Source organism: Glycine soja, chromosome 5 (assembly GCF_004193775.1).
Source record: "Glycine soja cultivar W05 chromosome 5, ASM419377v2, whole genome shotgun sequence".
Taxonomy (NCBI): domain Eukaryota; kingdom Viridiplantae; phylum Streptophyta; class Magnoliopsida; order Fabales; family Fabaceae; genus Glycine; species Glycine soja.
Genome location: NC_041006.1, coordinates 1178538 through 1243586, shown reverse-complemented (window position 1 = coordinate 1243586; position 65049 = coordinate 1178538). Strand labels below are relative to the sequence as shown.

Sequence of the window (65049 nt, the reverse complement as noted above, 5' to 3'; positions counted from 1 at the left end):
GCTGAGATTCCCCTTGTTATTTGTGAGTTGATTTTATTATAGATTCTCTCAATTTATGCCAATCGATAACATAGAATCTTTGCTTCACTATTTGGGTTTTGGTATACTTGAATTTCTTTATTTATTAGAATTGAAAACATGTATGATGTGTTTGATAGAGAGAAAATAAATAATATTAGAAAGAAATTTTATATTATTTTAGGATCCACATTTTTTATATTTTAATTAAAAAAAATTATTCTATTTTCATGTTTTAAACCTAATACACCCATAGTTAGTAAATCCACGGAGGGTTCTTGTACTTGTGCATAAGTAACATCTGAAGGTTCTAAGAGAGATACTTAACCCTTTGGTACTTATAAAACGGGTAAAACTAATTAGATATAATTCTTTAGGTGCTGTAATTAGTATTTTTTTTCCAATTAGAAATTATTGAAGGTACTAGCTTCAGTAATTTGCATAACAAAGACAAGCATTAAAATTACACAAATTACTAAAATAAAACTCTAATTCTAATTTAAAGACAACACCAATAATACCTACAAATCTTTCTATAAGTTTATCCTTTTAAAACATCAGACTTGGGTCTTCCATTAGAATATTTATCGAGAGTATTGGGTTTCAAAGTTGATAAATATGGTTCATTAGTCTTCGGCTAGCAATTTACAACCCATAGATTTTTATTTTGTTTTTTCATTTCCAACTCTTCTGATGGCGCAGCAGAAGACCAAAAAAAGAAGTGTACCTGAAATGTGTGTATTTAATTTCCTTCTTCTGAATAAAAAAAAAACAAAAACTTCTTTCAAACAACATGACATGGTCAAAAGAGCAATGGCATGGCACATTCGTAATGTCTAGATATACTAGAGTAGTAGACCTGTGACTAGCTATCTCTCTTTCCCTCAATTAGCAAGTTCCTCAAGCTGTGCAGCTATGCTTATACTTCAACGAAAAAAGGTAAAACAATAGATATGGAGCTGATTGATTAGCCTCACTATGACATGACAGACCTATGTTTTAATAAATAAATAAAATACCTATATATACATACATACTATATGCTTATGTTGGAACTTAGATTAGAAGGGACGAGGAAGCGATCATAGATATACCACACAAACCGAGGTTACTTTATACCACTATAAGATGAAGTAGGACTCTCCCCATTCTAGTAAATGTGAATCTTTCTATACTTAACACACTGTCACAAAACAGTGTAAGTAGCAGTTGTAGTAGAGACTATATATAGAGAGCTTACTGTTCCTTTACGTGACAACCACTAATAAATTAGTAGGTAAACCCTCCCTACTCCTAAACCCTATTTATTATAGATAGCAATTAGTTTGCAACGTACGCAGGCAATTACTAACAAAATTGAACAAGTACCATTTTTTCATGATCATGCCTTCAAATGCAACCTTTCTTTTGAGAGATTTGCTTCATTCATTTTCAATTTTGCTCCCTTTCTTCAAACCAAGCATACAATAATACTTTAGAATCCCTTGTTTCTATATATATGCAACTGATGGATCATTTTCTAACTCGATGTCTTTGCTCATTACCCTCTATATAATTTATAATTAGTTCTTTGCTAATTAGACAGAAAAAATGTATCATTACTCTTTGAATTGATCTTAGGTTAGTTTTTCTCGAACATGTTCATTTTAGCAATTTATTTATCCATCTCCACATTAAGAAAGGAAAAGGGCTATACATGTTGAACTTCATTGCAGTTCTACATTATTTTTGCAGCCTGCAAAACTAGCGTTGCGGATTACATGTTAGCTGTTGTTGAAAATTAAGAGGCACATATCAGACCTTCATTTTCTAAGGTAACCTGTAATTGCATTTTTTTAGCATTTTTATTTCTTACTTTTTGTGTTTCTAGTTTTTTCTCTAGTTATGGTTTGTTTGATAAGTTTGAATGTTTTGTATTCTTTGATATTTTACTATGTGTGAGAGAGATCGATATATTAGATGTTGATGTTGCTATAATTATTAATTTTTACTCTAGAGGAACTTTTCTTTTTCTCTTTTTATGGGGTGAGAGTGTTAGAACTGTTATCTTGATCATGAAAATTGAAAAGGACAAATAGTAGTTTTCTGTTTTCATATGTTTTAATCATTTGATGTGTGTTAAGATAAATCATATGCATAGTATGAATTGGTTTTTTGGTAAATAGGTATAGACGTATGCACAGCGAAAATACCTTAGCATTTTATTAAAAAATATCATTTTTGTTTTGATCATCTCGTCTGGCCTTATGGAGTGATGCCTACTGACTCAAAAAGACGTGAAGAATGGAATCACATTTTGGTTTTTATAACTCAAATATCCCAGCAATTTTACAGTAATATCAATTTCCCTGGATTTCAATAAGATTTATATTTTTTTTTGTTAACATAAAAACAAATATTAATATATTTTCAATCCTATCTAACAAAAGGTCAGATACGTCCCAAAAAGAATGCCTGACAATTTATTTATAGAGATTACAATTTATAATATTTTCTGTAAAAAAATAAATAAAATCAAATAAACAATAAAAATTATCTCTCTTTTATATAAAAAAGAAATATTTATAATTATATATATGATATGAACTGTATGTAAAATAGTTATATATGCTAATACTTTTGATACTTATGTGATGTCCTTGGTGATTCCTCATGAGTATTCAAGAACGAAATAAAGCATTTTTATTTAAATATTCTTTTGTTATATCTCTTCTTTTAGCTTAATTTGATTTGTAACTGTGACTTCAACTAACCCTGTCAAAAAAAAAAAAAAAGTAGTGTGACTTCAACCAACAATTTTTTTTATCATATTACTTTCTTTTTAGACAACCTAATTTTCTATAGAGATTACGTGATTTGATATGAACAAGGTACGTAAAAGCTGAAACAGATTCTTGTTTCATAAGCTTTGGGTCGTATAGATTTTCTTATTTTTCTTATAATATTCGATTTATTTTCTTATGGTGGTTTTTAGTTCCACTTGATTTGCTTAAAACGTGCTGTAGACATTGGTCCAAAACGAGATTGAAGGAGGTGGGGTACCTATAAAGGTACTCTAAAGTCCAAATTAAAATGTCAATTAGCAAAATGATTATTGTGAACAGTGTGCACATCTAGTACCAATCTTAGTGGTTTATTTATTGGGGTAACTCACAAAAAGGTAGTCATGCGTGGCCATAAGGTAATCTCCTTTTAATTTACTTGTCTGGTGTGAACAAGTATATATCAGGGATAATGGATATCAGATGGTGATTGACCATTTCAATACTCCCCGTTAGGCCTTGCTAGTGCTATTAGTTCTCTGCTGCTTAATCCGGTATAGTTAATTTGATATTAATATGTTTGGTTGGGATGCAATTTGTTTATGGAATAAGGATGGAAAAGAGTTTGAATAAAGCGGAACTTAATATCATGTTTTATTTTGAACTGTATGTATTCATAATAATATTTTTATTGGATATAATATTTTTTAATTGGCAAAGCAAGCATATAATAGATAATTAAGATGGTACAAGATATATCTTAACACAGACGAAATTGGAACATATTACACAACACTTTCATACAAAAGTATAGAATCCATAGACCAATTAAAAAATATAAAGAAAAAACAATAGTTAGCCACAACGCAGATCTAAATTTTAGAAGGTCCGAAACGTATTTAGTATTTTCAAGTATCACCTTTTAAAATAATATTGTTTCTATACAACCAACCATGGAGCACATAGATTAATTGATACAGAGTTATTCTAGTTTAACTAGAGATATCAAATTTAAGTTAAGTATGAAATTATATTAAATATTTAAAAAAGTAAATTTATTCCGTAATAGAAAAAATATATATATATAATCAAGTGAAAATATATATGATCTAGAAAAAAAAAACAAAAAACAACCATATAGATCAAATGGAGGCAAATCACACAACTCGTGAAGCCTTTTTTGTTTTTACTTTTTTCCCTTTAAGACCATAACAATGATGCACAAAATAGTGTTTGCTATCATTGGACATTGTCGCTAGAAACCACAACCACTTTCCATATGAAAGGAAATTAGGAACATGAAAAACAGATGACTTATATTTGCATCATCAAGTCGACAAAACCGGCATGAAACATCTATGCCATCGAGCCCAATATTTCTCTTCTTCCTCAAGTTATTTTTTGTTTGAATCCTGTGCAATAATACCTCTATGCAAAAGCTAATACATTAAACGAAATGTAGATGTTCTAGAAGCACTTGAAAAAGGATGTATTTATAGGATCCCCTTGTTCACTTAACGAGGCATATGGAGCTTTTTCTCTATAAAAAACACATGTATTATCTCCATTCCATATCTAGCAATTAGTAAACTCACTCTTTAGGTTGTATGGTATTCAACTCCTAAACAAGAAGTTTTCCAGCAATTGTTTGTCCCATTCAAACCTATTTCTCGGGTATTTTACATATATGGGTCAATTTTTTAAAAATATTACAGCGATAAATTTTAAAATATTACAGATATGAGTAAGTATTTTAAAATACAACTTCAAATAATGAAAGTCGTGTTTTAAAACACGACTTTTGAAAGAATTATTTTAAAAAAAACACAGGTATTATATATATATATATATATATATATATATATATATATATATATATATATATATATATATATATATATATATATATATATATATATATATATATATATATATATATTATAGAAATTCTATTATAACATCCAACTTTAGTTTTATTTATTTATTTTTAAAAATAATGAAGTCGTAGATTCAAGGACTGACTTTAGTTTAATTCCCTGCATTTAAAAAAAAAACAGACTTCTATACATAAATATAAAATACTTGAAGTCATGTTTTAAAATATGACTTTAATATTTTTTTTAAAAAACAAATAATTCTTTCAAAATTTTTATTTTAAAACACCACTTACTTATATTCATAATATTTTTAAAATTTATCCATTTCCTGCAAATTTTTTTAATTGACTCATATATGTAAAAAGTAATATTTCTCCCATTCAAACCAATTTCTCCTCCACCTAAAGCATCATGCATTTGATCCCTTTCGCCAGCTTCCCACCTCACCAACTTTGTTCTAAATTCCCAAACAGTCTATTGTATTACTATTTGTAAATTAATGAGACTCGTGTTTAATTAGTAGCCCTTGCATAATTTCTCTTAATATAACACGATGTAAAAATGTTTTGAAGAGTATTACTAACATTTCTTATCTAATTATGATTATAAATTATAATTTAATTCTATTTGATGAAATGAATGCCGCAAAGTTTAATTTTCTTATGATAAAATATTTATCAGTGTTGCAAATTGTTACGAATAATAAGATAAGATGCACGAATTGCATAAAAGCTGACGTGTAAAAGTGGCAGTTTTTTAAAAATAAACTGATTAAAAAATTAGGAAAAAATATATGATAAGAAATTCGACAGAAAACATAGTGGTACGGTTTTGACGAAAAGTCGTTGGTAACACAACATTTTCAATATCTATTTATATCATGTAATATGGAGCACTATATAATCCAAAAACTTTCGTACAAACCATCATCAATTGATATAGTTAAAAAAATGTACAAACCCATCAATTAACATGGTGTAAGCGGGGGTGAATCACTCAAATTTAAATTTATCAAAACTTATTTAAATAATTTAGATTTGATAATTTTTTATTTAAATCAGACTGAAATTAAATTAATTAAATATGTGAAGTTTGAGTTGTATAAAGGGTTTTAATATAAAAATTTGGTTATCTATTGACATGTTAATTTGTATTAAACTATTATTATTATTATTATTAGTATGTGTAATATATAATATTTATTTAATTTTAAAATATCAAATATTATTAATTATTGATTACGTAGACTTATCAATATGAATTGAGTAAGTATTAATGATTCTTATCTTTCAAGATCAAAATGACAAAAATTTTATTGACTGAAGTCACTTCAGATATGGACTTTTAAAAATATTTTAAATCTATTTAAAAAGAGTAAATCAATAGAAAAAATAATTTGAAACTCATGCTCACTATACTTATTAAAACTCTTTATCTAAAATATGATATGCTTAATTTTTTATCCCGCATGAATATAGATAAGAGTCAATGGAGTGGAGTGAGGTGTGATAACATCATAAAATTTTCTTTTTAATAAAAAATTTAACAATAAACAATTGAATCTGATTCATTTAATAAAAATTTTAACTTATAAAAAATATTACGTTTTAAAAAAAATAGAATTGATCCGTTAATCCAATTTAATTCAAATTGTTTGCAAACGGTTGATTTGGGTTAGATTTCATTTTTTTCTTAAAAAATTAACCTAAATCAATCCGTTCAAATTTAATTAAATTGAATCATGAAATTGATCATATTGAACTCAAACCAACCCATTTATATTCCTATCAATTCGTTAGAAACAAAAGAAAGTGAGAGAATTGGACAATAAATAGACAACATTTTTTCTGATCACTTTCTAAAAAATTCCTATTATATAATAATTCCTTTCCGTATGTATTTTCTTGTACGTACAGATGTTTTATATAATCTAATATAAAATAAGAAAAAAAATATTTTTTTTACTTACTAATGTTAAAATAAAGGTACCTTTTCTCATTAACTAAATAACTAAATAAGCGTTTTTTTTTTCAAATATACCACACCAGTTGAATACTCTTGCTATGACTTTTCATACTCCTTATGAAAAATATATAGGATTTGTTTCTTTTGAGAAAATGCTTTTTATTTTTTAAAATATATAGGATTTTTTTCTTTTGATATGACACAATATTATTTATTTTAATTATTTTATTTGAATTTGAATTATTATACAAACACAAACGTTTAATTTAAAAAAAAAGGGTATGTTTTTATAATTATTTTTTAGAAAAAGAAATAAAAAAATGAGTGATTTCTCATAAATATTTAAAAATAATAAAATAAATTATAATTATTTCCTTATAAATTATTTTAATTTCCTTTCCTAGTTGATAGATGCACATTCTATGTACGGACTTACGTTTTCTACAAAATTTGTCCCTAACAGTGGTTGTTTACATTAAATTTTTAAGAAAATACAATCAACATTGCTGAATTGAAAGAAAAAAATAATCAGATACTCATACGTCGTACCGAATAGGGTCGTTCATTAATAAAAAACAATATGCTTATCCATTCTAATTCATGTTTTATGAATTAATTGGTTGAGATGCATTATTTGTCAAACTACACCATAGTTAGTCGCCCTTAATGGAAAAGGAAATAAATGGAGGAAAGTAGAACTTTCGGTTTTGGATTGGCCATAACATTATGTTTCATTGTTTCATGGTATCTGGTCGTTTTTCTTTGCATACCATATTTCTGTGGTGGCAGTACATGCCGCACTCTCACATGTTTGGGGCCACCAGTAATTACTAGTCTATACTTTAATTTATAAATTTAGTGGCACTTAGGGATTTTTCAACTAGCAATTTCTTTCATTCACCTTGCATTTTTTTTTATTAGTTCATAGGAAATTCTTTTATTTCCTTGCAGCATTGTGTACATGTCCCTGAAATTCCTTCCGTTTCGGATCACTGTGCATTGTAGTGATCTAAAAGAGAGGCAGCAAACAAATAAGGCAACACTCATATGCTAAAAGAAATTTATGTTATTTAATATTCTTAACTCTCTAATTTTTATTGCTTCATTCACATCTTATATACCTTCCAAAAAAATACGCCTTATATAAATTGCACAAATATAAAATTTGTTTATAAAGATGCACAATTTTTTAAATACATACTACTTTTGTTTTTCCGCTGAACCACTCTTTAATCAAATTATTTCAACTTTTGATGTAAATTGCTTAGTTTTATTCAATAACTCTATGTATAAATCAAATTTTATTAATTAATACATGAAATATTTTGACATTAACTCAATGATCAAAAAGACTCATCAAACATTTATAGTTATGTAATGTTGTGGGTAAAACTTGTACTTTCAAAAAGTTTCTTATACATTAGCTAGACTGAATTTATTTAATGAAATAATAAATATTTTTATAATTTTTTAATTTCATTCAACTTCAAAATAAATTATTCCTTAAATGATGCTAAAAAAAACACGCGCGTAAATTGCTAGGATCAACTAAAGGTGGAATGTTTGGATAGTATGTATAAGATCTTTGGTTCAATCCTTAATGTTGTCATTATATACAGAAAAAATAAACACATATATGCAAAATAAAAAGAAAAATTATGAATAAAAAATAAAAGGAAAACATTAAAAAAATCAAATAATTAAAAAGTTTGTATAGAAATAAGCATTAATGAAATAGAAGAATAATGGGAAGATTTTTAATTAACATAACTTACAGAGTATGTATCCATTTTTCTCATTAAATATTAAGCATTAAATACATGTGTTTAGGTTGGGGGATTGAGTATGTTTTTACCTAGGTTAGATCTTTAATTTGTCTATTTTACAAACACAAAATTAGTATATGAATACAAATAAGAATTTCTAACTTGAAGGTAAAACTTTCACTCTTTTTAGTCTCTTAATTAAAAATTCTAGATATTGTATTGTATCTCCTTGGGAGATACATTTCAAACGTATTCTCTCCAACCAGACACAAAATATTTGTTTCTATAGTTTAAAATTACTTCTTTTTTTATAAATAGCTCAGTTGTCTACTAATTCCAATATACAAATAATCTTATATCATAAAATTTTAATTACTTATTATAAGTCTATAATTTTATGAATTTTAAATATAATAATTTATAATTTTATAAAAAATTATTATGAATTAAATAAAATTTATCCTATGCAAATGCACAAACTAAATTTCTAATTTTGTTTTAACAAAAAATATATATCAATAATTGAGATTCATGCAGTTCATTAAATGAAGTGAAGTAAATCTGTATCCGTATCCATATGCTAATTTCAAAATTAGTCAGTCGACAGGTTTCAAATGACCGGTAAAAGAAATTTTTCCAATATTTAAAATAAATAATCACGAGTTTTTTTTTTCTGACAGTAATAGAGATAAAGTTAATTCATTTTTACATAATCTAATTGCTAGAAGAAAAGTATAGGTTTCGAATTTATTCTCAAAAATTGAATGGATCTCAGTGAAAGGGTATTCAGTTGCATTTGATTTACTTTATGACCACTAAGATTGGAATCACACATTTCATGCACTACTACAAAAACGGAAATTCTGATTCTAGTAATACTAATATCACCAATTAATAGAGTATCCCATGTGACCTTCACTCGGTGTTTTTTTGTTTGTGTACACCACCCTCCCCCCTTCCTTTTGGTGCTTCCCTTGATTTGACGGTATGGGTATCTTAAGAAGTGTGCAAACCATAAAATGACAGACATTGAGGGTTAGATAAGCTGCAGAAAAATAAAGGCACTTGTCTGGGTCTTGGTGCAATTATTTTGTTGCCCTAATAATAATCCTTTAAGCCTAAAAGAAGATGTCATTTTCTGTCACTCAAGGACGGGCACTGCCTGTTGCTCTATTTGAGCCCTTGTTTGGTGTTTTCCCTTTGTGTAATCATTCAAAGACACGCCATTATGTTCCATTATCCATAGCCATTTGGGTTTCTCAGGCCTCAATGTCTTCAATTTCGTCCCTACCTACCTAGGGCTTCTATCACAATTTCTATCAGAACATCCAATCCTCTCTATCTTCTGCCTAACCATATCTGCATATTTTACAATTTGCTATTATATCTGATTTCTGGATCCGGGTATATTTCCACTTCCTTAATTTGGTTATGTAATGATGTGTTCTTTTTCTCTTCTTAGTAATTCCCCGAGATTTATTCCTTTCTGATAAAAATAAAAACTAATTAAAGTATATATAGAAATTAAAGCCCAAAACTGGTTTCATGTTTTGGGAGGTGGACACCATTTCTGTGTACTGGTAAAGAAGATAACGTTTTGATCATTCAGAAGTTTCTGAAGTTGCAGATATAGGTACATAGATCTGGGGGTGGTTTTCGGTTTGAGATTTTCATATTATTTTTGCTGCATAAAAAAATTTGGATCTCGGTACCCAATCATGCAAGAAAGGGTAAACGGATCTAGCAAGAAAGTTACTAATGTACTATATGTGGAAGAGCTGCAGTATGCTACTCTGTACTCTAGGATCTAGGGCATCATCCCACACAGTTCCTTTCTCTTGTTCCTGTTTGTTGTTGCTTTTCTTTATTTAGAAAAAAATTAATAAAAACGATAAAACAAATCTCTCAATTTTTTTTTGCAAATTTTATCATATGAAGATTTATGGATTTAGCAGTTAGCACACCAAAGATGTCTTTGACTGGTCTGGTCCGATTTTGGTTTCTTCATCTCTTTCTCTTGGGTGGATTTCTGTGGATTAATTGATCCTGGATTTAGGGTAAAGATGGTTCTGCTGTCATTTTTGTGGTTTTTATGTTTTTGATTATTAGTTAATTAAACTTTGCATCGATTTTCCTGCGATCCATGACTGAGAGGGAAACTGGGAAAGGAAATTCATAAGAAAACACAGATTTGAAGGCAGGTTGTTAGATTAGGGCGGCGTTTGTTCCTGCGAGTCCTCTCTTCTGCAGCGATGAATGCTGAGATAACAGTGAAAACCAAATTAAGAATAAAATTTGGAATATATTCTTTTGTTTTTGTTTGGCCTAAATTATCTTTAATAAAACTAATAATCACCTCTTTTCCTCCACCTCTAAATGTAAATTTTGAAAGAAAGAAAGAAAATATATATATATATATATGCACCAATGGTGTATAACTTTTCTACATTATCATCTAATAAAATATATCATTTATAATAAATTTATTGACTTTGATAATAAAAATATAAGTCATAAAAGATAATTTTTAATGATAATGTATAATTATTAAACTAAAAAAATATTATTTTTGAAAAAATATTGTATTGGTATACAAGTATATATAGTCCATTAATAGTATTAATTTGCCACTGTTTTTGTTAGACAAATTTTTTTAACCATTATATATATTTCAAAATGTTACGAGAATTTTTCAAACGGTTATGGTTCTATAAGGATTATTTATTTATAGTCCATTTGTTTTTTCATAAATTAAAATAACAGTAAATTCGAAACATACCTTTTTAATTATTTAATACTGTTTTGATCTTCTATTTGCTTCTATACAATTTCGCCCATGCGTAGATTAAATTTATTGAGGAAAAAAACAAAACCTTCACACGTAAAATTGTGGAGTTTTCATCTTTTTTTAGGTCTTTGTAATTGCTTATATAGTGTTGGGTGGTTAGGGGACTTTTCATAGTAGTAAATTTCAAAGCCTTAACTCTTAAAATAAATTCAGTATATTTTTATATAATTAACCAAATGTTAATCAAAACTCATTTAGATTACAAGATTATGACTTCAATCTAAGGTAATGATAGATTTGAAATGAAATTTTTTTTAAAATATAAACTTTTTTTTAGAGGGATAATAGTAATATTTGAAGAAGTAAAGGTAGGTTTTTCAGCAAATTTCCGTTACCAAACTGTACTAATGAATAATAATTGAAACTTTTTAGCTTTTAGATTCCTTCTCTCTCTAGTAGAAAGAAACAATGGAACACCAGTTGGAGTGGCACTGCTGCTGCTATTCTGAACCAAAACAGTAACTCATTGCACACACTCTCTCTCCCTCCCCCGATGTCATATAAGTAGTATTAGCTAAAAAGGACTTCTTGCAAGAAATCTGATTCTTCATATCTTTTCCTTTGTTGACCCTTTACTTTTGACCGCATGAAATGGAATATTATTAAGAACAGAGCCACCACAAATCCAAATTTCTGATGTAACACTCTATACTTCGACCATGAATCTAGAGTTAATTTCATATATGTATGAAGAGAAAATTTTAAGATTTTTGCTAGCTACTATATAAAAGTTAATTAAGCTTTTATTAAACAAAAAATATTGTTATTATATAAATATTTTTTTTATTTTCCGTCTTCTTCAAACGAATCTTTGATAATAATAGAATCTGTATCATTAAATAAGTGTATTGATTGTAGACATAATTATCCATGTCTCAATTATCTTCTTAAAACAATGGTATAAACATAAATACAACCATATCATACCTGGCATACTCATTTGCGTGCCTAGCAACACTTGCGGATTAAAGTGTTCTATACTGAATTACTGATCAGTGTATTCTGTAGTACGTGGATACATTTGGATTTGATCATTAATTTCTCCATCCATAAAAGAAGTACATATCGAAAAGAAAAACCTCCCTTTCATTAAAGTTCTGCAAATATTGTTAAGTGTTGTGTTTAATTTCTGAAACTCATGAAATGGCTATTGACCTGTTTTAATATGATGATTACATCGATCTAGCATCAAAATTCTAAAAAGTTACTATATTATTTATACAATATTTAACAATGTTTTTATAATATTATTGTTTTTGTTCTATCATTTAATTTTTTGTTTCATATTTTTCTTTCTTCTTTTCTTTTATATCCTTATCATTGTAACAATTAATTATATAAATAAAATTTATCTATTTCAAATGCTTTGAACTCACGCTAACAGAATTAAGCTCAAAGGGGGAAGGGGAAGGGGGGCGTACTTAACATGTCCCTTTATTTTACTCTAATCGTAGTTTGTGTTATGAATTAATTAAAGACTAAATAAGAGGAACTAAAATCATATTGTTTTTTAATTTAAGAGATTAATTTTATTTTTAAATTTTGGGAATCAAAACGATTCATCCCAAATCTGGATTTATTCCTTGAATTTATTCATCTTCTTCAAGTTTTTCAACATATACTCCTTTTTTAATTACACGCTAAAATGAGACTAATTATATTATTTTACATTCTACTCTTTTTTATCTCACTTGTGGTTAAATAAATTTTTGTACAATTCTATTGCACAAAATCAATTTTTAAAACGAGATGACTCAACTAACTCCTCTCCCTAAAGAAAAACTGAAATGACACATATTCATAAATAAAAACCAAAAAATAGATTTAATGAAAATAAATTAATAAGAAAATCATGGAAAGATATGTGTGAAAATAAATAAAAAATGCATAATATATTACCAAATAGTTTATGCAATCAACTTAGTTGAGATGTTTTGCTGTTTGGCATGGAATTTTTTCTCAATGGACCTGTTATGTTACTAACTAGGAAGACAACTTTAGAAACTAGACATAGTTGTGAAGATATAAATTTCTTATGTTCTTGGATATAGCAGAATATGTCGTTGGAGTCAAATAATCCCTTTTTAGTTATAATACGAGACAACTTGCAATTACTAATTAAAAACCCTACATTCTACCGTACGGAACATATTGGTTGAAGATTGAACTACCAACAACATATCCAGCATAATTGACATAGTTGAATCCCTCAACTAAAGATATTGACCCGTAGTCGTCAATTTCTAACTGTGTATATATGAAAAGGGAATAATTTCTGTACAACAACATCGCCCAAATATTGCTTCATCAAATTGCTATGCAAATATATGAACCTACACTAACAACCCTATCACAAGAAGTATAAACCCCATTCCATTCCATCACATTTTTTTAATTTATTTGTAAATATCTATTTTCCCAATATATATATATATATATATATATATATATATATATATATATATATATATATATATATATATATATATATATATATATATATATATATATATATATATATATATCAATTTTGTCTACAGGAATTGATATTTTAAAATTATTTTATCTTTTTCCTCAATTAACATGCCTTTAGTTACATGCGTAGCTTCGTCTTTTGTTTGCCTTCCTAAATTCTGTGTAACAATCGAGATAAATAATTATGTTAAAAATCAAACGGATAAGTTAATCATACTTGTCCTGGAAGTGGATTTATAGTGGATCATCACCCAAGTGTCAATTCATGTCACGTCTATAAAACTAAGCTGAATTCACACATTGGAATACACTTAAGAAGTTATCCACAAACAATTAGAAACATACATACATCTGAGAAGTAACCCTAACACTTTTCCAAGGGATGATTGTACTTTGAAAAAAAAAACAACCACAATGTGAAAATACGTCAAGTAGCATCAACAACGCTATTATATGTAAATGGATTTGACGGCAATAACAGCACAAATTCTTTTCTTAATACATATCGAACCAGATCGAGTTAGGAAAAGGATCCAATTAATTATTTTCTTAATTAAAACACCACTAAGACAATTATGAGATGCTAACAAAAATTTTAACAAATATGGAGGTTGGGGATAAAAAAGAAAGAAGTAAAATTTTATATATGGAGACGACATACAAAGCATTCACGAAATATTATTTCCCATATGCTAGTAAACGGAAGATACCTTACCCCATTACATGCCAAAAGGAAATTAAAGAAATACACAGCATGATTAATTGTATTTTTATTCTACTGACACAAAAACATGATGGGTGCAATCGATGATGAGCACAATATTAGATGTGATTGCTGTAGGCTTCCCAAGGTTTGCCCAAGGACTGAAATTCTGCAAATTGATGCTGCATACAATTTCATGAGTGAATCATCATCAGCAATATTATTACCGATATACTTCATATATAGGAATATAATATGCATGGTTGTCAGTGAATCAGATCAACATGCTAGTGTTTAAACCAACCATGCATATATTTATATAACTCAAGGGTCTTGCCAGCACGCACTAATTAATATACAGAAAATTCTTATTTGAATGAATCACGGTAGAATTGATTTGTCAATATTCAATAACACTTTCATTTAATTAATTTCTTAATTAGTATTCTATAAGGGCACTTGTTAACCTTCTCTATAACTTAATTATGTGCTAGCTTTATGTCTATTTGAAGTTAAGTGCAACCAATTAATTAACTAATTTGAACTTACTTCCTGAAGGACTCCTGAGTTGTGAAGAGAATTGAACATCATAGTTGGGCTCCACTTGTTCATGATCGCCAAAGAATTATCTTCATGCGCCATGTTCTCTCCCCAATGCTCCTTCGCGTTGTGAGAACTTGGTTCTTGATCAGCCTCAGGAAGGTGCACATCCAAGGAGGGATGGTTCACGCTTTGGCTTTGATGAGTAGTACCCGCAGAGTCTTCAACCGTTTCAAAGGGGTTCCAAGAACTCAAACGGTTCAGGTTTGATGCATCAGCAAGTACTCTCCGAGTTCTCATCTTCTCTCTTGTTCTTTCTCTTGCCCTTTCTCTTGCCTTTTCCCTCGATTCCTTATCAATAGGATTGAATGCACTCTTTCTACAAACCTTGTTTGTTCTTCTCTTCATGTTTGGTACTGTCTCCCTCTCTTGCTCCTCGTTAACTCCTCCACTCACTACAACCTCGTCCAAGCTAGACACCCCTTCGCATTCCGAAGTTGATGATGCACTCTTCGCACCACCAACACTTGTTTTTTCCCTTCCAAGTTGTTTGATTTCACCCTTTGCTTGGTTTAGTAACCAATCCACGGTTTTGCTGGCCTTGTCAAAGCCTAGCATGTCTTGCAACCCAAAAAACCGCTTCGCGACTTCGAGGGACAACCTCATTCTTCGATCTCTGAGGCCCCGTGCGGTGTTGATCTTGCTGTGGCGATCTCTCTTGCTGGATCTCTTTCTTGGAGTGTGCTCCATCGCAATTGAGCCTTCTCCAGGGCAAGGAATTGGCGAGATTTCGGCCGCAACGTCAAGGTTTTTGGTGAGTACTCCAGAGTCAGCTAGAGAGTGGTGAAGTAGGAGGAAGTCATGGTGGTGTTCCTGGAAGATATTTTCGTCAAAGGGAGATTGGAAAAAGGACAAAAGAGGAGGAGGAGGAGGAAGAGGAAGGGCGTAATTCGAATTGGTTTCTTCTTTTGAAGAATTAGTTGGGTTGCTTTCAAAGGAAAAAGGCCTAAAGCAAAATGGTTGGTTAGGGTACGAGATTAGTTCATTGCCGTTGAGGGAGGTATTTGAGGAATACATATCTGGAATGAATTTTTAATATTAAGCTTGGGACTGCACCAAAAATAACCCTACCCCTTCAAGAATATGGAACACTGGTTATTGGTTGGGACTTTCAATGCCTGAGAACGACATGTTTGCTAGCTCTATCTTCCTATTGAAAAAGAAAGAGAAGCTATTAATTCCATCCCTTTCCATCCGTTCATTTTTGTTTTGCCTGTTCCCTGCAAAACATATAACATTATAAAAAGACAACTAAGTGTTGTTAATTAATATTTACTAGTACTACCAGCTAGTAGTGTTTTTTATTTTCACCTAGGGGTGAGTACTTAATCTGTTAGTGAGAGGGACACGGCTACGGATATGATGCACCACCGTATGTGTCTGTGTATATGTTTGTGTTCATGTGTGTGTGTGTGAGTGGTAGCACAGTACAATTGGCTTGCTCAAGCAAAGTAGTACAGTGTGAGAATGACAGCACATAAACAATAATACCTTGTAAGCATGAGAGTTGAATTATGAGAGGGTGAAGTGAAGGAGAGGGAGAGTAGTGAGTGAGTACTAAAGATAATGTGTGAGACAAAGGACCCAACAAGAGCAATTTATTGTAGACAAGGGGCATCCTTTTTCCTAATCGTTTTCTTTTGAGCAAAAAGTTGTGATCTCTTTAGAACGATAAAATTTGCGAGAACAAGTGAGTGAGTGGATAGGGAAAAAGTTTTAGTTTGTGCCACTTCACGTGGTGCGCACAGCACACGCGCGCGGGAGTTGACAGAAAACTAAAACCAACTTCCCTCACGTTACACACCTTTAATTTCCTATACTCTACCAAGCTTGGATATAATTCTCACATTATTGACTGTCCTTGAGCAACAATTTTCACAAATTTATAAAAAAAATATATTATATTCTTTCCATAATTTTAAAAAAATTATCAAAAGCAAACCTGATTTATTATCAAATCTATGATATGAGTAAAAATCTTATATATACGATAAACTTTTAATGTATTGGATAAATGTCTGAATTAATTTGTTTGTTGAAATTAAGGGTACTATTTGCGTTCAACCTTGTCCCACAAAGCATGGTGCGTAGGAGTGGGATGTCACATGCCATGACTTTTTATGGGAAGATTCACATAACTCAAATAATTTCATTTCTTCTTATTATTCCCTTTGTCTTTTTTAACTATATATAATTTTGATTCACTGTTGGTAAAACCTCCAGGTGTATGTCCATTTGTGTCTAACCCTAAAAGTAGATAATGGGTGAAAACAAAGTACAATTATTTTCCATCCAACGAGCTTTGCAATGGTAGCCAATGCTCCCTTTGACTGGGGTTGAACGTCACTTTCTCCAAAAAGAGATGCGCTATCGCTCTCAGTCTCACTCTCACAAACACAAACTCTCTCTCTCTCTCTTCTTGAGTTGAAGTTGTGGTTTTTGCGGTAGATGTCAATGTATGCATCTATCAATTATCATCTATCTATCTATCGATATCAGAGAGTCTATTAGCTAGAGAATGTTGCTGTTGTTGGTTCTCTTCCCATGCGTGCTGCGTGTGCTTATCGGTTATGCTTACTTTGATATATATAGCAAAGTAGGCTCACTCTCTCTTTTTCTCTGTCTACCACCTCTTTGTAAAGAAAGAAAAGAAATGGCTTGCGCAGTTTTGCACTTGTGCCTGTACTTGCCACTGGCATATACATGTGTATAGAGTATGCCACCTTCCAAGCCCTAATAATCAATTGCAACTTGCCATAGATGCAAAAAAAAAAAAAAACACCCCATGATCTCTCTCCCAACTAGGTTGTCAAAATGGAGGCAATAGTCCATCCACACTTGAAAGCACTCTATACTACTACTACACCAAAATTTTCTGTTTTTTCTCCCTTTCTCTTTCTGTCTTTCCATTTATACATGCCGTTCTCCCCACCACTACTTATATCTCTCTTAGATTTCTCTCTCTATAGCCATAGCAGTCTCGATCAAGACCACTTTAGATGGCATAATTACAAGGACCACACGATATACGGCAAAGGCAAAGGGGTTGGTCTGGGGTTGTTTTCAAGCAGGAGATAACTATGACAATAAAGCACTGGTGAATTTGTGCAGTAGGAGTGCTTGATTGCGAGGGCACAATTATCCTCCAAAAAAGTCGTGCTTAAATATTCTCAAAATGCTTTAATTTCATTTCTGTGTGCGTGGATGGTTTGTTTCTTTTTTTTTTTTTCTGTCTGTACTATATAAGGAAAAAGGAACAAGAAACAATTGTGGTTCAAATTGCAAGCTTTAATTTCAACTCATTTGTTTCAAAACTTTTGTTGATAGTTATCAAACCACTTGTCTAACTTGTACAACTGGATAAATATATATATATATATATATATATATATATATATTACTTGATATTTATGTGTTTCTTTAGGAAAAATAAATAAAGAAATCTGACTTTGTGCAGGCTAAAACAAAATAAAATGTTGATAATCAATGAGGGGTTTGTTACCTCAAATAAAATGTTTCCTTGACTCAGAAATTAGTTTTGTACTAAGTTTTCAGGAATTCATATATATGATTCTGATGGATGATAAGCCTATAATTAATGCATCTTCCCCTCATGTTGAAAGTATCTGAAGTTCATGAATTCCAACCAGGCATGTATGATCTAATAAAATAATTAATGTACATGTGGGCCAGAAGAAAAAGGACACATGCTAGTGATTAGGGCATTAAATTAAGTAACACAAGCTATTCTGCTAACTTTACATACATAGAGGGCACCCATGTACCTGAGTGGCTATACAGATATTTTTCGTGTTGGAGTATTCCATTGGCTTTTCCCCTCAATAACATCAGAACTTGACTAGGTTGTTTGTGTTCTGTGAAGTTAACTAGATACCAAGATAGAATTGTTTGGTTCTTCTTTTGGATTTTTTTGGTTGAAGCTGTATTCATTATTGAGGTATAGCTTTTGACAGAAAGCAGAAAACATACCCATCTTCGTCCATTATGAGAGGAACTTGTCTGCTACCTAGAGTTTAACTATAATGAATTAAATTGATTAATAAGAGCAAGTTCTCCATTGCATTAATTGTATTATCTTTTTTCTGCTATGATTTGATTAGATGGCCCTAAAGTTTCTTTCACACCCTAGGCAACTTTCCCAAATCAATGTTAATTGGTAGGTCCCAATGATTTGATGATTAAAATCTACACGCAGCCATTAGGGTTACCTCCAATGGTAGAATTAAATAGAAGCGACAAAAAAAGGTTTTGATTTTGATTTCTGTGGTCCTTTGTCTAAAGTTTGTATTGATTGGTTATCCATAATTATTAATTACCGGTACATATCTTTTTTGATGCGTCTCAAATAATTACCAGTACATTACTTGAACATTATATGAATGGTTTTAAATGTAGATAGAAAAATATAACTATATAAGAAATTTAGGTGGAGAATAGAAAATTCTAAGAATTTTATAGTTTAATTATTCTTTTGACTAGGAACTTTCAAAACTGGAAACGTGGAATTAACATTTAAATCTGAGCTGTAATTATGTAATGTCTTCTCTAAAATAATGTCTACGACATTAGGGGTAATATATGTTCTCTAAAATAATGTGGAATTAACAATTACTATTGGGTAGAATATAGGTAATTGATTAATTTGAAATGAAAAAATATAATATAAAAAGAGAAAGGTTAAAAGTTATTAAAAAATAAATGAGAATTTAAAATAATTAAGGAATTAAGAGAAAAAAATTGTGGTAAATGGTAATGCAATGGCTCTTGTTTCAAAAGTTACGTCCGTAAAGATTTTGCAGTCGTCTATTAGTATCAGTAAAGTATTAACTGTAACTTAATTAGTAAACATTTTTTTGTAGCAAAATTGTATTGAAACAGGATATAAGGAACTTAAATAGTATAATCTTTTAGAAACTATATACGAACCTGAGCACTTGCTAGCAACAAAGTTTGATCCATTCTAGAGGACGTAATTAAACACCAATATATGAAATTAAATTGCAACCAAACTCCAATATCATGATGGGAATTAGAAAATCAAGATCTAGTTTCAATCGTGTCCTAGATTTTGCATATTTGAATCGTAAATTAACTCCTAACTAGTTGAAGATTACACATTGCTTAGAGTCCATATTGACCAAAAAGCTGTGAACCAAAGTAACTACAGATGTTTAACCTCCCTATCATCCATAGGCCCCTATATGCTGCAGAAAATTGTCTATACAATTTGATGGAAAGAGCTGTTCAAAAGTCATGCCAAGCATAATAAAAGTGTGACATCAAAAGGATAACATCTTACAGGAAATTAAAGAAGACATGCTGTGAAGACTGTGAGGGTGGGATTGACACAAAATGCAATCTACTGCCTGTTTAAAATGAGTGACATTATTTCTTACAAGAATGCTAAAAAGAAATTATTTTTAGCACACTCAATTTAGTTAGAACTTATTGTAAATTACAAAATCACGAGTAAGATTCATTATATGTAAATTGAGATTTGTGGGCAGTATATAAAACCTGCCACACAAAACTTTAGAATCAATATTTGGTCATGAACTTTGTACCAAGCCTGAAAGATTATGCATGTAAGTGTAACTCGCTCTAATATATCATACTCCATCAGCCACACTAGTTTTAACCATCCTACTCCTACCGCATGTTAATTTGTTCAAAAGTTAATTTTATTGTAATGTCATGTTTAGTGGATTTAATCACCGTTCATATATATATGTATGTAAATATAAACATATTAGCTAGGGATGTATACCAAACTAATTAATGTTGTAATTTCTCTAGTCACTAGTATTTATATACAAGTAGATCAATCCACTGTAAATAAGTATTAGGGACATGGGATATATATCGTCGAAGTAATTAACCGGTCTTGTAATTCTGACTGTTTCGATCATGAACTGGATCATCTAATGATTAAGTTATGCTGCTGATGAATTGGTATCAGATCGATAAATTAGTCAAAACCGTGACTATAGCTAATTTTTTGAACTGGTGGGGTTATTTAAATCAAATTGGTGTAGTTTAAAATGTTTGAAAAAAGTCAAATCAAGGATTTAAGTGCAGGTCATTTGCAATATAATAGAATCTATCTTTCATCATTATACCACCGTATTAATCAATAGCCAGTGTATTTTGACTGAGTGGATGCCTACACTGTATTATAACAAAGTTAAAGTTTCCTCAATAATCAAGTAAGCTTTGTGGGCAATCATTTTGTTTGGACTATCGTGCTCTTATCTACAATATTCTTACAGTTAACATTTTGGCAGGAGTTTGAAGCACGTTTGAGAGTAATATAATTACAATTTGATACAATGTCAACCCAAAATCCCAATACCAAAAATATGAAGGATGGATATGACAAATAAATGCCTGGACATACACACGCACAGATATATGTGTCTGTTGTTTAATTTCATCTTGACTAATTGTAAGTATAAAGAGCTACGAATTTGGATTTTTGTTTTTTATGCATTGCAGTTTAGAAACTCGAAATTTAACAAAGTAACACTTATTAATAAGTAACATATATAAACATTTTATTAACAAATCAAAAAGTACTTGAGAATGTATTAATCCTTAATTATACTTAATATCTATTTCCATGAATGATTAATTCTTATAAGTTTCGCATAATTACAAAAGTATTATTCTCTTTCATGTCAAACTACAAATATATGGAAAATAATAATAATAAAGTTATGGGAAATATTTCTCCTCATAAATCTAAAATTTTCTTAATTATACAAAATATTCATCATCTACTTATACAATGATGTTTGTGGATATTAATTATGTGTGTCTCATATCGCTTACATTAATAAATATAACATGAGTATACGAGTCCTTAAAAAAAAATAATTAGCATGACAATTAAAATAACAGTATGTAGAATTCTTTTTATAAATTTACTATAGCTATAAGAAAAAGTACTCATATTTGAAATATTTTATTGAAGTTTTAATGAGAAAACCTTAAAAAAAAATCCTTTAGTATTAATCAAATATTTCTCCCTTAAATCATCAAGTCAATCATATAATTTTCAATCAATATACATGTATTTTATGTTGAGTGTGATGGTTTTTTAGATTGTTATTGAATTGTAAATTGTAAATAATTATGTATGATGAGTTTAATGATTTTTCTAATAAATAATTTAATTGATAAGAGTAATTTGGAGATGCATAGTAGATTTTTTCTTTTAATGACAATAAAGTATTTTATTTTATTAATAAATTAAAATTTAAACTAATAATATGTTTGATTATACTTTCATTTTTATAAAATAAAAAATTGACTTCTCAAATCTTAATTAGAAGTATTCATATGTCAGGTTGTGTCGGGTTTAATTAAATTCGTTATCCAATTCGATCACAATTAAATCTGATTTGTGTAAAAATTTTTTAGACCTTACTCAATCATAAATGAGTTGAGTTGGATTAATTATATTTAAATATTTAAAAATGTTTTTATTTTTTAAAAATAATTTTTTAGAACAATAATTTGTTTTTTTCTAGAACTTTATAAGTATATAATGACAAAATCTACTCAAAAGATATTAAATTACAAAATGTTTCATTAATATAATTAATGATTTTAATGTTAATACCATATTTGTATTTTAGATAGAAATAAAGTATGATATTAGTATGGAAAAAAATAAATAAAATTAAGATAGAGATAAAAATAACTTAAAAAGAAAAAAATTATGAGTGGTTTAATTTAATAAATTATATGAGCTAAAAATCACTAATATGTTTTATATTTAATAATTAATTTATATATATTATAAATTAAATTATATGATATGATTTGAGTCATATTCAAAAAATAGAATTTGTTACCCAACTCATTTATAATTGAATATTAATTAAGTTAGATCAAATTCAACACAAACACTTTACAAATTTAATCTGATATAATTAAATCGGATTGGATCATAAATTCCAACCACTAAGCAATAATCACACAAACTTTTTTAATTATTAATATAAAAATCCAAATTCCATACTTAATTTTTAGTATTGAAAAAATCTTATTAATTAGATCGGATTGGATCATAAATTCCAACCAATAAACAATAATCACACAAATTTTTAAATTATGAATATAAGAATCCAAATTTCATAAGTAATTTTTAGGTTGGAAATATTTTTTCAGTTACTAAATCCCTTTTTCTTTTACCAAGTTCAATATTAATAAGATTACTAAATATTTATTTGTTTCATTTACCAAAGTAAATACATAACTCCTGCTAGCAAGTATACATTGCAGCGAATAAAAAATAAAATACAGTCTTAAAACGTAGGTTCGACTTCTCGCATACTGGGATTTGGGATCCTTTGTATTTTATTATTTTTATAATAAAATTAAAAGAAAAATAATTTATTATATATCAATTCTCAAATCATTAAGTGCTCTGTAATTGAAAAAAAAATATACTTGACCCGGTTGCCTCCATTGTTCAAATTCCTAAAATACGATGAGGTTTTATAACCAAAAGTCTAAAATTTCTCATTACATTTCTGTTGACAATTTAAGAATTTTCAAGAAAAAATATTGTATACCTCTTAAAACGCTGGCTCAAAATACACGTTGTTTTTTTTTTTATGAAATGTAATGAGAAAGTTAAGATTGCAGTCTAGTACCCAACACAAAAATGGTTGTGTATTTTTCATATTTACCTTGAGTAAAAAGTTCTTTATTGGTTTAATAAGTATCAGATTTTAGGCTTTTATCTTGTCTTTCATTATTTTACCACTTTTTAAACAAAACACAGGACAAGTATTTTTGAGTTGTCTATTTCGTATTTCCGTCCAAATTTAGCAAACACATATTATTATTTGGGGGAAAAAACTAAACTTTTGACATACCATGATTTGAGCCAACTTTTGAAATATAAATACTATAATAAAAGAAAACTATAGAATATCAATGAGAGTTGATGGGTTTGATGATCCAATCTAATGCTGAATCCTCTCGCACATTCCATTTCATTAGGGTGTAGTCAAAGGACTTTTTATACCCCCCTCCCCCGACTAAAATTAAAAGTTGTATGTAATATAAATAACTAAAACAATATTTGTGAAAAAATAATTATACTTTATTTTAACCATTTCATCATGGTTTACAATTTTAAAAATATTAAATAATATGTTTTATAAGTTCAAATCACCTTGAATTTTATGTTCTCTTGACAAAAAGATTTGATAGGTCTAAATTCTAAAAGTTACGTGGACCAACAAAATCTTTGACAAATCATATAATTCAATTCGCCTATCCTGTCTGCATACGTGTAATTTCATTTCAGAATTATTATGTTGAAAAGAGTAATAAAATTCTGCTGTAAAAAAAAGGTAATTTTTTTAATAAATATATTTTAAAAAAATTAAAAACTTAAATATATTTTTTATTCCAGTGATATACATCTCGTTTAGATTGTTAAATATTAAACTTTATCTTAGAATGTAAGAATATGAGATTAGACATAACTCAACTCCAAAAATTAATTTAAAGAAGTGAAAATTGTCACTCATTTATATATTCTAATCTAACTTTATTTTTAATCGATGTGAGATTTGAATTTTTTCCAATAATTACAAAAATAAAAGTGTAATTTTTGCTAATGATGAAAGAATCATGCAATGTAATCAATTTATGTCCAATGTATTTCACAATTCAAAACAATCAATCCCAACAATTCAGCTGCAAACAAAATCATCAATTCCTAAACCATTTATTGATGTCATGGTTGTCGAAAATAATAAAGATTCTGACTTAACTGTCAGGGACAAAAAGAGGTGCATATCTGTTGCTACCAAATCAGACGTAAATGAAGAAGCTAAATCAACCAACCCTACACCAAAACCAACCTTAGCCTCATTTAACCCTGATCTGGTTAACTCTCACTCACACCTACCCACTCTAAGCACTGCCTCAGATGAACCAAGCCCTCAAGCAAACCTTATCCAACCAACCACTAGCGTACCCCTTTCAAACCCAAACCTTACAAACACAAACATGAACACTAACCCACCAACCATAATCTCAAACATCCTTAGCCCCATGGTTTAAGAAAAGCCATTTTTAATTGTAACCTTCACGATCTCCCCATGGAAGGATATCAGTACACTTGGGCCCGTAGCAGAGGAAAACATGATGTTATTGAGGAGAAACTAGATAAGGGTCTTGCAACTATTGACTAGATGGATCTTTTCCCGAACTCCAAACTCTCAAAAGGTATTGCTGCCAAATCTGATCACTCCCTTATTCTCCTCTACCTGGATGCCTCAAAAAGAAGAATTTTTGGTAGGAACTTCATATTCGAGAACTCCTGGCTTCTTGAACCTGGTTTGGAGGAAATAGTCCATTTTGGATGGTCAAAGCCTTTATCAAACAACCTCATCTCCAAATTGAATTGTTGAATTGTTGCTCTGATGAAATGAACAAATGAGGGTAGAATTCTGAAAAGGAAATTTCATGATCAAATTGAAGCTTGTAGGAAGGACATTGAAGCTTCACGCTTCTTCCATGATCCTGTTAATGATGCACGTTATTAGGAAGCACAAGCCAAACTGAATAATTTCATTGCTCAAGAAGAGTCATATTGGCAACAACGATCCAAGATATTTTGGTTAAAGTATGGTGACCTAAACTCCAAGTTCTTTCACTCTTCTGCCAAAGCTAGGAAATCTGCAAACAACATCTCTTCCCTTACTTGTGACGATAGTGCCATTGTTCATAATCAAAAAGAGATGTCTAATACAACAATTTCTTGTTTTCAAAATTTGTTTTAAGCAAATAACACTTGTACTGATTCTCAGCCAATCATCAATAATATTGTTCCTTGTGTTTCCTCGTATGATAATGACTCTCTTCTAGCACCCTTCAATATTGAAGAATTTTAAGTAGCTCTTTTTCAAATGAATTTTGATAAATCCTCAAGCCCTGATGGTCTCAATCCAACCTTCTTCAAAAAAAATTAGCATTTGTGTGGCCCTGAAGTCTTCCACTCCACTTTTAATTGGCTTGAAATAGGATCTTTTCCTCCTGAGGTAAATTCCACTATCATTTGTCCTGATCCCTAAAATTAAAAAAATAAAATAAAATCCCAATAGTATGAAGGACTTTCAACCTATATCCCTTTGTAATGTCCTCTACAAAATCATTTCAAAAGTCCTAGCCAATGGTTTGAAACCTATTATTCCAAATTGCATCTCAAAAGAACAATCAGTTTTTATGCAAGACCGTTCTATCCTTGATAATGTCATCGTGGCCTCTAAAATTATCCATCATATGAGAGGCAAAAGGAAAGGAAAAACTGGAGAAATGGCTCTTAAGATTGACATTAGCAAGGCTTTTGATAGGGTGGATTAGTCTTATCTCCTGAATGTTATGAGGAAAATGGGATTTCAAACAAAATGGATTGGTTGGATGCATCTTTGTCTCCAGACAGTTAATTATTGTGTTGTTGTTAATAGGGAATCTGTTGGGCAATTTTCTCCAGGGAGAGAAATTAATGCACCAATGGTATTTACACATTCAGGAGCGCTTACCATCACATTATGGAGAGCATCATTGATACTACTCATCCAAAAGCTACAGGTGACTGGAAGAACATTTGGCAACTCAACATCCCACCAAAATTCAAACATTTCTTATGGAGATTACTAAGGAATTGTCTCCCCACAAGACAAAACTTAGCTTGTAAAGGTGTCACATGCCCACAAGAATGTGATTTCTGCTGCTCAAACGCAAAGAACAAATGACACTTATTCATAAATTGTCCTAAGGCGAAGCTCTTTTGGCAAGCGGCTGGATTGCGGAATAAGGTGAGTGATTTGGTTGACAATGCAACAGACACATCACATTTGATCTTCTCTTTGCTACAAGACCCTAGACAATAGATAAGATTCAGAATTGTCACTACACTTTGGTCTATTTGGAGAACAAGAAATGAAAAATTATGGAATGTTATTGATGTTTCCCCAACAATTTCATTGTCCCTCACGACCTAACACGTTTCCCAATGGCAACATGTCCGAGAGAAGAAATCCTTGCAGCTTAATACCTCAATCCCCAATGAACAAATAACATGGCTCCCTCCAATGACTGGCTTTGTAAAATGCAATCTCGATGCGGCGATCTTCAAAGACTCCTATTCTTATGGTACTGACATTGTTATACGTGACTCAAATGGCATATTCCTCAAGGCAAGATCCAGTACACACAACAGAATTCCAACTCCAACAGAAGCAGAAGCTTAAGCTCTCCTACAAGTAACTAATTGGACATCTAGTCTTGGCTTTCAGCATGTCATTGCAAGATGATCATAGATAGCCTCAATAGCAATGCAGCTGGACTGTCTGATCTCAATGTCATATTAGCTAAAAGTGAGTCTTGTAAGGAGAAAGTCAATTATGTTGTCCATTTTCTTGCAAGAGAATCAAGATTTTATGCGTGTATCCAAGCTTTAACAATATCCCTACTTGTATTGATTCTCTGTGAGTATGAATGAAATTCCATAAATTTGTTTCTCTTCAAAAAACAAAAAATCAAACCAACTTTTTAACTAGTCAAAAAGATCAAAAACACACCGTAAAATATTTGCTAAAAGATACTTTTAGCATATATGAATTCTAGCTCATAGTCATAGCTATACACAGTATCAAAACTCAGGAATCAACTAAGTATTCGGATAGCAAATGTGTTTGTGAAAATAACCAAATAACTAATGATAAAAAGAATAGAGACCAGTTCCCTTGGAATATTGATTAAAAGATTAAAATAAGAAAATATTTATTGTGAAAATCATAAGAATATATAAAAAAATTATGAATGATATAACTTTACATCATTTTAATAAAAATATTTATTCTTTTAATTCTTTAACCAATATAGTAAGCACACCTGTTAATATTTTCTTAAAAAAATATTAGAGTCGTTTGAGTGCTTAATCCCTGGGAGGTACTGATCGAAAATTTCATCGCCAGTAACCTTGGAATCGATTAATTAATAATGAACTGGTGCTATTACAGTGATTGATGACTCACAATTGGTGTAAAATGGGCAATCCCAATGCCATTTCACAGTAATTGTTGTTTTCTGGCGTGAAATTAAACAACCTATTTGGATTTATATTTACTTATTTAGCAATGATTAGGACGCAAGAATACGATGATACTGAGTAATGACGGATATTAAAAAATCTATTATTTATAATAACATATTTTCATATTGTGTTTACTTATAATATGTTTTTTCTTCTTCTAGTTTTTATTATACAAATTTAATTAGAATACACTAACTGTCATATAATAATAAATTATTATATATATGATAAGTTTAACATTTCTTACCATAATTACTTTAAAAATTACATCGTACTAACAATGTAGGATAATTAAACTCTATTCAAGTAATTTAATGTGAGTCAATAATACAAAGATAATTTAAAATTTTTAGAAATAAAAAATATAAGAATTACACCTAAAAAATGATTCTTATTATTCAACCATAAGTATGATAAGTTTGATATTTTTTATGATAATGATCTAACAAATCTTACTAATAATGATTTTTAATTGATCCGCAGTGTAAAGTTTTTTACTTGAACAATTAAAAGAAAACACTATTATTTTAGAAGGGTTTTCAAAACCAATAATGAGACGTTCATTGCTTGAATAAAAATGTTGGACATATGGACCCTCAACTTGAAATAGTTTTTTGTCTCAAGAGATGGGCAAGAAATTCTGGCATTGCTCATGACTCTTGCCCTCTGTCCCACGAAATTTTGTCTCATTTGATCTCTTGCATTGCATCATTTTCCAACCATGCTTTAACAAAGCAAGATATGATCTTTTATTGTTGGAGAGAAGCTAGTTATGTGTGAGCAACCTAACCCTCTGTTTAGAAAAGCATAAAACTCAATAACTCATGAATATGGTTTCAGATCAAACCATCGATAAACCAAAGCGATACTTGTAAGAGAATCAATGCAAGATGCCCATATAGTAAACAAACAGGTTGATATAAGATTTTTAAAAATAGCTTATACATAAATTAAATATTATGAAGAAACTTATTTCATTTTTATTCTTATTTTTCTTATCGTGTAAGTACCTACGACGAAGTTTATCCATAGTCTACAACTTCTACACAAGTGAAAAAAATGCTAAAAAAAGAGTTGATAAGTTACTTAATGACGTAGTAATTATTGGAAATTATAAGGCTAAATTTATGTATATTATTTAAAAATTTATAATACAATCTTTAACGTATTTTTATAAGTTATAATTTTTAATTTAAGCACTAAAAGTATGTTTTATTTGAAAAAAAAATAACAAATGAAGTTTTATGCTGACCAAATACATTTTAGAAGTGTTAATCAGTCTTACACGGTTGATGTAGAATATATCTCATACGCACGAGCCAACTTGCTAATATTATTAATCAAAATTCATAAGTAGATTCATTAAGACAAAAGTTATAAAAATTGAAATTATAACTAGCATATGTACATTCGTAAAATTATTTTAATATGCCGTATGTATAAGTGATACCAGAAAAAGAAACATAGCTAGTTATATGTATTAAAAACAAGAGAAAGAAACCTAAGCATATTATATACTTTGCTTAGCGTGTGCTTGCGGATTGAGATCGCTATCACTCATCACTTCACACACACACACGCCTTTCATTTTGATTGTGGCTCATGTTGTGCTTGTTTTAACTTTCGAAAGACTCAAATGTGATGAGAGATGAAGTGAATGATGCAATTCTCATAATTGGCTTTAACGTGCATCAGAACGTGTTAACCAAAAATAAATACTACACTAAATTAAAAAGATTAAAAGGAGGGACAAAATAGTGATTTGCTTGTCAAAGTATATATTCTCTTATAAATTATTACAGTATTAAATGCAAAATAAATATATTTAATATTGTTGGAAAAATATTACAAGACAAGACATTATTGTTAAGAGAAATTGTTCGTAACATTCCGCTAAAAAATATCACCAAATATAAACATTAAACACCGACAAGACAACCGCCCAAATCAAAAACATGGAGGTTTGGGACCGGCGCGCGTTGAAGCCAAGCCAAAGTGTCGAACGAACGGTGAGGAGAGAGAGACTGAGTGAGTTTTGTTAGTTTTTAGGATAAATAGTCTTTTCTTTTGCATGAATATCGTAAAGCGTCTATAAATTTGTCCTATTTGAAAATTTAAATTTTAATTATTGAAAGTAGAATAAATATAACAAACTCATTCATGGGTTAACTTCCGCGTCTTATATGAAAATTGTTATTTTCTCAAGATATAAGTTAATCTTCCTATTCTCTTATTATTTTTTACTCGTTACAAAATAATGTCATACTAAACACTTAAAAAAATAAAAAATAAACATAAATTAAAATAAATATAATAATTAACATAAGCATAATTTATCTATTATTCTTAAATTTTTAATGTAACAGCATAATGACAAAATCAAATTAGATCTCATTTTTTGTTAGAATTAAGTTAATGATTGTGCGTTTCATATTTTGAATAAGTTATTATCATAATAAAAATTTCATAACAACACGCTTACGAAAATGATAAAGATTAAATTATATTTTATGTAAATAGTTATTTTAATCTCTAAATATAGAGAAAGTTAATAATGTTTCTGAATATGTCATGTAAGCTCCTTCCATAACAAATTCAAAACTTTTCTCACTTTTAATACTAAAATTTAAATTTTTATATTCTAGAAATGAGATTGTTGACACTTTACACATTAACAGTCAAAAATAATTATTTACTCTAATTTTTATATTCATTCACTTTTTTTAAGTTTCTATATTCACTCATTCATTCTTCTTGGTCATCATAATATTAATGACATTCAACACCTCCACTGTTTCTTTGAAAATTGCAATATATTTAAAAATAAGATTAAAAAAAATATTATTATTAAATATATTTTAATAATAAGAAACTAATTTACCTACCTAGTTGACTCCACCCCAAAAAAGATTAATTGAAGTCACAATAAAAATATATAAAATGCATAAGTTACATAAAGAGGTTATTCCAATCTTATAATACTAATAATAATAATCCTATTTAAGCAACAAGACCAAAAACATGAATGTTTGCTTTTCCTCTTTCAGATGTCGCCCCTTGGTTTTTCTTTTTCATCTCCCAACTTAGAAATTGAATTCAGCCCACTACTATTACACTCACTGTGCCTGACTCACTCAGAAACCTAACCTAGGGCTTCTTTTTATATATATTTTTTGGACTGTTCTGTCCATCCATCAAGTGGTGTTTCTGTATAAATTTTGTGTGGTTTGTTTTTTGTTGGTTTTAGGATTAGGATTTGGTTTCTGTGTGCTGTGTTAAAATAGTATCAATCAATCAAAAAGGAAAAGAAAGAGAGAGTTAGGGAAGGAAGATGAGCTGGCGCAGGGTATTGAATTCAGCACAGGCCTTGGCTGCACACACTTTCCTTTTGTGCTTCACTCTCTTCCTCGTTCTCAAGCTCGATCACAATCTCTCTTCTTCTTGGTGGTTAGTTTTTCTTCCCAAAACTCTTTCAATTCAACGCCGATTATTATTATTATTATTATTATTATCCTTTGGTGATGAGGGTTTGGCCCCATATGCAATGCGCTTTGTATACCTGTTTTGTGTTAATCATTATGGTTTTGCCTTTGATGATTATTTGACCCAAAATTGGCACGGTTGAATTTTCTGGTAAGAATATAGGGTAGTACTTGGTAGTACTAATTGATTAATTGATTTTTAAAAAAATGGGTTGCTGTTTCTGGAAACACGTGCAGGCTGCAGAGTACAAACCGACAATGTTGGTGGTTTTTCACATGGGAGTGAGTTCTGTAATGTTGAAGTTTTTTTTTTTACTATTTAAAGTGTTTGCAAGAGTTATGCTACTGTAAGAGGTTGTAGAACCCGTTTTGGTAATAGTATAATTCCCACCTAAAACGTGGAACTTGGGGGTTATTGGTAGTATTAGTTTGCCTCCTTTCTGCATCTCTATTTTGGTGTGGCTGGAGAAATTTTGATTCAGTGGTTGAGCAGGGAGAATGGGGTGAAGATTGTGGCCTAGACTGAAAATAAGTACACTTCACTGTTGTGCAATAATAACGCTTCACTATTGTGTTATAACACTTGGTAGACCAATATAATAGAGTGTGCAAGCTTCTGCTTCAATTGGCGTTGGAATGATGGCCGTGTGTTAGTTAATAAGCTACCAAAGAGGATTACCAGACAATTCAAAGTGGGGCCCACCTTTAGGTTGAAGCTTGAGTGGTTAGAAAGACTCCATTGGTGGTGAAATGTGAAGTGGCTTCATATCATCGTGTGATGTTGTGGCTCAAAAAGTTAATAGTTATCTGGAAGGTATTATGACATTCAATTAAAATAATTGTTGTGTAATACCGAGTGTTGTTAAATAGCAGCCATGACGACACCATGGCATGGCTGATTTTTTGCCAACTGCCATAAGCAATTTGTGAAGGAAAGCCTGCCATGGTGGCACCATAAGGTGCAATGGCGTGCTTATATGGTGGAATTTCAGCCATCCGCCATCAATAACACTGGTAATACCTAAATTATTAAATGCAGTGCAAGAACGTATTATGCTGTTGGTTTGGCGCAAGTACATTAAAACTCATAATCTTTTAGCAAAAAATGTAAATAAATGAATAAAATGTAAAAGGTGTCCTGAAATGTATGCCATGGTGTTGGTTTGGTGCAAGTCCATTAATATGGAAATTTTATGATTGTAAAGATGTATGGAAAGATGTGGTGTATATTAGGTTCTGAGAAGATGGTGACTGTTGATGACCAACTTCAACTTTAACATACAGGGTAATATTTTTACCTCTTTGGATGTTCCATGGTGTTGTGGCTCGAGGAAGGTTTTCATTACCTGCGCCATCTGCTCCACGTAATCGAAATGTATGCCATTGTCATTCTTAACTGAAATTTAAGTCATTTTCTATTCTGAGATTTAGTTTAGCCGTAGTGGATGTGGGTATTGGGCCACTTGATTTCCAAACTATGAATTTGTGTATTGTTCTTTGGCTATCAGGGATAAAAACTCAAAATAAGGTGCTCCTTGTTTTCTCTTTCTTGTCTAAGTTTCTATTGGAAAGTGTTTTTTCCCCTGAAAATGTTTTGACAAGTAAATACAATACTGAATTGCTTCATTGTGACAGTGGGCTCCATGCCATGCCGTTGTTGCAACACCATTGCTTATTGCATTTGAATTGCTCCTTTGTATATATCTTGAGAGCTTATATGGTATGCTTTCATCTTTGCATAACTACGAATTTCCAATTATTTTCATGTATTCAATAAATATGTATTTTGGTTATCTGTGCATAGTACCTCTAAAGAAATATGAAGTTAGTATTTTTTTTTTTGGTGAATAAATATGAAGTTAGTATGATACTATGATTTGTTCTTTCGGTTAGCTTGATGCTCACAAGTTCCTACTATATAATTGTGAGCATTTTTCCATCTGTAAATGAAAGACTTTTGGTGCAATAGAAGACTTAAATTTCTGAAATTTATGTATACATGCCACAGTAAAATGTGATTACTTAATTTTATATGTGATGACTTAAATTTCTGAAATGATGTTTATGTGAAATCTCCAATCATACTAATGTGTTGTTCTTGCACAGATCGTGGCTATGCTGCAGTTGGTCTAAAGATAGTGTTTCTTCCCTTACTAACATTTGAAATCATTATTCTCATTGACAATTTCAGGTAACTTCTTTAGGATATTCCCATAGACCTTAGTTTCTTTTGGGTTGTTCTCTTATGTTAGACAACTCAATGAATTCCTTTATCATCTCTTACTTCTTTGGAATTTTTTAAATCTCAATTATTGATGTGCACGATTGGGTTTGTTATGATATACTTTGTTTTAGAGAGATGAATGCGAACCTCTTCAGCATAATTCATGAGTGTGGGAGCCCATATTCACCAATTATTTATCTTCCCTTTATAACCAACTATATTTTTATTTTGCAGGATGTGTAAGGCTCTAATGCCAGGGGATGGAGAAAACATGAGTGATGAGGCTATATGGGAAACTCTTCCTGTAAGGATATTATTTTTGAAAATAATTTTCAAAAACTACTCTTATCAAACAAGTTTTTTTGTTTTTTTAAAAACAGAAAATAGTTTTAAAAAATAGGAAACAAACAGGCCCTTATTTCATGGTGCTCATGCTACAGTAAAATAGGAAACAACACTTTCGCCATTGACCGTGATGACTTAATTTTATATGGGGATGGCTAGACACCAAAGTATTTCTATTTTATCTTAAGTATGCCACAGTAAAATTGCGTCAGGATTCAGTTGAAGCTGTATGGCTGTAGGTTTTCAAATTATTGTCAGAAGAGTGAAGTTGAGGTTAACTTAGCATTAATTCCATCTCCAATTAACCCTGTATCGATGCCCTTCTAAATTTATACTTGATATTTTATTGTGCTGTGGAGAAACTGCTATTGCCTTTTTGAAAAACTTTTTAATTTTTATTTGAAGTAGAGTGTTAAAATTGTTGCAGGTATCCTATTTTTGGCACTATAAAATTGTTTAATATTGTTATGCTTTAGTTTACTTTTGAGGATATCTTGTCATGCCACATAAATTCAGTGCAGTACTCTCTGATTGTGACATGCACCAAATTTTTATGGAATACTTAAATTAGGAAATTTTCTGATAGCAATTTCTGCTTGAGTCAAGTCAAATAATGGTTGTTCTCTTTTTTCAACTATGATCTTGAGCTGCCTCTTTTTATCATTGAGATATTTTATAAATTGAAATTGCTAAAGCCTTATTATACTTTTTATGTTGTTGTTTGTAGCATTTTTGGGTTGCTATCTCTATGGTGTTCTTCGTTGCTGCTACAGTCTTCACACTCCTAAAGCTTAGTGGTAACTCTTTTCCTTCTAAATGTTGATATATGTTTTTCCCCCTCACTTATTCTTTATAAATTCTGTGATTATTTTTTCATCTCATGATAATAATGTTGTGATCTCATGATTCCTTTTGGAATTTGTTTTATACTGCTGTTGAAAAGGTGACAGTATATTTTGTTATATTTTTCTTCAATATTTTCTCTTGCGAGATTAAGACTTTTAGTTATACAAATAAATAAATAACAAATTTATTTTTCTTGACTATGCTTCATAAGAATGTGTTTCACCTCAAATTAAGTGCCCATTTAGTGTGCTGGATTTAAGTAGGTGTGATTACTCAAACAATGAATCAGAATTTAGTGTGCTTTTTCGGTTTTTCCCTATGTTATCAGATATTGAGTGGCACAAACAATGTGTTCTCAAATGGTCAATTCCTCATGCTTCCTGCATATTTCACTCAACGTGAAAAATGTCCTAAAAATTATTATTCATCATAAATACATTTTTATTTCAGTTTTTAGTTATGGAAATATACATTTACATATACCTGCTTCGTTTGACTGGATGTTGTATGTATCTGATAAAAAGACAAGCACAACATGATTCTACAGTGTCAGGTTGACTCTTTTTTAAAAAAAAATTAAGAATGCAAATACGGAGTCCATATCTTGCATGAAATTTGACCCTTTTGGAATTTGTGATAAGTGATAACATCCAGATGATGACTAATACATTTTGGTTACTCTTGCATTTATGTCTAAGATATTTTATTCTTATGATTTCATCTTTCTATAAGTAAGGCTTCATTTTTCTTGTCTAATACAGGTGATGTAGGTGCTCTGGGCTGGTGGGACTTGTTTATTAATTTTATGTAGGTTTCTTTGTCTTAAGTGCTAAAAAATGCATTTTGTTAATAAGTTGTGTTTGTTAAAATGCTGACATGAAAGCTTTATATAAGGTTTTATGACCTATAATTTTGCAGTATTGCCGAGTGCTTTGCTTTCCTTGTATGTACAAAGTGGTCCAATCCCGTCATTCATAGAAATTCAAGAGAAGCTAGTAGTTCATCTTCAACTACGATTGGATATCTTGACTGGAACAGTGGTTTAGTGGTTTCTACAGACGAAAATCAACCCCAGGGGAGAATCTGTAGCCTTCAAGACATAGGAGGTCATTTCATGAAAATACCAATTATTGTATTCCAGGTTCTTCTTTGTATGCATCTAGAGGTATATGATACTGAATTGTGTGTATGGCCAGCCTTTGAAATATTGTTTTTGGAGATCTGAACTGTTTTGCATTTCAGGGAACACCTGCTTGTGCTGTATATATACCGCTTCCAGTTATTTTCTCTCCCCTTTTCCTACTGCAAGGAGCTGGTGTACTGTTATCTGCATCTAAATTAGGGGAGAAGCTTGTGCTTCTGCTACGAAGTGGAGCTGGTGGAGGAATATATTTTAGATTTTCTTCAAGAGCTCATGATTGCTTGGGGTTCTTGTGCCATGGTTCTAGGTAATGAATTTTCTTTTGTTGCTATTATTATTAGGGAAAACTTTAGATTTAAACTCTGTTGTTTGGTCTGATTTCATTTGTCATTCTGTTTCCCCCGATCTTTATTCTGTTATCACTTAATTCTGAGCACTTTTCTAATTTATAACTAAATTTAACAATCGACAAATGAGTGGCACGTGATATAAAACTCCTTTCCTCCTATTTTTTTTTCTCAAAATAAATAAATCCTCGATTACCGCATTCTATTCATAAGATATTTTCAGTTAAATTTGGATCAAAGCAGCTCAGTATATGATAAGAATATGAAGCTCAAAGATAGAGCGATTCTTTAAGCACTGTGAGTCCATGAGGTTGCATAGTGATGTCATGTCTAATCCTTGGAGAATCTTGGATAACTGCAATGTATTGTGTGAATTGTACCAATAAATGAGACAGTTTATTCACCCAAAAAAAAAAAAGAAAAATAGATGAGACAGTTTTTTCTACATTTTTAAATTTGGGACCCTTTCATGTAGAATATGTTGACCAACTGGATGTTCTTATTGGTTTGGTTCACAAATTGAATGTATGTCTTTGTTGTGCACCCAAGATTGTCTTCAAACCCCAATGTGCAGGGAATAATCTGATTTTTATCTGTTATTATTTTTGCCACTACTATGACTTAAGATGCAAATTCAATATATATTGGGGTCAAATTTTGATTGGAGGTGACAAATCTAATTTGGGGTCAAAGTTTTCAAAAACGAAGCTGTGATCTTGTTGAATTACCAATGATCATATGCATTGACTATGCTGCAACTACATCTGAATTCTGACAATTCATGCAATCAGATTATTAGGTTGGTGGTCAATTGATGAAGGGAGTCGGGAAGAACATGCACGACTATACCATGAGGGAGCAATTGGGTAAGCATTATTTCAATTTATTACTATGTTGGTGTGTACCATCAAATAATGTAACTTGCATGTTGTTTCATTCGTTTTTTTTTTTTTGCACAGCAAAAATCAGATATTATTATATATAACTCAGTACTAGGTGTACTGGAAATAGGGTACAATTATACAAGGCAAGTTGCCTAACCCAACCAACATAAAGATAGACACAAAAGCAAAAACAACAGAGACATAACCCCCCTAAGACAGCTGCTCCTTCAAGTTAGAAGACCACTGGTTGAAATGCATATCAAAGTGTTTGTCCATGCATTTTAGCCAAGACCAAGTGTGGAACAGAGCTTCGTCCATGACTTTTTCGGGGCTGGAAATCTGGTTATTGAAAACCACTGAATTCCTATGTTTCCAAATAGTCATGGATAGAGCTATCCAAAGTACTTCCCATCTCTTGACTATGTGCCTCTTGCTGTTCCAGTGAGAAAATTGAATAAAATGATTTATAGGGTCAGTGGGGAAAGGGCCCACTCTACTGACCCAATTTTGAACCTCCCACCAAAGGCTTTTAGTTGTTGAACAAGAAAACATAATATGGCCAACTGTTTCCTCCTCTACATCACATAAAGAGCATGTTGTTTCATTCGTATCCATGGCAATGTCTCTAGTCAATTTGTCTGGCTTGCTTGTGAAAGTTTAATTTTCAGGAAGGTACCATTTTGGTCTTTCAAAGATACACATACCCATTTTCTCAATTTCCATTGAAGTCTTATTTTATTGGTCTGAGTTTGTTCTTGTTTTATTTCATTTTTTTAAGTCTTGCCATTTACATATTTAGGGTAAATGGAATTCTTATGGATGGACCAAATTGAGATGAGTTGAATCAATCAAGTACTCAAGTGAAACATATCTAACAAAAGTAACAAACTAACATTTGCCGATTAAATAAAAAAACCTCAATTGATACATTTATGATTTAACATAGGGGAAGCAAATTTGGCTGACGTTACCAGAATAGTAGGTTTCTGTTTTTTCCCCCTGTTTGACAGTGACACTAGATTTGTTTGACTATGATATAGACATTACAAGTTCTATACTATATGAAGACATCCTTTTTGCCTCTTCTCATGATACATTGAGCTAGTTTCAATTTTATTGCTTTATGTTTACCTTGTAGTTGTTTCTAATGATCTTTGTACATTTTGACTTCCCACTGCACAGGTATAATACATTTAGTGGTTATCCTCCTGAGATCGTTAAGAAAATGCCAAAAAAAGAACTTGCTGAGGAGGTGATGACAATTTTTATAATATTATATAAAATAAATTTATTGTGTAGTATATTCAGGTCTATCTGTCTATGCATATAGATGAATATGACCTTGTGTAGTATGTTTGAAATAATTTGCAAAGGTTTTATTTCCTTATGTTCTTTGTTCAATATTAGGAACAAAAGTTCTCAGTAAGCCAATAATTCTGACTTCCTTTGTTGGCGTGCTTAAAATATTCGAATGTCAGGTTTGGAGACTCCAGGCAGCTCTTGGTGAACAAACAGAAATTACAAAATTCAGCCAACAGGAGTATGAAAGACTTCAAAATGTAAAACCCCCAACCTTAAATGAGTAATTTTGTGAGTCATGTTCTTTTGCTGTATATTTTCCAAAGTTTCTTATATGATGTATGAAGGAGCCGTCCACAATGGCAAGGATAAATGGGGTATCATTTGGTCAGAATATTCTTTATTCTGACTTCTGATGTTGTTAATCAAAGTCTCTAATGAATATAGTGGAAATATGAATTGGTTGTGATCATAATAATTCAATATACTATCATTGCTGAATCATAAAAGTGGAGCAACTATTATGTGGTAATGTTAGTCACACTAATATGGATTCTAACCCATTCATCCGGTTGAAGTTAAGTTTCTGATTGTTGTCAGTCACTGCTGTGTTTAGATTCATTATTAAGTTTCATTTGACCAATTTTTTGTTCATATCTTGTGTGTATCAGGAGAAAGTGTTATGCAGAATTTGTTTTGAGGGAGAGATTAACGTTGTATTGCTCCCATGTAGGCATCGTGTCCTTTGCAGGTGAGATCTAATATGTGATGGTCAATGAGACAACTTCGTGCATTGCATATAGTTTGGCCTTATGCTTTTTTATTTATCTATTTTTTTCTTGCTCAAAATAATTTTCTCCTTATGCCTGCTTTCCATGTACTGCAGCACTTGCTCACAGAAGCGTAAGAAGTGCCCTATTTGCCGTGATTCTATTGCTGAGCGTCTGCCTGTATATGATGTTTAGATGTTAACTTGGTCAACTTTTTTTGTGTTAAAATACCATAGAGGAAAGGGACTAAACAACATGTTTTAACAGGGTGAATATACTTAGTACAGTTTTGGCGGTGACATTAATTCGACGCCAACTTGACTGTCTAATACAGCATCAAAGGATAGGAATAAAAATAGAGCATCCACTTGATATACTTTGGATTTTTGAGTTTGATTTGTTTTGTTTTGCATTCACTCTCATCTGTAAGTTGTATATATTCTAGCTTTTTACAGGCTCTACAATTGAGTGATTTGGGTTCCAAGGTCAATCAGCGTGTAAAAGCTCGGCACCTTTTTTTTTTCTTTTAAATCTTTTTCTGAGGTGAAATGCATTTCTGAAAGTGTTTGAAAATATTTTTTTAATTCTCTTAAATATATAAAAAAAATGTATATATTTAATATGACTGGCAACTAGTTTTAAATCCACATTAATAACTTTTGAAACTTCTAAAAAAAATTTAGAATCTCGAGAGATAAATTAAAATTGATTAAAATATTAAAATTAATAACAGATAGTTCATACTTAATTGTCAATGGCATTAAAGTTAGAAAGTGGAAAAATATCTGAGAAAAAACTGTTCATGATTGTTTATAATTATTAAAAGGTTCAGAATATATATATATATATATATATATATATATATATATATATAAGTTAGTAAATTTAGATCAAGGTGCCTCAGATGGATTGAATTACTCAGTGATTTCTAAACTATTTCAATTTTTTAATTAGGTCTCTATTAGTCTTTTTAATTAAATTCTTTAAAAAAATATATCTACAGTTAGTTTTAAAAAAATTATATAATTTCTAGCGATTTTAAATTTTTTAGAGATTCAATTAAAAGAGTTAATGATTTAGGACTCAATTAAAATAATTAGTTGAAAGATGTATTTGAAAATTTAAAAATAATAGAAGATGAACTAAGAAATTTAACCTAAATAGTATAATTTTATAAGTTCAGAAATTTAATAATAAATCTTTAATTATAAAGACTTACTAAAAACTTTTCAAATAATTCAAGGAATATAACATTAATTTAACCCATAAACTAGTTCTAATCTATAGTTTTTTAAACCATATATCGCCTTCAAACCTGCATCTCCAAATTTGTGCTTCCGCAGAAACAGAAACCCCTCACTCACTGGCTAAGATATAATTTAATGTTAAAATCAAATATTTAGATGAAGGGGCAGTGTTTTCAAATATGTAGACAACTTGCAGTTGCAGTACTATTTCCAATTTTGTTGAAGATATCTCTTTCTCTTCAATAACTCATTTTTCTCTTATCATATTTGGATACTCATTGCCGTCTGCACAGAAAGTTGTTGAATTTGGAGCCATAGTTACTGGGTCCAAGGCCTAAAGCTTCCAACTTTGTTTTATTTCCTGGTAAATAACACTGTTTTCGATCAATTTGGCTTTCTTTTTGTTGTCGATTCAGATGGGTTCGTGCCAGGAACTGTTTCTTCGTTCCTAACTCCTATATTCAGGTACGCCTTTGATGGATCTTGTTGAAATTGAAGTCGTGACTCTAATACCATGATTTTTGTTACCAGTTTTGGTTGCTGAGAAAATGCATGAAGGGAACTATGTGTAAACCTGGATTTTGCTTAAGCTTTTGTTCCGGAAACTTGTTTGGTTATTAGTCAAAGTAACATAAGTGGTTGACATGGTTGTTTGAACTAAACTTTCTGCTTTTGCAGTGTTCCGGAGAAAGCTTTCAAGTGTTATAGTTGTTAATTGCTATTCTTCTTTCTTAGTTTCTGCTATGCTATGAGGTACACCTCATACTTGTTTGTTGTTAATACTACCCCAAAATAGAATTATATAAGCAAACTAATGCGTTTTTTTGTGTTTATTTGTTAGGCTTTGAGTTCTCTGTAAAGTGGGATAGACATTTTATGAGTTAAAGTTGAATTAAACATCTTTGAGCAATGAAGATTCTGCTGGTTTTCTAGCATGAAATGGTTGCCAGAGGTGGTGTTGATAATTTTGATCATTGAAAGTTTGTATTATTAGTGTTTTTATCGGATATGAGTCGGTCTCCTTCCTTTAAAGTTAAAGAAGAACTTAGTCCCAGTCTTGATCCAGAGTCTTTACAGAGATGGATCGTTGCCTTATGTGCTATAAGGTTTGATCTTGAACTAGGCCAACTCATAGAAGAATGTTATCCACCTGGCTGTCTTACACATGATGAGGAACTGGAGATTGCTTATATTTCGTTTCCGGATTCTATTTCCCAGCAACAAAACCCCTCAACCATTCATGATTGAATCTTCTTTTTCCGATTCTGTAGGCACCTTAAATCTAAAACCAGCATTGCCACTCATTCCGAGATAACTGAAGTTGACAAGGAGTTTTCTCCGAAGCCCGCAGATAAAAATAGTGTTAGTAAAAGATTATCCAGTACAAATAGTGATAATGTTTCTAAATAACTGTATGGCTTTGTCTTTAATAGACAGAGACACGATGAGAGGCTAAAGTGATGAGGGGAGCAGTAGTCTGTGGTTATTTTGTCCCACAGTCCTTATTCTAGTGTGTTCAAACCTTTATTACAATTTGTAGGTCCCTTATATTTTGACATCGGTAAGATAGCACTGGAGCTTATTGCTGCTTATGTTTCAACATGGCCTGCTCCTGTTCTTGGTAAGCTAATGGATCTTCCTATTGGGAATGCATTGCTTAAAGAGAACCTGCCACCTGCACACAGCTTACCCAAGGAAAATGGAGTATCTCTTGATGAATCTGCTGCTCCTGTGGCTCCTTTTCTTCCTAATAATCAGTATATCCCACAGGGCCTTTTTCACGATTCAGATCTCTATGGAGCTTTCCATGGCCTTCTATTGCAGCTTTGGTTGTTTTGGGAATTGTTACTCGGTGAACCCATTCTTATCATTGCACCAACCCCTCCCCAGTGTTCTGAGGTCGTTGCTAGTCTTGTCCATTACTTTGCAGTGTTGACTTCCATCCTTATTTTACTATTCACGATCCTCAGTTTGCACACTTAAACTCAATTCGAGAAGGGGAAACCTTCCCCCCAATGGTTTTAGGGGTGACAATTCTTTTCTTCCTTAAGGCTCTCCATAAAATCCCCTACATTGTCTCAGTTGGAAGTCCACCTCCTAGTTCAAACAGGGTTTCCCTTTCGACTAGGTCTTCTACAGGAAAGGTTTCTAGTAGACCTGAAGGTCTTGGGCTTCAACAACTTTCTCTGCAGAAGTTTTCTCCTTCAAGTTTATTGAATGCAATTAAGCTATGGAGAGACGGTCCTCTTTGTCTCATGACAGAACATAAGGAAGCCATTTGGACTACATATTCTGCCACAACTAAGCCAGACACCTCTATTTTAAATAGGCTTATAGATGCTGGCATGTCACCAAGAGTTGAGGAGTCAATGTCAGTTGTTAACAATGAGATCTTATAGCGGCATTTCTTGGAGCTTACGATTAATTTTTTGGCCCCTTTTGGTCCATATTTTAGGATTACAGCGCCATTGGAAGGATCTTCTCCGTATGTAGATCCTCCTTCTTTGCCTCCATTTAATGCTGATGAATTTCTTGCAATTTTATCAGCCAGAGGTCCAAGGAAGTTCATTTTGAAGCAAATGAAATCTAACTGGCTCGACTTCTACAGGTAATGAATTTATTTGTCTTGTACTATCATTTGCTACCTACCTCTCAGTATGATAGTCTTTTACGGTGTGATCTTGCACTAGAATTTTAGTTCCTCAGACTTCACTTATTAGATTTATGGTCTTTATGGTTCACATGAATGTTCTTACCAGGCGGTTCCTGAATGGACCCAACTTCATGCCTTGGTTTCAGAGGAGGCGTGCTGTAGCTGAACAGAAACAAGATAGATTGTGGAGGCACGCAAGAATGAAAACTGATATACAGAAACTTATATCTAAAATGGCCGAGTTGGAAGTTGTGGATTCTTTTAGTGTTATAGAGAGACTTCTACTTGGGGAGTTACTGGTAAACTACCCTCCTAGGGTCCTCTAATTGTGCTTTTTATTGACTGTGCCTTTATTTTGGTATTTCCTCCACACCAAGACAATCATGTGACATGTGTCGACATCTATTTTAATTAAAACTATTTTCACCATTTTCATTTGCAAAGGACTAAGTATCTAATCTAATTTATTATGTCACAAGTTTAGAAAGTGTTTTACTAGGACTTGGACGCTTTTTTACTAGCAATTTATATGTAGTTTTGAATCCAACAAGATAAATTATCAAACTGAATATACCAAGACTGATGCCTAACACAAAAGTATATGACAGCTAAATATGTATTTTTATCCTGGATATTGTGGGGAAACAGGCATCCAGGAGAATGCTTGTTTGTGTGACCCATCCAGTGATGGGTGGTGACAGTGTGTGAACAAGGACCTACTAGCTAAAACTAGGGTAACCAAAACTATCTAAGTAAAAGGAAATTTTCATTATGACACAAGTTTAGAAAGTGTTTTACTAGGACTTGGACCCTTTTTTACTAGCAATTTATATGTAGTTTTGAATCCAACAAGATAAATTATCAAACTGAATATACCAAGACTAATGCCTAACACAAAAGTATATGACAGCTAAATATGTATTTTTATCCTGGATATTGTGGGGAAACAGGCATCCAGGAGAATGCTTGTTTGTGTGACCCATCCAGTGATGGGTGGTGACAGTGTGTGAACAAGGACCTACTAGCTAAAACTAGGGTAACCAAAACTATCTAAGTAAAAGGAAATTTTCATTATGACACAAGTTTAGAAAGTGTTTTACTAGGACTTGGACCCTTTTTTACTAGCAATTTATATGTAGTTTTGAATCCAACAAGATAAATTATCAAACTGAATATACCAAGACTAATGCCTAACACAAAAGTATATGACAGCTAAATATGTATTTTTATCCTGGATATTGTGGGGAAACAGGCATCCAGGAGAATGCTTGTTTGTGTGACCCATCCAGTGATGGGTGGTGACAGTGTGTGAACAAGGACCTACTAGCTAAAACTAGGGTAACCAAAACTATCTAAGTAAAAGGAAATTTTCATTATGACACAAGTTTAGAAAGTGTTTTACTAGGACTTGGACCCTTTTTTACTAGCAATTTATATGTAGTTTTGAATCCAACAAGATAAATTATCAAACTGAATATACCAAGACTAATGCCTAACACAAAAGTATATGACAGCTAAATATGTATTTTTATCCTGGATATTGTGGGGAAACAGGCATCCAGGAGAATGCTTGTTTGTGTGACCCATCCAGTGATGGGTGGTGACAGTGTGTGAACAAGGACCTACTAGCTAAAACTAGGGTAACCAAAACTATCTAAGTAAAAGGAAATTTTCATTATGACACAAGTTTAGAAAGTGTTTTACTAGGACTTGGACCCTTTTTTACTAGCAATTTATATGTAGTTTTGAATCCAACAAGATAAATTATCAAACTGAATATACCAAGACTAATGCCTAACACAAAAGTATATGACAGCTAAATATGTATTTTTATCCTGGATATTGTGGGGAAACAGGCATCCAGGAGAATGCTTGTTTGTGTGACCCATCCAGTGATGGGTGGTGACAGTGTGTGAACAAGGACCTACTAGCTAAAACTAGGGTAACCAAAACTATCTAAGTAAAAGGAAATTTTCATTAACTTCTGAGTCCCAAATACATGAAAACAAGCTTAAATAAACATAAAAATAACGGTCATAACATCCTAGCCATCCACGTGGTCATTATTATATGAAAGATCTATGGCTTGATTCGAATAAAATCCTTAAGCTTGGAAGGAGGCCTGATCTGACGTTTGGGCCTTGCTGATGATGAGCCCAATTGGTCCAACTCCTGTGGGTCTTCATGTTGTGGATTGCCATCATCCAGTTTGCCAATAAGAAGAGCAATATTGTGTGTCAGATACCATGAGCCTTTGGTTAATAAGGTGTTATGGGATGAAAGTTTTTGCCCAGCTATCTATAAGAAAACCTATCATTTGTATTTTCATAGGTTGGCATAGCATTGCTTAGGCTCAAACAGGGTTCCAAAAGTTTCATTGGCCTTTTGGTAGTATATGATATATGCTCATGGCCGCACATTATTATTCATTGCATATTGTGCTGCAGGAAATTGTTATATGCGTAATACATAGGATTGTTTTAGCTGTAAATCACACATACACAGTGCTTTTATATCTGTCAAATGCAATTATCAGCTGCAGCAACCTGGAAATGGAGGTATTGATTCCACGGTAACTTGTCAGAAACTAATGGGAGATCTTCAGGCAGTCTTCAGCGCACTTACAAAAGATATGCAGCAACTCATGCTTTCAAATCCACAAAGAGCATCCCTTCTGCGAGGTAGCCCAGAATTGACAAAACTTCCAGCACTCGCACTTGTTCAAGCCGGGGGTGCATCTTCTACATCACTCACTTGAATGGTAAAAGCATGAAACAGGTGGTCTTCTTATGGTTCCAAAAGGCACTCTTCCTTAAGTCACCACATCTGTCTGATTGAGAGAATTTCTGCGACTTTTGACAAGTTATGGGGTAAGACTTATTTTTGCAGACATTCTATTTTCCTTTGGATGTCATGCAATTCATTTCAATAGAATGTGTTTGCTGTTTTTTTTTGTATTTTTCTTCGAATAAACAGCTGTGTTAGCTGCAATTTGATTTATCAATACACTTTGAGAAGCAGACATGAGAGAACTTGCCTCTTGACAAACATATATGGAAAATTGATTTATTTGAAACTAGCCAGGTTGTAAGTTTGCCTTTGTCGGTTATAATTGTGGCTTGATATTGTTTCTATTATTAAGGACCAAGCTGTAATTTATTCACTTTTTTTAGCCTTCAGTAATGATCTCTATTCCACGCTTTCTACAATTCCAAAGTTCTCAATGTATGCAATGGATTGTCTCTCAAGGAAAGATTCATTTACATGGGTCGTATCTTGTTGTGTTGTTATTTGGAAAGAAAAAGCAAAAACAAACTGAAAAAAATATGAAAAGGCAAAGAAACTGAACACTATGATTATTATGGCATGTGTCAATCATGGCATCTACTTGTCACCTCAATGCTCGACTTGCTACATCCTGTTGTAATTATATGGCGTGACTAAGGATTAGGACCCAGATTTATTTGTTCATGAAAAGATAACTGAAGCTCAGTCGTACATGAAAATTTTAGGATGTGGACACTTTGTCCGCCAATCAAGATAGATTATACCATGGAATTATAAAATTGAGTTGATGATTTAAGAGAGACAAAAAAATGATGATGAATTCAAATCTTCTTATTAATAAAAAATAACAACTAACATTGATCATGAAAAAAAAAAAAAAAATAGGTTGCACAGTATTTAGTTTATTGTGCTTACCATTTTAGAGTCACTAGGCTGCAAAGGGATTCAAAACCCTCAAAGACTAATCGTAACTCAGTGGAACCTACCTTTGTTAACATTTTCCGTAACATCATTGATTGATAACTGAGTCCGAAGCATGTGTGGTATCAGTTTTATTTTATGAGAAGTGAGATACTTCTAAGAAGTTGGTGCTCTACCGTGCCCCAACTAGGGTTATATCATGTCAGTAAATGAAAAGTAGTTATATGGTAACATCGCCATGTTTTTATCATAAGGAAAATGTTTTTGTTGTTGCTTGATGATAAAATTGTACTACTTTTCGAAGGATGTCACTTCAAACTTACATACGCTAAAGGGAAATTAGAAACTAATATCTGATTTTTTTTGTTTGTGCGTAAATTCGTTGATGTATAAAATTGTAAAATTATTAATAGGATTCAAAAACAGCACCAGAAATAAACAATTCAATGATGTAAAATATTAATATGGAAAAATAACGGCAGTTTTGGAGAGATAATATATAGGTTAAAATATAATTTTAATTCCTCATCTTAATTTCTTGTTTCAGTTTGGTCTTCCTTCCAAATTTAAAATGTTTCACTTTTGATAAGTTAAATTGACTCTATTAGATTAAGTTAGTCTTTTTGTTAGTTTACAAGGCTAACTTTTATCAATTTGTTTGTTCACATATGACAAATTATAAAAAATGTCACTGAATATTTATCACATCAGTCGAAATTAAAATTACTGGTGCAAAAAAACTAATAAAAGGACTATTTTAGTTTAACATGGCCTATTTAATAAATGAACAACGTAAAAAAAAATCTTAAAATTAATGTCAAACTGAAAAAGGAGGGACTAAATTTTAGTCTCTTATAAATGACCTTGTGGTGTGAAAATTTGACATGAGAATCGATTCCCGTTCTTCCAAAACTGAGGTAATGGGAGAATAGTATTGTAGAAGTTTCGGTTGCTATGGTGCAACTTGACGTTGTATTGTACTATCCTTAGCTGCAACTTGAAACGGTACATATAATATTTTTTGATGTGAACACTATTCACTTTATAATATTAGTGCGTGGATGTGGATAGTTTTCATAATGTAAATGAATAGGTTCCTCTTTGCGAAAAAGGAAACTAGCAAATGTGGTTCATATTATCCCAGAGCAGACGTGGAGAATCCTCCACGTCTCTGGTTTTCTTTCTCTTTTTTTTTTTTTGATAAGACAAATACTATAAATCCATTGAGGGTACGGGCATGTGTCATGTATTTTGTGAAGTTTGGATTAGGGCAGCATGATATCAGATTTGAACTTTATCTCCTGATAAAATATAGGTAATGTTGTTTAATTAAGTCTGTCACATGTCATGAGTGTTTAATTTAATAAAATATTTTGATAAATTTTATCATTAAACTTATTTATACGAACTTGTAAAAAGTTGTAAGTTATTTTTATCAATTTAATTAAACACTTATAATTTTAAATTTAAGTGTTTATATGATAGGATATAGGACAAAATAAAAGTTCTTCTAAATATCCTCTTTAATGGCAAATTGTAGGTTGAAACTTAAACTCTTGTCTCCTATAATTGTTTTACTATATTCAGCGGTGGCAGATAAACTAAATGAGTACATTCACCGTTAATTCAATCCAAAGCGGTAATTAAATAGGAACAAGTGACAAGAAAATTTTAGCCTTGTTGAAGAATCACAAGTTATACTTAATCATTCAATAAGAAGGGAAAAAGAACCCATACCTTAATGAACTTGTCTTTATGCCCAGTGGTCTATTCATTGGTATGGTCGAGATTCCATTTGATTATGGTTGTATTACAAAAAATTGTGTCGGCCCTACTATATACTTATTCATAAATGATGTAGGTACATTGAAAATTTTACACCATTTTTATGCTATTATCTTCCTGCATAATAAAAACAAAATAGTAACATACTTTTTTCGAAAGAGCATTTTTCCCCTAAACAAACAAAATATTTTTAAGCTGTAATATTTTTAAGGTGCAAGTAAATATTACCCATACTCATTTACACACTTTGGTCAGTATAACAGTGTGGGAGAGAATTGTTCTATAGTAATATGCAAACAGGAAAAAAATAATATGAATGAACATGACAAATTACGCATCCCTTCAATTACAAAGTGTGGTCCTCTTAAATTGATTGTTTTATACCACTTCTTATCCTACACACGTTATGATTCTTCTCCTTATCCTGCGCACCCCTTCTGCTACTTTGTTCAATAGAGACAAAATCCACACACCAAAAAATGAGTTACACCCCCATCTGCTACCAATTTCACCATTCTCATCCTCCAAGGTTGAACCATAATTGCAAATCCAACCAAGAGCCACCATGTCATCAAGTGGAACCATTTGGAGCTATGATGAAGAAAAAGCATTTGAGAATGCCATAGCTATGCATTGGATTGAGGAATCCTCAAAAGAGCAATGGGAGAAAATTGCTTCAGCAGTTCCCAGCAAAAGCATGGAAGAAGTGAAGCAACATTACCAGGTTCTTGTAGAGGATGTAAGTGCAATAGAGGCAGGTCACATATCATTCCCAAACTATGCTTCTGATGAAACCACATCTTCAAATAAGGACTTTCATGGCTCTTCCAAGGCGACAAGCTCAGATAAAAGATCAAATTGTAATTATGGAAGTGGTTTTTCTGGGTTAGGACTTGACTCCACCACTCATAGTAGTGGTAAAGGAGGCTTGTCAAGGTCATCAGAACAAGAAAGAAGAAAAGGAATTCCATGGACTGAGGAGGAGCACAGGTACTTTCCAATTACATTTACAATAACTATTAACTCACATAGTAATTAACTTCTCTTACTTTATATGCTCCATAGTCCATATTATATTCCATTAGCCAGTTATAATAGTTTTACCTGATTCGAACAGAATTGCCTCATGTAGAAGACACCTCTTGTCTCTATCAAAAAAAAAAAAAAATGGGAATCCAGGTAAGGGTAATTAATTAACAAGTTTCTTGTTTTGTTTTTCAGGTTATTTTTACTTGGTCTAGACAAGTTTGGAAAAGGAGATTGGAGAAGCATTTCAAGGAACTTTGTGATATCTAGGACTCCCACTCAAGTGGCAAGCCATGCACAAAAGTACTTCATAAGGTTGAATTCTATGAATAGAGACAGGAGGAGGTCTAGTATTCATGATATCACTAGTGTGAACAATGGAGATGTAGCTAGTAGCCAAGCACCAATTACAGGGCTGCATAGTAGCACAATTTCTTCAAACACAATGGGTGTAGGACAATCCCTTAAGCATAGAGTTCAGGGTCACATACCACCTGGTTTAGGCATGTATGGAACACCAGTTGGGCATCCTGTGGCTGCTCCTCCAGGGCACATGGCATCTGCAGTTGGCACTCCTGTCATGCTTCCTCCTGGACCCCACCCCCATCCCCATCCCCATCACCATGCCCATCCTCATCCACCTTATGTTCTTCCTCTTGCTTACCCAATGGCACCTCCAACAATGCATCAATAATAACAACCCCTTTTTTTTCTTGTTTGTAGTTAGGCTTCTTTTTTTCTTTCTTTCTTTCTTATTAGTATGGAATTAAAGTCCTTTATGTGGAAAGTCATAAATATGTTTGTGTTAAATTAAATTCTACTCTAGTTTAAGCATGGAAATTGTTGAATGAATCCAATGGGTACTTAGTTTAAATATGTCAGTATATAGAGTTAGTTGATTTTGCCACTTTCCCAGTCAGGTAGTGGATGTAATCCTAAGAATTGCCTTGTGGTGTATATGGAGATAGATATGGAGTTAAATACCAAGGACTTGAAGCAAATGAATTTCTCTTTAGCATTAAGTTTGTCAATTGCCATTTCTCTTTTACCTTTCACCCTTGTTCAGGGTGCTAGAAATATTAATAAACACTTATATATATATATATATATATATATATATATATATATATATATATATATATATATTCTGGGCCACTTGCCTAATCATTCAAGTTTTGGGGATGAGTTTTACCAGCAGGGATGCCGTGAAGAAGGAAGGACAAGAAGAGACGCATGGAAATGATCAAATGAGTGAGAATGGAGCAGTTACCAGCAGTTTTTTTTTTTTCGGTGGTCCAGAGAATTTATAAGAATTTAATTTTCATATCTTATATACTATTTAAGAGTTTAATAGCTTTCTGGTAAAATTTTCTATTAATCAGAAATTATCGTAGTATAATTTTTAAAATAACTATCACAAAAGTGAATAACTTTTGTAATATATGGTTTATTCACGATATAAAAATATACATTGAAGTTAAATTCATTATTTAATTAATATTAAAAAATAGCTATATTTTAGTAAAGAGTTTCTGTTTTTAATATTTCTATCACTAATAATTTATTTTGTGTCTTTGCAATATATAAAAAGAAAAATATGTTGCTTTGTCACACCATTATACTTAAAAGTTATATGTTGAAGTCCCATGAATGTTTAAATTTTTGGCAGCAATAAGTTAATTTCTAGCTTATTTAACCTACTTAAAAGATTGCTGAATCAAAAATAGGATTATTTGGTAAAGCAATTTGTTTCACCAGCTCATAATGTTTTTTAAAATACTACTTTACATAGTATTTGAGTTTTTAAGTTATTAACTTATTACTTTTTTTTATTTTTATCCTCATTATTTTATTAAAACTCTTCCTTTATTTTCCCTGTATTTAGAAACCCTCGACACTATCCCTCGCTCTCATCAAACATCATTTCTTTATATAATAAAATCATCAAAATTATAACATAAGTTCATTTATATTATCTATTTTATTTAATAAAATATTTTTAAAATAGTAATAATATTATTATCATGATTTTTAAGATTAAAAATTATTTAAAATAAATTAAAATGTAAAAATTATTTATTTAAAAGTATATATTTACCAAATTTGAAATTATAGTCAAGTAATTAGATGTATTGTTTTATATCATTTTATACTTACCATCTAGTTTCATAATTCAAATGATTTTTTTTATCTATTTTTTATTATTTTTCTATTTGACTACAATTATAAAACTCTAGTCACTATTCTTTATTGTTTACCATTTTTTTTAGGATCATAAGTTTAAATTACAATGTTATTTGAGCTAGAAATATTCTCAAGATGATAGGACTAGTTCATTTGGTAAAAAAATTCTTCATAAATAAGACTTGAATATCTTGTTTAAAGACAACAGAGAACCAAACATATAAAAGTTAAATTAATATTTTTAGATTTTTTTTATTCTGATTTTTCATTTTTCTTACATCGAGGATGATCATGTTAATTCTAACTCTTTATCAGGTAAGAAAAAAAGACGAGAAACAAATATGAGAATTTATTTCTTAAAAGTTTCTCTTTTTTTTTCTTAATTCTCTTCTCAACCAAACAAAACAATTTTCCAAATTTTCTTTTGTCCCTATTTTTTTCTCTCCGTCTAAAAACAGGATAAGTGTGGAGGAGGGAAATTATATTTTTGTTTACTTTCATTTTATATGTTTTCTATTTTTTAATGGTTAAACAATTGCAATATAAATTATTAGAAAGGCTAATAAAGGTGCAATGTGGCAACAACTCTATGCACCAAAAAGAAAAACATAAGCGTACCAAAAAAATCTTTAAACAACTCTTCTACTTTCAATATGATCATGCAACTTATCACATGTTTTAAGTGAATTCCTTAGTACACTAAATTAAACAAATAAACTTGATCTTCATTAAAAGCATTCAAATTCATATTGAGCCAAGCATAAGATATGAGTTTAAGAGGAGAGGGGGAGAAATTGGTGGCTTTATGTCTACTGTTATGTCTATGTCTATGTTTCCCGTCACCTCCATTCCATCTCCATCCTCTGACTCATTACATCTCAAACAAAGAACCCTGGACTGGAAACCCCGAAATTATTTCGGACAAGATCCACATATACAGCTCAATAAAGTTCAGTTCATGTAAAAAAAGGGTGCCAAACAAGATAGACAACAATTTGTTTGCTTCCATTTTCTGCTGTTCCGAAACAGTAGAGATTAAGCATATGATACTGTATTAAGTCCCCAAGGACAAAACCAAATGCAAATTACCACTTAAGATTAGTGCACAAGTAGCAGAACCATTGTCTCCAAAATTATACTAAGTGGCTACTGCACCTGACCAACTGAACTCAGTTGTAACGTTCAAGAATGAAAATTATGCACGTATCAAATTGAAAGGTTGTGCATCTCAAGACTACCAACCACTGGATGAAGACCTCACTATTGAGATGGCTATATAAACTAAAAAAATAAGACCACAGGACTTGAGTAGCATTAACCCAAGTTAAAATAGACCTCATTCTATATGCCCCAAAAGCATAGGGCGTAGGCATAACAAAATATCGGATATCATTCAAGCTTGTTTAGAAGTTTTTGGATTTAAAACAGCGACGACAGAAAAAAAGGATGACATGTCACCACACATCTTTGAAGTTTTTGTCGCAAGTTTTTTTAGTTGGAGCAGAAAGTGCTTTAATTTCTCATATTTCCCATTTGGTAACTATCAAAATTCGATGTTCAAACAAGGAACTGGGAAATCATTTTTATCCTTTACACTTGCCACCCTCCCCTTCTTTCCCCGAGTTGTCTCACCCTTCCGCACAAATCTATCATTTGCACGATCAAACAAAAATCATATTGTCCTGAAGATGGAATATACAACATGCTGATAACTACTACGTATTTCCTGTGCTTACAAAATTCATCAGCTCAACATAACTTTGATTTTACATTATGGTGGCCGTTCAGAAAATGGAATAACAAACTTTTTCGTCCCCACCTCCACATTGGAACCAGAACTCGGCGTCGTTTCTTAATCTGTTTCCCTACAAAATAATAATAATAATAAGTCGTAGTAGTAGTAGTAAGGTATTTTAAATTGAAGCTTCCCTAAAATACTAGATTCTAATGTCTCCCAGAGTACACAGTATATTGGTAGAGTAGGGTAAAAGATACTGAATTCGTCCCCAACTAGTCCAAATATAACAAAAAAATAAAAATATCAAACGAAATAAGGTGTGAAATTCAATAAATACAAATCAAAGACAGTTCCTTACTTTTTCTTTCAAAACAGTACATCCTCCATTGTGACTCCAAATTCACAAAAATGGGACCCAAGGCAGGCCAAAAGTTCATCTGAATTTTGAGCACTTCCAGAACAGTTTGCAGGCCAGCTTTGGAAGGGAAGCTATTTTCCAGTTCACATCCAGGACTCTCACCCAATAATACCTGTTCCAATAGAAATCAAGAGAAACAAAAATATATCAAGGAAAAATACACTCCGATATATCAATTTCACATATCACAACCATGCAACAGATATGTACATACATACATTAAATTAAAAATAACCAGCCAAATACATCCTTTATCCTGAAGGTGGCAAAGGAAATGAAAGAGGAGGCACAGCCCAAACAGAGATCACACTAAAGATAATGAAGGGCATAAGAATTCACCTTGATTACTGCAGTTGCAGAAGACGATATAGAACGAAGATTATAGCTGCAGTAAAATGTATGTAAATCAACATAAAGCAAAATACAAAGCATGGTAAAAAAAAACAAGTATGAAAGGCATGAGCTACAAACCCCCCCTCAAGAATAACAAGCAATTTTCCACCAGAAAGGGCATTCAACATATTTGTCATATGTGCATATCCAGAGGGAGTAATCTGCATCATTGATGAAAGTTTCAGAGTAAACATATGATTTATTATTGTCAAATTTGGTTATTTTAATTTAAGTATATTGAATGTTTATAACCCTTAATCAAACAGTAAAACAGATTTTAGTTCTTTATATGGCAATTTTGTGTAATTTATTGCACATTCCAGCAAGTGATTTAGTCCAATTAATCAATTCATAAATTCTTAAAAAAAAAAAAGATAATGATTGGAATAGTAAAATTCTTACATCACAACATCCTAGGGGATCACCTCTTGCAGCATCAAATCCAGCAGATACTATGGTAAGATCTGGATTAAACTCAGCAGCTGGAAAGGCAAGCCACTCGTTATTGATGTTTTTAAGAACAGAATATTGTATATTTTAAAAGATACAGCCCAAAGGGGTGGGAAGAATAGAATATCAATATCTTATTATACAATGCCACTTCTTAAGACACACACATGCTACAATCCAATATTCCTAAGCATCCTAAATTTATTTTAATTCCCTAGTAATTTTGAAATTCTTGCCAGATGGCAGTTGCCAAAGAATCAAACTTCCAAGGCAGCACGTAAGGCAAATTAGATGAATAACCAAAAGCATATTATTGATAATATATAATCACCTTTGGACAAATAGTTCAAATGTTGATATCATGCTTACCAAATAGGTTCCAGTACATTAATTATTATTATACTACCATTACTGAGGTCATAAAAAGGAGGTCAACTTATAGTTGATTTCATTCACCATTTGTTCGTTTTCTTCCTAAAAGACAGTTCTGAAATTGATCAATCCATCTTCCAGGAATCAAATTAAATATGTTTCAATAGGCCAGAATATATGCTAACCTATAGGAAGGACAACATGCTGAAATGCAAAAATATAGTCATTGTCACCAACTCCTCCTTGACTCCATGGAATATTCACACAGAATCCTTCTGCACCCATACTACCAACCTGAAAACATGAAAAAGGACTTATGACCACTTCTCAAAATTAAAATACATTAGCCACTATTCCTCCTATAATTCATGAAATACAATGGTCAAAAGACTGTCAACATAGATGAAACTTATAAAGATGTATAGGAATTTTACACCCCAAAAGAAAAAATGCCGCAACTAGAGCACAGGACAAACTAAAAATCCACTTGACCAAAAGCACACAGCAATAACAGCCATATAATTTCAACATTGAGCATCTCAATAAAAGGTATATTCACCAGATGATCTTCCAGAATTTTACAAGGGAACTATATGCTGAACTTCACAAAACCAAATAAAATTCACAATCAAATCACATCTGCACTGCAGGACAAAAGTAAAACCTACTCAGTCTAGATTCCGCTAGTCGTCAAGATTAGCCAAGTTACATCACTCAATGCAATACTTATCTTCATCCCTTTAGAATCATTTAAAAAAAATCTTTACCAAATAAATAAAAATAGTATTTCCACAAATACCAGACCAAAAAGCACCTGGCTAAGTTTGCCAGCAGCAGCAGTTTAATTTGAAAATTTGTCTGCAGTCATGTACCTCTTCGGCAGCTCCAGTACCAGGATAAAACTTTCCTCCCTCATGTCTATGCAATGATATATACAAGACCTATATGAAAGAAAAAACTTGTTAGCACCAGAAAAATCATGAAAAGATTAGTAGCTTAGCCACTAAAGACAATAAAACTTCAAAAAAAATTTAAAAAACATGGAAAACATTAAAAAGAGAGAAAAAAAAAAGCAAGATTAGCACATTGCTAAAATTTCATCACACAACAGTTGGAGAAAGAAAACATAATATAACATTAAACACAGCTCACAGATTTGTTTTGTTCAAATATTTCTTGTGTCCCATTTCCATGATGAACATCCTGTAATAATCATGAAGCTCAATCAACTCATAAAACATAATTTAATAACAATGTAGCCCCGGCCTTCAGGAAAATCACACAATTTCAGTAAGGCATATTATGAGTAGCGACGTTACCCAATCCAAAATTAGCACCTTCCTAGCCCCTGCAGCCTGAGCTGCCAATGCAGCCACGGCAGCATTATTGTGAAGGCAGAACCCCATTGCCTGTCTTACACCAGCATGATGACCAGGAGGCCTAACCTGATTTATAGAGGAACAACAATAAAATTAATAGCTAATAGATAGCAACCTTAAATTGTAACTAATGATGATAGTTTTCAGAGTTAACTCGATGATTCATACCAAAGCAAATCCATTTTTGGCTCGCCCAGAAACAATTGCTGATGCTAGATCAGCACATAACCCAGCTGCCAACCTAGCAGCAAGTGCTGAATGCTCATTGGCATATGTATCAGACGTGAAATAACTGCAATCACAGAGACATTAATCATAATGAATACATCCTGTCAACATAAAGCAAAAAGCATTAAGCATCCTAACACTAAAGCATTGAATGGAATTGAATAAAGTATATAATATCCAATTAGAGGATCTGGATCCAGGTAATGGTCCAGGAGATTTCTGCTTAGGAATAAAAGTCAGCAAAGAAGACCAAACAGGGTACAAGTATTGAAAAAAGAGAAATGCTTACAACACACTATTATCAACTGAAATTTATTAGAAATCACAATTTTGTATATCTCACTTCTTATTTCTTATTTAACAAGTCTCACTCATGATTGTGCAGTTTCAAATTAATTTTTTTAACAAAGATTAATGAGTGTTTGCATTCCAAAAAACACACAAAAATGAAGAAACAAAATATGCATTTGAGAGAGACAGAGTGATATGAACACACCTAGAAAGTGATTCACTTGTAACTTCCACAGATTCAATATGCTCCAACGAATGAACCTTCATTTCCAATATGGTAAAGGATAAGATTGGGTGAGGATCCAAGAGTTACTTAATAGATTTACTGGTAATAAGGGAAAGAGGGGCAAGGAGCCAGAAACTAAACAAGTTTTTCTATTAACATAATCACAGAATCTAAAACACAACTACAATATGCTATATATATTTTTGAACTGGAACTTATTAAAAACTAATAATGATGATTAATAGTGTCAAATAAAAAATGAGGTAAGACAAAGTGATTAGATGGGTTTTGGTCATATTATCCATGGGTTTGAATCCTTCCAAACCGGCACATGTCATTAATACACCCTACCAAACAATATTAAGCATATATCAGTAACATTAATGTCAAGTAATTGAACTGCATTTGTTTGCGGCACAGGCCCTACTGTATCTCATATATTCTTCAATAGAAAAGTCATGCATAGGCATAAGAAATATGTGCATGTCCATGCAGCATATTTGATAGGAATCCATCTAAGGTTCAGCCCTTTAAGTTTTATTACTCCCGTAGGCCCAAAAGGGCAATTGTGTCTTAGTATTGATAAGTTAGTTAGAGGTGAGACAATGTGTGGGAGTTTCTGTTATAGGGGGAGGGTGCTGATTGTGATGGGTATAGATAATTTTGGAATGGAATTGGGAGTCTAGAGAATCATCTCTGACTTGGGGGAGTATTCTGCTCATTTATTTCTGTGCTTTGTCAGTTTGTTTTCCTAGTTTGCAGCATCTCTCAGATACAATATGTATCATTGGTGCTTTCATTGAGAGTCAAACTCAATGAAAGCAGAATTGAATGATACATATCATGGGAATATTCATTCAAGATACATAGGAATCAGTTACCGTAATAAGTTCTTCTGGTGTGATTTCTCTAGCAGGAATTGAATAGCATTTTCCAGGAAATATGCCTGCATGATCAATAACAATATCAAATATAAATTTAAATTGAAAGGAAATCAGTAGTAGCGCTAAGCTGTAAATTTTGATGGTAATAGATAAATACCAGCTCTAGCAAGACTAGCGGCAATGGCTTGAAGACGATCTGGCCTCTCAGGATGCAGAGTTGATTTCTTTTCAACCTATTCTAACCCAAAAACAAGATCTATATGAGCTAGAAGGTTACTAATAAAGCATAGCATCAATTTTGATATGGCATAAAAAAAGGAAATAAGAAATATAAGCTGAACCATACTTCTGCATGTAACAACATTCTCTCGTCAAAGCCGATAGCAGTAGAACTATTTGCCACTGATTCCTGTGAACCAACATCTACAAAGATATAGATAAAAAGTAAATTTGGAGTTTATAACTTTATACCCCGTTAGACTGAGAAAAGAGTAATCATATCTTAACTGAGAATCAAAATATGTAATTGTCAAAACCTTAGCAAAGAAAAAATATCTGTAAATTACAATGGCAGACTGACCCTACCTGCTATTTGGAAAATCTATAGAAACAACTCTGAAATATCATATAGATCACCCTTAATTTGAATTTATAATATTAATATTGATACCTAGCCTGTATAAATTTGTTTTTGACATAGACACTCCCTTCGCACACTAAGATCCCTAGGATTTTAGGTTTCCTACGCATATCTCTATTTTTAAAACCTTCAAAATAAAAGGAAAAAAAATCAACTAGAAACCTGCTGTGCAAATTTGGAAAAATTATATTTTTTCTTGAATTTATGTTTTCAAAATCGCTAACAAAAGGTTATTATGACTTTGAATTGAATAACTGCCTTTTGTTCATTTTATTTTATATTTTATGTCTTTCAGCATCTTTTTCTTCACATTGCCTTAAACAGATAGGATCAGGTATAGCTAAGGCACACAGCGTGTTTTTAACTTATAAAGGGTTTTTCTTAAAATGTTGAGTTAGTTCCGTTTTTTGCTTGATAACGGATATTTTTCTTCTATATTCAGCATATTAACCAGAAGACCAACCCTCTAATAGTCATGTACAGATCTCTTTGTCCATTTTTTCACCCCTTGTTTATTTTGAGTGCTACAGATTTAACCCAATGTTCCCATCCTACCTACATCACCCCACTCAGCTCCACATGAAAAAACCAAATGATTATAAATTTTAAAGACAGCAGATGATGCTTCAAAAATTATATTAACAATAAACCCTTGGCTATGACAGCTTAAAATGACCAGCCACAAAGGAACCCATTTATTGAACTTGAAAAAGGACAGTTTGACAAGATTCCTTAGCCAAAACCAATATCATTTCTTGTACCAAAACAGCATGTAGAAAACCATGTGGATTCAATTATAACCATCACAAAATTCTTTGCCAAACATGAATATACACCTTTCAGTCCTTTAACGATCCCCTGGACTTCAGTCAGATCCTCATCTTGGGCTAAAGGAGATGCAAAAAACCCAAGGCTAAGGATTTTAGAATCCTTATGCTCCCCACATATCTGCATGTACAAGATAGCACTAAATCATTCATCAAAACAAAGTGAAAAAGTGCTTCATAGCAAAAGACAGAATGACTAGTTCATCAATTATCTCCAAATAAAGACACATAGATCATGATTGATAACTATCCCATATAAGAATAAGGCTTCCCATGCACAAAAAAGAAACTTGTAATAAAAGGCATCGAGGAAATTACAAACATACGTAGCAACAGTCGTCGTGATCGAGGTTAACCATAGTACAATTTCTGCAGAACCACTTTTTGATTTCAAATTCCACACACTTGTTGTGTAACTGAAACGGCTCCCAATCACTGTCTTCGTCGTCATAGTCGTCAAACATGCCGTCATTTTGATATATATCCTGAAACGTCAAATCCTTCTGCTCCTTCTGCAGCCTGGCCCTCTTCGCAGGCTACACAACACAAACACACATGAAACACAACATATTTAAGAAACCAAACACAAAACTAAGTTATAAATTTATTAAAATAAGGGTCCAACAGACACATACAACATCAGGGTCAGCAACTGCATCATTGGCATCAGAAACTTGAGAAGCTTGCTTATGAAGACTGTTCTCAGCTTCCTCATTCGTTTCGAGAGCTCCACTACCCATTATTATTAAGTTTATTCGAAAACCTAGCAAGCAGCTACCACATTTGCTCAGAGTAAGAGAGCGTCGCCACCAAAATTACACAACAACAAAGACAATGCTCCTAACTTAATAGACAAACTTTAAAAAAATTATTTTATTTTCATTCAAATGGGGTTATAAATAGGGGAAAGAAATTTAACGAATAAAGAGGGAAGTACCTTTGGGAAGGAAGCGGTTGGAACAAACTAGGAATTGAAAGAGGGATAAGTGAAGAAGAAGAAGAAGAAGAAGAAGAAGAGGGTTTAGTGAAAAGGGTAGGGTTGATAGTGAGATCTGAGAGAGGTAAAAAATAAAAATGAAGGAAAACGAGGGGAATGAGAGCACATAGAAACGGAGAGAGAGAGAGAGAGAGAGGTAGCTAAGTGAAAGGATAATTTGGCTGTGTGAAAGAGAAATGAAAGAAAAATAATTGAAAAAATAATAATTTTAATTAAAAAATATAAAATTTTGAAAAATTTTCACTATTTTCTTCCCCCACTAAACACAAACAAACAACTTCTTAGTCTTACCAGTTACGGGGTTGGTTTGAACTTTGGAGGAGCAGCTAGAGCTAGGCTCCTCTCTCTCTGCAAGATTCACCGTTTGACGTTTCGGCTTAGGGCACGAATGGAACAACACTATTATTATATGTGATGCTTCTAATGTTCTTTTATAAGGAAATATAAATTAAGATAAACACAGACCCAATCTGAGGCCCCAAAAACACTGGACTGGAGCTGTCTGGTTTTCGAAATGGCCCGCTCCAATACAATATTTTTAAAATATTTTCAGTTTAATTACACTTTTTATTCTCAATTTTTTTTTAACAAATTTTACTCTCAATAGATTAGTTTTGTATATTTTGTGATTGAGCTGATGTCAAGTGTTAACATTATTATATTTTTTCTTTATAGAAGATAAAATTTACAATTTTTAAAAAAATTGGGGGCTAAAATATACTAAATTCATTTGTTAGAGGTAAAATCATTAAAAAATAAAAATAAAAAATACAATTAAACCAATATTTTTTTATCTATTTAGTGCATGTTTGAATTAAAGCTTGCAAATTTAAGTTTGAAAACCAACTCAAGTTTTATTTCTACAGAGTTTTAAGATAAAATTTTCATATACAACATATTTTTAGGGTAATGAAACATGTTACAAAAAATCAAGTGATTGAACATAAGTGATTAAAGTTGAATCATTTACATAATATTAATTTAATCCTTGACGAAAATAATTCTTGTTCAAAATTTATCTACCTAAGCTAAATTTTCATATCAATCAAAGTTTTTTTCTCCTTATGAACTGAAGAGTTAAAACAAACATCTTACCAAAATAAATTTACTCTCCAAGTTGAGTTTATAACTCCCAAATAAAAAATCAAACATAAGCTTAATCTTTACAAAAATAATACTAGCACTAAATTGGTGCATAAATATCTTTGAGCTACTTAGTATTTTTTTATATAATTGAGCTTTTTAATGTTAAGAAATGAATTATTTGTACACCAATTACATATTTTAAAATTAAATAAATATTTTTTCATATATTATTAATGTATAAATTTTTATTTTTTCAATTAAATATAAATCATCTTACATATGATTTTTTATAAAATTATTAGGAAAATCAATCATTCTATCATACATTATAATTTATGAAAAATGATCGTGTAAAAAGTATTTATACTATCAATAAAGCTAATTACATTTGATTTATTGTTGTTATTTATTATCAGTGTGGGACCTAGGTAGTAAACAAAGGATGCAAATGCATTTGGTGACCTTATGAAAACATAAAAATATATGTAGTTATTTTTTCTCTTAGCCTTATATATGGAGAATACTTTGATTATGTTTGACAAAATTAACTCAAAGTTAAAAAGTTAGCTCATTAAATTATAAATGTTTAGTAAAACTAGTTGTTGAAAAGTGTAAAGTGGTAGAAAAATAATAAATCATGATTTATTTTAAAAAGGTGATCAGAAAATTTGATAAATATACTAAGGATAAAAATGAAGAAAATATAAAAAAAGGTAGAAACTAACATTTTAAAAAATGCTACTTCAAGTAACATTTTTAAAAAACGTTGGAAGCTACTAAAAATTACTAAAAAAATTATTTACCAAATAGTCAAATAAGTTTTTCAGTTAATTGAAATATTCGTCAAGCATGGCCTTTGTTAGGAGAGGAAAACTTACTTCATTGAACTCTAAGTCTCTTGACTTCCTGCTATAAAGATACCTTACTTTGAGAAAAAAAAATATCTAGTTATTTTTTCTATTTTTATAATTTGATCTCTATGCCTTTTAATAAAATTGTTTATTAATATTTAATATAAAATTATATATATATCAATGTTTTAATCTTTAAATAAATAAAAAACACATAATAATTCTAGTAAAAATGTAAAATAAAAAATAATCTATAGTATATACATAGGAGAATAAATTAAAAAATAAAAGTTCACACATGATTTTCTCACAAGTTTTGCTAATTAATTCTATTTCTAATTACAAAAACCAATGACTAATTAAGTTTATAATTTACTCATATAATCACAAATAGAGAAGAATAACTCAAATCACAATATTACCTACATCAACCAATTACTAAATTTGTTTCTAATTTACCCATATAATCACATATGGATTACCCTGACGATACAATTTAACATATTTGGATCATTAAGCTTGTGCCTGGTAGAGGTGGGGGGGGGGGGGGAGAGAAATATATAAGAAATATGGTGGATCTCACACCTTCTATGCTATACTTTAATTCAAATATTTATTTTTTATTTATATCTTTCCTGTTTTCATCCTCTCAACCAAACATACTATAAAAGTTAAGGGTATTATGGAAGATTCGATAAAAAAAATGTCTATGCTAATATCTATCCTAACCTATTACAAAACATAAACATGACACATTATTTTCAGGAGCAAGGAATATTGTTACCAACTCTATAGTTTGATGAGCAAGTTAATGATTATGTGATCTCAATGATTCTTGGAGATGAAACTATATTATTGGTTAATCAGTTCAAAAATAATGGTATATCTATAACTATTTTGATGGACACTAATATAAGAAGTAAAATATTAGTTTCTAGAATGAATTTGATAGATCTCGACTTACCCTTTAAATTTCATAGAAAATAATTTTCATTGATTTTATGTTTTGCAATGACAATTAACAAAAGTCAATGAAAATCTCTATATTTCATCTATCTTTCAAGGCTTGTTTTCACTCACATGTGAAAGTTTCTAGAGTAACATTTAGACAAAGTCTTAAGATTTTGATGTTAGATGATCATAAAGTATATACATCGACAAAGAATCTATAGTCTATACAAGAATGTTTTCTAAGAAAAATATTGACACATGACACTTTTTAGAGTTATAAATCATTAATTCTTTGTTCATTTTAATTTTAAATAAAAATATTGATTTATGGTTAATGAGTACCAATTCAAATGACATAATTAAATTAAATTAATGATTAATTGATTATAATCAATTAATTTATAATTATCATAGTCTAATTTTATAATAGACTAATATACTTTTTTTAGGAGAAATAAACTAATATACTATAGATACTATTTTTATAACGTTCAAATTAAATCAATTAAAAAGTTATGAACAGAAAAAAAAATAGAAAAGTCATTTTCAATAAATAATTATTAAATAAATTGGTAGATATATAATCACGCGATCACATATGTCCTTTTAAATCTCTATTTCTCACTAATTCTATACCAGGAGAAGAGATTGAACAAATTATAATTAAATTTATTACAGTCACTAATTGATAAAGACATACGTGTTTCAGATCTACTAATTGATTTTTTATATTTGTAAATTGTTCTTTCATTTTTTTCTCTCTTTTTGTAATCTAATAGAAAAATGATAGATCTAATTTCTTCCTTTCTTTTAATAATTTTGTTGTCAAAACTGACCAGGAGCTTTCTTAATTGGCCATGCAACTAAGCATTGGTTACATTTTTTTCTTTCTTATTTGTCCAATGCTTCTCATTGCCAATTTATTTTAATTAATAATTTTTAATGGTTTCATAGGGTGTTATAGAAATCTTAGGATTTACTTCATGTAACCTTTTTTTTAAAGAAAAAATGACTCTTTTCGAAGGATTTAAGAATGTGCGATTGACAAACACATTTATCTTGCTATGCGATCTGATTATTTTTTTGTGTGACAAAATTATTTGTTGTCATATGCCTAAGAGTAAAATAGTTTAATGACTACTTAGAATATTTAAACTTATTTGTTTATGATACAAATGTAAGATTTTTATTATTTATTCAAAGGCTTGAAGCCATC

The 65049-nt window shown here is 31.2% G+C and overlaps 4 protein-coding genes and 1 pseudogene across 9 annotated transcripts; 3 read left to right on the top strand and 2 right to left on the bottom strand.

Annotated features, from left to right (window-relative positions):
- Positions 1 to 14329: 14329 nt before the first annotated feature.
- On the bottom strand, positions 14330 to 16519 carry LOC114411735 (transcription factor CYCLOIDEA-like). The gene is made up of 2 exons (XM_028375411.1): positions 14964 to 16519; positions 14330 to 14596 (listed from the first exon to the last, which is right to left on the bottom strand). The coding sequence occupies exons 1-2, from the start codon at positions 16029 to 16031 to the stop codon at positions 14534 to 14536; spliced, it is 1131 nt and encodes a 376-aa protein (XP_028231212.1). The 5' UTR covers positions 16032 to 16519; the 3' UTR covers positions 14330 to 14533.
- Positions 16520 to 31186: 14667 nt separating this feature from the next.
- Positions 31187 to 46571, top strand: LOC114411732. Of its 2 annotated transcripts, XM_028375409.1 has the most exons (18): positions 31187 to 31608; positions 32928 to 33018; positions 33279 to 33363; positions 33750 to 33834; positions 34102 to 34171; positions 34940 to 35009; positions 35820 to 35865; positions 35977 to 36223; positions 36301 to 36506; positions 37338 to 37412; positions 38613 to 38682; positions 38909 to 38989; positions 39401 to 39480; positions 41163 to 41211; positions 41425 to 41499; positions 41588 to 43354; positions 43506 to 43698; positions 45936 to 46571. In XM_028375409.1, exons 1-15 carry the CDS (start codon positions 31493 to 31495, stop codon positions 41452 to 41454), a joined length of 1401 nt encoding a protein of 466 aa, XP_028231210.1. In that variant the 5' UTR covers positions 31187 to 31492; the 3' UTR covers positions 41455 to 41499; positions 41588 to 43354; positions 43506 to 43698; positions 45936 to 46571. The 2 variants fall into 2 exon arrangements, with proteins under 2 accessions (XP_028231210.1, XP_028231211.1); XM_028375410.1 differs by lacking the exons at positions 41163 to 41211; positions 41425 to 41499; positions 41588 to 43354; positions 43506 to 43698; positions 45936 to 46571 and adding an exon at positions 39616 to 39989 and having other exon boundaries at positions 31189 to 31608.
- On the top strand, positions 41728 to 46562 carry LOC114411733 (annotated as a pseudogene). Its single transcript, XR_003666520.1, has 4 exons — positions 41728 to 42017; positions 42114 to 43354; positions 43506 to 43698; positions 45936 to 46562. The product of XR_003666520.1 is annotated as a protein DENND6A-like (transcript).
- Positions 46572 to 49298: 2727 nt separating the features above from the next.
- On the top strand, positions 49299 to 50949 carry LOC114411731 (transcription factor SRM1-like). Its single transcript, XM_028375408.1, has 2 exons — positions 49299 to 49882; positions 50114 to 50949. Exons 1-2 carry the CDS (start codon positions 49458 to 49460, stop codon positions 50610 to 50612), a joined length of 924 nt encoding a protein of 307 aa, XP_028231209.1. The 5' UTR covers positions 49299 to 49457; the 3' UTR covers positions 50613 to 50949.
- Positions 50950 to 53588: 2639 nt separating this feature from the next.
- Positions 53589 to 61337, bottom strand: LOC114411730 (histone deacetylase 15-like). Of its 4 annotated transcripts, none has more exons than XM_028375405.1 (18): positions 61237 to 61337; positions 60584 to 60722; positions 60275 to 60484; positions 59958 to 60069; positions 58828 to 58904; positions 58639 to 58714; positions 58479 to 58543; positions 57577 to 57632; positions 57021 to 57144; positions 56793 to 56918; positions 56626 to 56676; positions 56346 to 56414; positions 55659 to 55767; positions 55054 to 55133; positions 54730 to 54812; positions 54598 to 54643; positions 54199 to 54370; positions 53589 to 53967 (listed from the first exon to the last, which is right to left on the bottom strand). In XM_028375405.1, the coding sequence occupies exons 2-18, from the start codon at positions 60686 to 60688 to the stop codon at positions 53852 to 53854; spliced, it is 1677 nt and encodes a 558-aa protein (XP_028231206.1). In that variant the 5' UTR covers positions 60689 to 60722; positions 61237 to 61337; the 3' UTR covers positions 53589 to 53851. The 4 variants fall into 4 exon arrangements, with proteins under 4 accessions (XP_028231206.1, XP_028231208.1, XP_028231205.1 ...); XM_028375407.1 differs by having other exon boundaries at positions 60584 to 60711; positions 61237 to 61318; XM_028375404.1 differs by lacking the exon at positions 61237 to 61337 and adding an exon at positions 60886 to 61090.
- Between the last annotated feature and the right edge of the window lie 3712 nt (positions 61338 to 65049).

Bases quoted from the DNA above. Each gene is read 5' to 3' on its own strand.
- LOC114411735 (XM_028375411.1), bottom strand. From the start codon at position 16,031: ATGTATTCCTCAAATACCTCCCTCAACGGCAATGAACTAATCTCGTAC. The intron at 14,597-14,963 runs GTAAGTTCAAAT...AATTGTATGCAG, and splicing joins ACTCAGGAGTCCTTCAGGAA to CATCAATTTGCAGAATTTCA.
- LOC114411732 (XM_028375409.1), top strand. From the start codon at position 31,493: ATGAGCTGGCGCAGGGTATTGAATTCAGCACAGGCCTTGGCTGCACAC. The intron at 33,835-34,101 runs GTAACTTCTTTA...TTTATTTTGCAG, and splicing joins ATTCTCATTGACAATTTCAG to GATGTGTAAGGCTCTAATGC. The intron at 38,683-38,908 runs GTGATGACAATT...TTCGAATGTCAG, and splicing joins AAAAAGAACTTGCTGAGGAG to GTTTGGAGACTCCAGGCAGC.
- LOC114411731 (XM_028375408.1), top strand. From the start codon at position 49,458: ATGTCATCAAGTGGAACCATTTGGAGCTATGATGAAGAAAAAGCATTT. The intron at 49,883-50,113 runs GTACTTTCCAAT...TTTGTTTTTCAG, and splicing joins TGGACTGAGGAGGAGCACAG to GTTATTTTTACTTGGTCTAG.
- LOC114411730 (XM_028375405.1), bottom strand. From the start codon at position 60,688: ATGGGTAGTGGAGCTCTCGAAACGAATGAGGAAGCTGAGAACAGTCTT. The intron at 55,134-55,658 runs GTTAGCATATAT...TTGCCTTTCCAG, and splicing joins GCATGTTGTCCTTCCTATAG to CTGCTGAGTTTAATCCAGAT. The intron at 54,813-55,053 runs GTAAGAATTTTA...TCAATGATGCAG, and splicing joins ATCCCCTAGGATGTTGTGAT to ATTACTCCCTCTGGATATGC.